This window comes from Leucopleurus acutus (assembly GCF_964270905.1).
Source record: "Leucopleurus acutus genome assembly, chromosome: 10".
NCBI classification, from domain to species: domain Eukaryota; kingdom Metazoa; phylum Chordata; class Mammalia; order Artiodactyla; family Delphinidae; genus Leucopleurus; species Leucopleurus acutus.
The window spans coordinates 8,605,493-8,666,440 of NC_139153.1; the positions used below are offsets into that span (position 1 = coordinate 8,605,493).

At 50.0% G+C, this 60,948-nt stretch overlaps 2 protein-coding genes across 2 annotated transcripts; one reads left to right on the forward strand and one right to left on the reverse strand.

The window, feature by feature from the left end:
- Positions 1-24,657: 24,657 nt before the first annotated feature.
- OXTR (oxytocin receptor) lies at positions 24,658-38,544 on the forward strand (the record flags this gene model as incomplete). Its single annotated transcript, XM_082847536.1, has 2 exons — positions 24,658-25,633; positions 38,297-38,544. Exons 1-2 carry the CDS (start codon positions 24,706-24,708, stop codon positions 38,542-38,544), a joined length of 1,176 nt encoding a protein of 391 aa, XP_082703662.1. The 5' UTR covers positions 24,658-24,705.
- Positions 38,545-45,711: 7,167 nt separating this feature from the next.
- On the reverse strand, positions 45,712-58,442 carry CAV3 (caveolin 3; the record flags this gene model as incomplete). Its single annotated transcript, XM_082847574.1, has 2 exons — positions 45,712-46,053; positions 58,329-58,442. The coding sequence occupies 2 exons, from the start codon at positions 58,440-58,442 to the stop codon at positions 45,712-45,714; spliced, it is 456 nt and encodes a 151-aa protein (XP_082703700.1).
- Positions 58,443-60,948: the final 2,506 nt, after the last annotated feature.

Here is a 60,948-nt window from a genome sequence, read left to right on the forward strand (position 1 = left end):
AGCTCTGGGTTTTCTCTCATTCCAATTGTTCACTGGTTTGTCTTCTCTGTGCCTTGCTGAGTGATTGACTTTCCAAAGCACCGTGGTTCCTGGGAGGCCGAGACGAGCTCTAGAAACGCCTGGTGTGCTGTCATTATCCCTGGCAGCGCCATTGGGTGGGCCAGCCTCTCTCATCTCAACCTGCCGGCAATAACCCAAGCCATCTTTCTTTGGGAAAATGTCAGCTTGATTAGAGGTGGCTTCCACAGTGGATTGGGGGCGGGGTGGTGGTGGGGAAACAAATAGCTTCAGTACTCTTTTTTAATGAGAATTTTTTTTTTTGCTTCAGACCCAAGTTAGGTTTTTAACTTGCAGAAATGCCCAAGAACTTTCAGCCAGTATTGTAGTTAGACCAAAGCTCGATTTTGATTGACACACAAAACACCCCCTCCTGTTGCTGAAGTGCTGCATACTTTCCAAAGTCATCATTCTATCCGTCTTTTTCACAGTATCCCTGCGTGGAAGGCGTTATTATTGGCATTTCACAGATGAGGAAATGGAGGCTCGGAGTGGGGCGTGTTGTTTGTCAAGATGGTGGAGCTTTTCTGAACCTCCATCTCCTGAGTCCTGACTAGCACTCTTGCCAGCGTGGTATTGACAGCTCAGGGAGGGTGGCTGAGGCCCCGAAGGCTGGGTGATGTGTCAGGTGTGACTGCCCTGGGAGAGGGGATGTGGGTAAGCCCAGGACACCATCTGTGAAACACGGACATGATTGCAAACCTGGAAATTCCATTTCCTTAGCTGTTCGCACATATCTACAGGCTTTATGTGATGTTAACTGAATATCCAGATGTTTGACTGACTTATTTTTTCCTCACGGTCATTGTTAGTATGTGGTCTTTTGTAACAGAGAGCCGGGTGCTTGATATCTGTATCTCCTTTGATTCTTGAAACAACACTGAGATGTGGATGTGCTGGTCCCTGCTTTACTGATAAGAAGTTAAATAACGTGCCTGAGGTCCCCAACTTCAGGGCAGAGCTGAGGTTTGAACCAAGGTCTGGATTCCTCTTATCTACTGCAGTTCCCTCTTCTCTATAAGCCTGAAAAAATGGAATTCTAGTCTGAGCTTTGTCTCTTCTGAGTTCTCTGTCCTTGGACGGGTTAACAAAATTCAGTGAACGTTTATTGAGTGAAACTTTGTCCAGGCCATGGGCTAAAGGGAAGTGGGCAGGGCAGGAAATGCAAAGACCTAAAAAAAAAAAAAAAAATCAGGGTCTCTGTCCTGAGTTTTAACATTGATGAATGAGTAACTTCCTTTCTCTAGTGGATGAGAATGCATCCATAAATGAGTGAGTTAGGCTGGGTTTTCTGGAAGGGTCCTTCCAGAGTTCATATACCATGGATTCTGTGGTACTGATGGTCTAGAGTCACAAGAGGGTGGTGCCCAAATCTCCTGGAGGTCCATCTGGGCTTTCACAGTGTCACAGGTGATCAATCCCACACTTCAGAAAGCTTCCCCGACTCTCACCATCCATGAAAGGTTCTTATCTTCTCTAAGCACTGTCTTTTGTACAGCTATCTGATTTAATCCGTGCACCAACAATTTGAGCTCAGCGTTATTCTTTTTTGTTTTGTTTTGTTTTTTGCGGTACGCGGGCCTTTCACTGTTGCGGCCTCTCCAGCTGCGGAGCACAGGCTCCGGATGCGCAGGCTCAGCGGCCGTGGCTCACGGGCCCAGCCGCTCCGCGGCATGTGGGATCTTCCTGGACTGGGGCACAAATCCGCGTCCCCTGCATTGGCAGGCGGACTCTCAACCACTGCGCCACCAGGGAAGCCCTCAGCGTTATTCTTATCACCACTTTAAAAATGAAAAAACAGACTCAGTGATTTTTGTCGCTTGCACAGTGTCATAGAACTAGCACGAGGCAAGGCTGGGACTTCACATGGAAGAGTCAATGCAACAGCTGCTGCCTCCTAACATAGACTATGGGAGTAGCTCAGGCTCTGGGCAAAGCTGGCTTGAACTGAGACCCGGGGCTCTGAAAACACCATCCAAAGATGCTCAAGGTGTGGTCGCAAGTCGTCTGCTTCCCCACAGACCATTTGGCATTTGTCACACTAGATTTTTTTCATTCTCCTTGGGACCTTGTCTGTGAGTCAGTCCTTGGTGTATGGTAAGACAAACTACAGGAAATGGAGCCAGCCAGGTGATCTTTTGGAACCTCTGAGACGCCTGTTCTGTGACACAAGGGTACTCAGTTTCCCTGCAGCCCGTCTGTCTTGGGATGGGAGATGAGTGGAGCCTTTGGCCCCATCTGCAGAAGACAGATGTCCTCACCACTCAGATGATGTCACTCGCATTTCCTGACCCTTTACAACCTCTTGCTCCTGACAGGTGGTCATCATACCTCATCATGGGCTACCTTCCTCCCCTGGCAAAGGAATGAGTTTGAGGCAGGGCTCTTCATTCGCCAGTAAAGAGCGTTAAAGTGGTATCTTTGCGTTGAATAAAACAAAACAAAACAGAACATCTGGGGGGACCAAATAAGAGTCAATTCGTTAAACAGTGAGTTATTGAAAAAGTAGAATTAGTAGAATATATCACACTACTGGTTGGTAACCAGTTCTAGCTGGTCATTTTTTTTTTCTAATTAAAAAAATTTTTTTATGCAGCTGCTTCCCACTAGCTATCTATTTTACATTTGGTAGTGTATATATGTCCATGCCACTCTCTAACTTTGTCCCAGCTTACCCTTCCCCCTCCCCATATCCTCAAGTCCATTCTCTAGTAGGTCTGTGTCTTTATTCCCGTCTTACCCCTAGGTTCTTCATGACCTTTTTTTTTTCTCTTAGATTCCATATATATGTGTTAGCATACGGTATGTGTTTTTCTCTTTCTGACTTACTTCACTCTGTATGACAGACTCTAGGTCCATCCACCTCACTACAAATAACTCAATTTCGTTCCTTTTTATGGCTGAGTAATATTCCATTGTATATATGTGCCACATCTTCTTTATCCATTCATCTGTCGATGGACACTTAGGTTGCTTCCATGTCCTGGCTATTGTAAATAGAGCTGCAATGAACATATTGGTACGTGACTCTTTTTGAATTATGGTTTTCTCAGGGTATATGCCCAGTCGCGGGATTGCTGGGTCGTATGGTAGTTTGTCTCTATGAATTTGCCTGTTCTGAACATTTCCTGTAAATGGAATGATACAATATATGGTCTTTTGTGACTGGCTTCTTTCACTTAGTGCATGTATTTTTAAGTTTCATACATGTTGTGGCATGTATCGTTCATTTTTAGGGCTGAATAATATTCTGTTGTATGGATGCAAGACAGTTTACTTACCCATTCATCAGCTGATGGACATTTGGGTTTCCACTTTTTGCCTGTTATGAATAATACTGCTGCGAACATGCATGTACAAGTTTTTGTGTGGACATGTTTTCACTTGTCTTCGATGGGGGTTGCTGACTCATATACTAAGTCTATTAAGTCTGTGGGTTTTTTTTTATTGAACTGTAGTTGATTTACAATACTGTGTTAGTTTCAGGTGTATAACAAAGTGATTCGGTTTCATATATATATATATATATATATATATGTACACACACATACATATATGTGTATATATATATATTCTTTTTCGGATTCTTTTCCATTGTAAGTTATTACAAAATAGTGAATAGAGTTCCCTGTACTATACAGTAGGTCTTTTGTTGTTTATCCCTTTTATATATAGTAGTGTGTATCTGTTAATCCCAAGCTCCTAGTTTATCCCTTCCCCCCTTCTTCCCCTTTGGTAACCATAAGTTTGTGTTCTGTGTCTATGAGTCTGTTTCTGTTTAGTAAATAAGTTAATTTGTATTATCTTTTAGATTTCGCATATTAAAATACATGGACCGCTTCACGAATTTACGTGTTATCCTCGCGCAGGGGCCATGCTAGTTTTCTCTGTGTCGTTGCAGTTGTAGTATATGTGCTGCCGGAATGAGCGCTATTAAGTCTGTGTTTTATCTTTTAAGGAACTACCAGACTATTTTCAAAAGTGGCTGTGTTGTTTTACAGTCTAATTATCAGTGTGTGAGGTTCAGATTTCTGCACATTCTGGTTATTATCTGTCTTTTTTACTATAGCCATGCTAGTGGGTATGAAATTGTATCTAATTGTGGTTTTGATTTGGTGGCTAATGATGTTAAGCATCTTTTCATGTGCTTGTTGGCCATTTGGATCTCTTCTTTGTGGAAATTTCCATTCATATATTTTGCTCATTTAAAAAATTGTTTTATTATTGAGTTTTAATACTTTTAAAATTTTTAATAAATTTTTTATTTTTGGCTCCTTTGGGTCTTAGTTGCTGTGTGTGGATTTCTCTAGTTGCAGCGATCGGGGGCTACTCTTTGTTGTGGTGTGTGGGCTTCTCATTGCCGTGGCTTCTCTTGTTGCGGAGCATGGGCCCTAGAGTGCAGGCTCAGTAATTGTGGCACACGGGCTTAGTTGCTCTGCGGCATGTGGGATCTTCCCGGACCAGGAATCGAACCCGTGTCCCCTGCATTAGCACGCAGATTCCTAACTACTGTGCCACCAGGGAAGTCCCTATAATTAAAAAAAATTCTGGACACAAGTCCCCTATCAGAGAGATGATTTGCAAACATACTCTGTGGGTTATCTTTTCACTTTCTTGATAGAACCTTCAATCTGTAGCTAGTCAGTAGTAAGCACAGGTGACAACTTTGACTTGCAGTTGATGTCTGAAGTGGGTGGGTGGGCCAGTCTTCATAGGACTGAACCATTAACATGTGGGATCTGAAACTAACCATTAACATGTGGGATCTGAAACTATCTCTGGATATAGTGTCAGAATTGAGTTGAATTGTAGAACACCAAGTTGGAGTCTGGAAATTGCTTGATGGTGTGTGGGAACCCCCACATGCACTGGAATTGGTGACCATAACCTTTAATGCCTTAATCAGTTTGGAAAGTTTATGGCCATTTTATTCTTCACATATTTCTTCTACTCTGTTCTATCCTATTCTATTCTAATCTCTCTTCTCCTTCTGGATTCCAGTTATGTGTTAGACATTCTTATATTCTCCCTCAGATCCCCTTTTCTCTATTCTGTCTTTTTATGTATTTCAATTTTTATACTTTCCTTTTTGTTTCAATTTGTATACTTTCTACTAACCTGTATTCAGGTTCACTGATTATTTCTTGGGCTGTATCCAATACCTTGTTAAGTCCATGTAATGAAGCCTTCATTTCTAATTTTGTATTATTCATCTCTAGCACATCCATTTGATTCTTTTTTGTTTCCATGTCTCTCCTTAAATTTCCCATTCATTCACATATACTATCCATCTTTTCCATTACATATTTTAGCATCTTTATCATAGGTATTTCAATATTCTTGTTTGATCTTTCCAACATCTGGGCCATCTTTAGGTCTGCTTCTATTGACCATTTCCTCTGTTGACCATAGATCACATTTCTTGCTTTTTCATATGACTTGTTATCTTCGGTTGCATGCTAAACATTTTATATTAAAGGACATAGAAAGAAAAACACTGTTCTGTCAGGCTGCTAGAGCAGGGGCTGACTTGGTTGGATCTGAAATTGAGCAGTGTTTGGACTTTGTTATAGCCTTCCTTTCATTCATTTCGCCATTGGCTTCACATTACTTGAAGGTAGAATCAGTACTTTCCCTTCAGCATGGATTAAATCATTGGCCATATAATTGAACTCAATTTCTACCTCCCTCACTTCGCTGAGGTCATGCTGGCCCAGAGTTCCAACTGTCTAATCATGTGGTTTGTCTTTTGGGCAACCAGCTCCCATCCTGAAGCTCTCTGGAGGTCCACCATAAGTCACCTCATTAGCAAAACAAAGAGTTCTGTCACTCAGGAAATTCAAAGAATTTTTGAAGCTCTGTGCCAGGAATCAGGGACAAAGACCAGATGTGTTCTCCATTATACTCTAGACTTTCCCTCAGCTCTCCTGCCCATCCCTCACCTTCTGAGGGAACCTTGCACTTGGAGAGAGGTCTCAGCCTGATGTACTGCAGCATGGATTTCTCTCTTCTCTCCTTCTCTGCCCCCATACATTGAAGGTTCACAGGGTAAGAGGTGGTGAGTGGGTACAGACCCAGTCTGTGGGTGTGACTCTTCAGGACTCTCATCAGTCATGGCAGCCCAAACACTGCTGTTAAAAGTCTGCTTGGGGTGGACCTTCAAGATGGCAGAGGGGGGCTTCCCTGGTGGTGCAGTGGTTGGGAGTCTGCCTGCCGATGCAGGGGACACGGGTTGTGCCCCGGTCCGGGAGGATCCCACGTGCCGCGGAGCGGCTGGGCCCGTGGGCCATGGCTGTTGGGCCTGCGCGTCCGGAGCCTGTGCTCCGCAACAGGAGGGGCCGCAACAGTGAGAGGCCCACAAATACATCAAAAATACTTCTACATCTGGAACATCTCCTATAGAACACCTACCAAATCCTGGCAGAAGAGCTCAGACTTCCCCAAAGGCGAGAAAATCCCCATGTACCTGGCCATGTGGCTGACAGTGTCTTGGTGCTCCGGCCTGGTGTCAGGCCTGAGCCTCGGAGGTAGGAGAGCAGAGTTCAGGACAATGGACCATCAGAGACCTCCCTGGCCCACGTAATATCAGTTGGCAAGAGCGTTCCCAGAGATCTCCGTCTCAACACTAACACCCAGATCAACCCAACAGCCAGCAAGCTCCAGTGCTGGATGCCCCATACCAAACAACTAGAATGACGGGAACACAACCCACCCATTAGCATAGAGGCTGCCTTAAAACCATAATTCGTTCACAGACACCCCAAAACACACCACTGGACGCAGCCCTGCCCACCAGAAAGACAAAATCCAGCCCGACCCACCAGAACACAGGCCCCGGTCCCCTGCATCAGGAAGCCTACACAAGCCACTGAAACAGCCTTACCCACGGGGAGCAGACACCAAAAACAGTGGGAACAACGAACCTGCAGGCTGCGAAAAGGACACCCCAAACACAGTAAGTTAAGCAAAATGAGAAGACAGAGAAATACGCAGCAGGTGAAGGAGCAAGGTAAAAACCCACCAGACCAAACAAATGAAGAGGAAATAGGCAGTCTACCTGAAAAAGAATTCAGAGTAATGTTAATAAAGATGATCCCAGATCTTGGAAATAGAATGGAGAAAATACAAGAAATGTTTAACAAGGACCTAGAAGAACTAAAGACCTAACAAACAATGATGAACAACACAATAAATGGAATTTTAAAATCTCTAGAAGGAATCAATAGCAGAATAACTGAGGCAGAAGAATGGATAAGTGACCTGGAAGATAAAATAGTGGAAATAACTACTGCAGAGCAGAATAAAGAAAAAAGAATGAAAAGAATTGAGGACAGTCTCAGAGACCTCTGGGACAACATTAAATGCACCAACATTCGAATTATAGGGGTCCCAGAAGAGGAAGAGCAAAAGAAAGGGTCTAAAAAGATATTTGAAGAGATTGTAGTTGAAAACTTCCCTAATATGGGAAAGGAAGTAGTCAATCAAGTCCAGGAAGTGCAGAGAGTCCCATACAGGATAAATCCAAGGAGAAACATGCCAAGACACATATTAATCAAACTGTCAAAAAATAAATACAAAGAAAAACTATTAAAAGCAGCAAGGGAAAAGCAACAAATAACATACAAGGGAATCCCCATAAGGTTAGCAGCTGACCTTTCAGCAGAAACTGCAAGCCAGAAGGGAGTGGCAGGACATATTTAAAGTGATGAAAAGGAAAAACCTACAACCAAGATTACTCTACCCAGCAAGGATCTCATTCAGATTCGATGGAGAAATTAAAATCTTTACAGACAGGCAAAAGTTAAGAGAATGCAGCACCACCAAACCAGCTTTACAACAAATGCTAAAGGAACTTCTCTAGGCAGGAAACACAAGAGAAGGAAAAGACCTACAATAACAAACCCAAAACAATTAAGAAAATGGTAATAGGAGCATACATATTGATAACTACCTTAAACATAAATGGATTAGATGCTCCAACCAAAAGACATAGACTGGCTGAGTGGATACATAAACAAGACCTGTATATATGCTGTCTACAAGAGACCCACTTCAGACCTAGGGACACATACAGACTGAAAGTGAGGGGATGGAAAAAGATATTCCATGCGAATGGAAATCAAAAGAAAGCTGGAGTAGCAATTCTCATATCAGACAAAATAGACTTTAAAGACTATTACAAGAGACAAAGAAGGACACTACATAATGATCAAGGGATCAATCCAAGAAGAAGATATAACAATTGGAAATATTTATGCACCCAACATAGGAGCACCTCAATACATAAGACAAATGCTAACAGCCATAAAGGGGGAAATCGACAGTAACACAATCATAGCAGGGGACTTTAAAACCCCACTTTCACCGATAGATCATCCAAAATGAAAATAAATAAGGAAACGCCATCTTTCAATGATACACTAAAAAAGATGGACTTAATTGATATTTATAGGACATTCCATCCAAAAACAACAGAATACACTTTCTTCTCAAGTGCTCATGGAACATCCTTCAGGATAGATCATATCTTGGGTCACAAATCAAGCCTTGCTAAATTTAAGAAAATTCTAATCGTATCAAGTATCTTTTCTGACCACAATGCTATGAGACTAGATATCAATTGTAGGAAAAAATCTGTAAAAAATACAAACACATGGAGGCTAAACAATACACTACTAAATAACCAAGAGATCACTGAATAAATCAAAGAGGAAATCAAAAGATACCTAGAAACAAATAACAATGAAAACACAACGACCCAAAACCTATGGGATGCAGCAAAAGGAGTTTTAAGAGGGAAGTTTATAGCAATGCAGTTCTTCCTCAAGAAACAAGAAACATCTCAAATCAACAACCTAACCTTACACCTAAGGCAATTAGAGAAAGAAGAACAAAAAACCCCCAAAGTTAGCAGAAGGAAAGAAATCATAAAGGTCAGATCAGAAGTAAATGAAAAAGAAATGAAGGAAACAGTAGCAAAGATCAATAAAACTAAAACCTGGTTCTTTGAGATGATAAACAAAATTCATACCATTAGCCAGACGCATCAAGAAGAAAAGGGAGAATACTCATATCAATAGAATTAGAAATGAAAAAGGAGAAGTAACAACTGATGCTGTGGAAATACAAAGGATCATGAGAGACTACTACAAGCAACTATATGCCAATAAAATGGACAGCCTGGAAGAAATGGACAAATTCTTAGAAAAGCACAACCTTGTGAGACTGAACCAGGAAGAAATAGAAAATATAAACAGACCAATCACAAGCACTGAAATTGAGACTGTGATTTAAAAATCTTCCAACAAAAAGCACAGCACCAGATGGCTTCACAGGTTAATTCTATCAAACATTTAGAGAAGAGCTAACACCTATACTTTCAAACTGTTCCAAAATATAGCAGAGGGAGGAACACTCCCAAACTCATTCTACGAGCCCACCATCACCCTGATACCAAAACCAGACAAGGATGTCACAAAGAAAGAAAACTACAGGCCAGTATCACTGATGAACATAGATGCAAAAATCCTCAACAAAATACTAGTAAACTGAATTGAACAGCACATTAAAAGGATCATACACCATGATCAAGTGGGGTTTACAGGAATGCAAGGATTCTTCAATATAGGCAAATGAATAAATGTGATACACCATATTAACAAATTGAAGGAGAAAAAACATATGATCATCTAAATAGATGCAGAAAAAGTTTTCAACAAAATTCAACACCCATTAATGATAAAAACCCTCCAGAAAGTAGGTATAGAGGGAACTTAACATAATAAAGGCCATATATGACAAACCCACAGCAAACATCGTTCTCAGTGGTGAAAAGCTGAAACCATTTCCTCTAACATCAGGAACAAGACAAGGTTGTCCACTCTCACCAGTATTATTCAACATAGTTTTGGAAGTTTTAGCCACAGCAGTCAGAAGAAAAAGAAATAAAAGGAATCCAAATCAGAAAAGAAGATGTAGAGCTGTCACTGTTTGCTGATGACATGATAGTATACATAGAGAATCCTAAAGATGCTACCAGAACACTACTAGAGCTAATCATTGAATCTGGTAATGTAGCAGAATACAAAATTAATGCACAGAAATCTCTTGCATTCCTATACACTAATGATGAAAAATCTTGAAGAGAAATTAAGGAAACACTCCCATTTACCACGGCAACAAAAGGAGTAAAATACCTAGGAATAAACCTACCTAAGGAGACAAAAGACCTGTATGCAGAAAACTATAAGACACTGATGAAAGAAATTAAAGATGATACAAATAGATGGAGAGATATACCATGTTCTTGGATTGGAAAAATCAGTATTGTGAAAATGACTCTACTACCCAAAGCAATCTACAGATTCAATGCAATCCTTATCAAACTACCACTGGCATTTTTCACAGAACTAGAACAAAAAATTTCACAATTTGTATGGAAACACGAAAGACCCCGAATAACCAAAGCGATCTTGAGAAAGGAAAACGGAGCTGGAGGAATCAGGCTCCCTGACTTCAGACTATACTACAAAGCTACAGTAATCAAGACAGTATGGTACAAAACAGAAATATAGATCAATGGAACAGGATAGAAAGCCCAGAGGTAAACCCATGCACATATGGTCACCTTATCTTTGATAAAGGAGGCAAGAATATACGATGGAGAAAAGAGAGCCTCTTCAATAAGTGGTGCTGGGAAAACTGGATAGCTACATGTAAAAGAATGAAATTAGAACACTCCCTAACACCATACACAAAAATAAGCTCAAAATGAATTAAAGACCTAAATGTAAGGCCAGACACTATCAAACTCTTAGCGGAAAACATAGGCAGAACACTCTATGACATAAATCACAGCAAGACCCTTTTTGACCCACCTCCTAGAGAAATGGAAATAAAAACAAAAATAAACAAATGGGACCTAATGAAACTTAAAAGCTTTTGCACAACAAAGGAAACCATAAACAAGATGAAGAGACAACCCTCAGAATGGGAGAAAATATTTGCAAATGAAGCAACTGACAAAGGATTAATCTCCAAGATTTACAAGCAGCTCATGCAGCTCAATATCAAAAAAACAAACAACCCAATCCAAAAATGGGCAAAAGACCTAAATAGACATTTCTCCAAAGAAGATATACTGCCAACAAACACATGAAAGAATGCTCAACATCATTAGTCATTAGAGAAATGCAAATCAAAGGTACAATGAGATATCATCTCACACCAGTCAGAATGGCCATCATCAAAAAATCTACAAACAATAAATGCTGGAGAGGGTGTGAAGAAAAGGGAACCCTCTTGCACTGTTGGTGGAAATGTAAATTGATACAGCCACTATGGAGAACAGTATGGAGGTTCCTTAAAAAACTAAAAATAGAGCTACCGTTTGACCCAGCAATCCCACTACTGGGCATATACCCTGAGAAAACCATAATTCAAGAAGCGTCATGTACCAAAATGTTCATTGCAGCTCTATTTACAATAGCCAGGACATGGAAGCAACCTAAGTGTCCATCAACAGATGAATGGATAAAGAAGATGTGACACATATATACAATGGAATATTATGCAGCCATAAAAGGAAACAAAATTGAGTTATTTGTAGTGAGGCGGATGGACCTAGAGTCTGTCACACAGTGAAGTAAGTCAGAAAGAGAAAAACACATACTGTATGCTAACACATATATATGGAATCTAAAAATAAAAAAAAAGGTCATGAAGAACCTAGGGGCAAGACCGGAATAAAGACACAGACCAACTAGAGAATGGACTTGAGGATACGGGGAGGGGAAGGGTAAGCTGGGACAAAGTGAGAGAGTGGCATGGACATATATACACTACCAAACGTAAAATAGATAGCTAGTGGGAAGCAGCCGCATAGCACAGGGAGATCAGCTCGGTGCTTTGTGACCACCTAGAGGGGTGGGATCGAGAGGGTTGGAGGGAGGGAGATGCAAGAGGGAAGAGATGTGGGGACATATGTATATGTGTAACTGATTCACTTTGTTGTAAAGCAGAAACCAACACACCCATTGTAAAGCAATTATACTCCAATAAAGTTGTTTTAAGAAAAATGAAGGGACATCCCACAGAATGGGAGAAACTAGTTACAAATTGTATATTTGATAAGGGACTTGTATCCAGAATATATAATGAATTCTTAAAATCCAATAATAAAAAGACAACCCAATTTAAAAAATTGGCAGAGAGTAAATAGACATTTCTTCAGAGAAGATACACAAATGGTCAGTGAGCACATGAAAGGATGAAAGGATGCTCAGTAGCATTAGACATCAGGAAAGTGCAAATGGAAACCACACTGAGATACTACTTCACATCCAGTAGGATGGCTAGAATCCAACAAGAGCGATGTTACCAGTGTTCTCAAGGATGTGGAGAAACTGGAACCCTCATGCTGTATTAGTGGGGATGTAAAACTCCTCAAAAGGTTCAAGAGAGTTATCATATGCCCCAGCAATTTCACTCCTAGGTATATGCCCGAGAAAACTGAAAATACATGTCTATACAAAACCTGTGCCAGGCGTACCTTAGAGGTATTGTGGGTTCAATTCCAGACCAGCACAATAAAGTGAATATTGCAATAAAGCGAGTCCCGAATTTTTTGGTTTCCTAGAGTGCATATAAAAGTTATGTTTTAACCTCTTGAACAGTGGAGGGGTTAGGGGTGCCGACCCCCTGTGCACTCGAAAATCTGTCATTCAGGGCTCAGCTCTACATACCTTAGTTAAAAATGATTGCTGAGAAATGCTAGCCGTCATCTCAGCCTTTAGTGAGCTACCATTTTTTTTGCTGGTGGAGGGTCTTGCCTTGATGTGATGGCTGCTTGACTGATCAGTGCGGTGGTTGCTCAAGGGTGGGGTGGCTCTGGGAATTTCTTAAGATAAGACGACAGTGAAGTTTGCCACATTCATGAACTCTTCCTTCCGTGAACGATTTCTCCGTAGCATGCAGTGCTGTTTGGTAGCATTTTACCCACAGCAGAACTTCTTTCAAAATTGGAGCCAGTGCTTTCAGACCCTGCCGCTGCTTTAGCCACTAAGTTGATGTACTCTAAACCCTTCGTTGTCATTTCAGCAGTCTTCACAGCATTTTCACCAGGAATAGACTCCATGTCAAGAAACCACTTTATTTGCTCATGTGTTCGAAGCAGCTCCTCGTCTGTTCAGGTTTTGTCATGCGATTGCAGCAGTTCAGCCACATCTTCAGGCCCCGCTTCTAATTGTACTCCTCTTGCGGTTTCCATCTGCAGCTCCTTCCTCCAGTGAAGGCTGAAACCCCTTCAAGTCATCCATGAGGGAATCAGCGTCTTCCAAACTCCTGTTAGTGTTGGTATTTCGACCTCTTCTCATGAATCAGGAATGTTCTTAATGGCGTCTAGAATGGTGAATCCTTTCCAGAAGGTTGTCCGTTTACTTTGCCCAGATCCTTCAGAGGAATTAGGTTAGGGAAGGTCTGGGGAGCCAGGCTTTGCTTCGAGGTTCAGTCCCCCTGCCTGGAGCCTCATTTGGATGCCGTGGTGGCCGTCCCCTCTCTAGATGCCCTGGGTAGCTGGTGGGGGGGCCTCCCAATGCCCAGCTGTCTCTAGGCCAGACAGGACCCCTGGGCGCTGCAAAGCCCACCTGGGAGGACAAACCAAAGGTCAGGCTGGAGGAGAAAATGAACGGAACCCTCACGCTACTCCCATCCCTGGTGGGTGGCTTGGCAGGGAGGGCAGCTCCCCTTCTGTTTGAATTGACCAGGCCACTTAATCATCTTTTCATTGAGTCTGAACTTCAAGAAGCTTTTCAGGTGCAAGAAAGCTGGTTGAAGCCTGGGGCAGCTCTCTACCTGTGGGCAGGGTGGGTGTCCACCTGCTTCTTCTCTCCATTCTGAAAGTTAGTTAATTTAGATTAGAATTAGGGTTTAGGCTAGGTCTAATTCAGGGTGAAGTTAATTAATTTAGGTGAAACATTCTCCCCCAAAGGCGACCCGGTGTAGAAGCATGTGACCTGGGTTTGGAACTCGCCCCCGATGGATTTCAGCCACTCCCTCCCACGCCTGCTCGCTGTGCCTTACCAGGGAGGGGTATTTTGCAACCGGAGCTGGCATCAGAAGCCCCTCTTTAAATGCATATCCCTCAGGTAGGGGAAATGCATGAAATCTCTAATCCATCGTAGAAATAAGTGAATCTGAGTGTTGCTTCGGAGAATCCCAGATATTTGGGGACAGGATGGGAAAGACAGGGCTCCCTTGATGTCCACTTGTCCCTGGACCTCACAGTGTCCCTCCACAAACATTTAATAGACACTGTTGAACATTGCTCTTGTGCCAGCTGCTTTGTATACACAGTCTCTTTTTTTTTTTTTAACTGAGGTACAGTTGGCACACAGCACTGTTTCAGGTGTACAGGATGATGATTTCACTTAACATTCAGCACAGTCTAATCCTTACAGCCTCCATTCGAGGAAGGTCACCTAGTCATATTGTTACAGCTGAGGAGGCTTCCCTGTTCCCCCTCGTGACCAGGCGGGCACATTGTCAGTCCCAGGATCTGCACGTTTGAGACAGCCATCGGTTCATCAGCCAACTCAGTGATCACGTGTCTTGTGCACGCACAGCATACTAGGCACAGGGACCCAGTGGTGACCACAACCAGACCTGGCATTACCCAGAAACCCACGCAAATGTACACGCAGTCACACCCATGGAAGGTGCTAAGGAGGAGGGGTCTGCAGGACGCGTGGTCCTGATGGAGTCAGGAAGCTGTGGCGGGTTTGCTGGGGTAAGAGGCATGAGCAGGAGGTCGCTTGGCCGCGGTGTGTGGGCAGTGGCTGAGGCTCGGGGGACCGGAAAGAGGGTGGTATGAAACGAGGTTGGTGTGGGCAGCAGGGCCTGGACCACTCGGGCGCCCTGGGCTGCCTTAAAGCCTTTGGTCTTTACCCCTGGGGGCAGGGGGAAGACATTGAACTATTTGCAACAGAGGATGACATCATCACAAGTGTCATTTTAAAAGGCAACTGGCTGCTGTATGGAGTGCAGGTGGGAGGGGACAAGGGGGTTGCAGTGTCCGGAGTGTGTGTGGCTGGCAGCTTGGAGTGGAGCAGTGTTATGGAGATGGGGGAGGGGGAGACAGCTTCACAAGATACCTAGGGAGTAAGTCAGATAGTCCTTGGGATGGAGGGAACCGTGCGAAGCGTGGTGGGCGGGCGGGTGGGCTTCATGGGCCCACGGCCCCTCCGTTAGCTCAGGCTTCTGTCACTTTCTTAATCAACTTTGAACAAGGGGCTCTGCATTGTCACTTGGCACCTGGCCTTGCAAATTAGGTGCCTAGACCTGCCCTGGGGCTGGAACTGGGGCTCTAAGCCCCCTCCCCCCACCTCCAGGTGGTCCAGAAGCAGCTCTTCTGGCACAGGTGGTGCGGGCCCTGGACCTGGAGGGCTCACTGCCCCGAGCCGTGAAGCTGCAAACAGGCCAGAGCTGCAGCCATAGGGGCCTGGCCCTGCAAGGAAGCAGCAGCAGCCGGGGCCAGTCCTGACCCCATTCTGGAGCTCACTTTTATTCTCTAAGAAGCAGGGAGATGGCGAGACATGATTTCTGGAGTCCTTTTTGGCTCAACATTTAATGTCTTTATGATCCTCCCGTGTCTTTGTTCCGAGTTCCTGCGGCCTCTCCATAGGCTGTGCCGGCCCTCAGGACTGCTGGGACGTGTATGTAGACGCTGGCTTGGAGGGGCTCCGCAGGGCCCTTGCTTGTCCTCTCTGTCACTTCTCTGTCACGCTGTGCCTGACTTCCCACCGTTAGAGAGAAATGTACCGAGATGTAAAAAACAAACAACACCAAGAACAGAAAACCACTTCTGGGAGCAGTGATACTTGTTTTCCGCTGAAATCTCTGTGCTGTGATCTTCACTGGAGGGGCGGGAGGAGAGAGAGGACAGACCCCCGGTGACAGTTTGGCCCAGAGCTGGGCGGCGCAGGTCCCCAGGGTGGGCCAGAAGCGCCTGGCTTGCCAGGGACCGTTTTGCTGGCCAGGAGGACATCTGAGCCTCTGTTTCTGCAAGCTGCATGCGTCTCCACTGGCCCTGCGGCCTGCAGAGGTTTCTGTTTTCATTTCTCAGTGGTTTGCTCAGTACTTCGCGTCTTGTTTAGGATGTGTGGTTTCTTTAGGACCAACACCCTTGGCTCCTAATCTGGGACCTTGGGCTATAATGTTGGGGTGTGATGGATGTGGGGGGCACGTGGGGAAAACGCTCACTAACGTGGTTTTCGTGCCCTAGGCCTCTGGTTCACTCAGACCAGGGTACGGTGAAGGGAACTTTGAGCTCTGTGTCTTGGGGTGCAGAGGACAAATTCCAGCTCAGTCCTCTGGGCGTGGCCACTGCTTCCTGACCTGTGGTCCCCAGACTCCTGGGCATCCTTGTAGGCAGCGGCCACATCCTAGCTCCTGTTTCTTGGATGCTCACCGGGCACCATTTCACCTCTTCTTTCATTGCAGCTTCCTGAACGCCTCACTGACGTGGTGGGATTGTGTTTTTTCCCCAAGTGGCACAGCAGTACTTTTAGTCACACATGCCTCCAGCACCTCACCGCTCCCTGCAAAGGACAGAGTCTGTACTCCTCCTCCTGAGCCTGGGTGGGGCTTCGTGACTGCTTTGTGGGGCAGAATGTGGCAGAGGGATGCGCTGCGACTTCTGAGACTAAGCTACAAATGGCGGTGTGCCTTCTTCTTGGGTCTCTGTCTGTCTCTGTCTCTGGCTCACTGTCTCTCTGTGTCTCTGGCTTACTGTCTGTCTCTACTCTTTCTTGTGGTGCTTGCCCTTGGAACCCAGCCACCATGTGGTGAGGCAGCCTGGGAACCCACGCACAGGCCTTCTGACCCACAGCTAGGATCCTGGCCAGCATCGGATGCTCTGCGGGCAGACAAGCCTTCACAAGCCACAGGGTGATGATTCCAGCCCCCAGCCTTTGTGTTGATGTTGAACAGAGCAGAGACGAGCTGTCGCTGCCAAGTCCCGTCCAAGTCACTGTTTCACAAGCAAAGGGCACATCCACTCTCTAGCACCCTGGTCCATAGCTCCAGAACACACAGTTTTCAGAAAATGGGTGACAGACCAGGAGGGAGTCAGAGATCTGGTCTGATACCAACTAGTGGGGCAGTCTTAGGCAAATCACTTAATGTCATGAGCCTCAGTTTCTCCATCTGTGAAGTGGGCAAGGTATGGGATTTGATAGTTGGAGCAGCGGGACACTCCTAGCAGGGGAAGGGGCTGAGCAAGGGCGTAGAGGTGGAATGCACAGGAGGAGGGGGTGTTGGGAGACCTGCACTGCCCTGGGAGCTGTGCCTGGTCCAGGGAGCAGGGCGGTGTCGGTGGAGGGGAGGCCGACAGGATGGACCAGGGGCTCGGAAGGGGCCGCGGGGTGGGATTTGAAGCAGCCTGTTAAGAACTAGGAGTTTGGTGTCTGTGCCGTATTGGAGAGGTGGCTTGGTCAGTGGGGCACGTACTCAGCACCCCGAGCCTGGCGTCCTGGTCTCAGCTTGGCTTCTGATTCGTTGGGTGACATTGAACAATGTCACCTTCCTTGTTCCACACCTCAGAGTCATCCTGTGTGGAATGAACGTACATGTGTGTCTGTGTTCCTCATGTCCTAAGGCCGTAGAATCCTTGGGGTCCTGCCCTCGCGTCGGGTATCCTGGGTCAGCTCTGGGAGGCTGCTCCTTCAGGAAGAGCTCCTGCACTCGGCTCGCCCCAAACACAGGCTGCGGGGACCTTGGTTGTCCCGCCCTGGTTTGCTGCATCCGTCTCGTGAGGACATGTTGCTGGAGAGTGGCCTTTCTAGGACGCTGTTGATGAAGTGTCACCAGCACCTTACAGGTGGGGGGAAGGTGCTGCGTGCTTGACATTGTGAGGGGCTCCTCTGCCTTTCCACTGGCTGCCCAGCCCCACTCAAGCCCGAGCTGACTGGGGACGCTGGGGAGCTCACCAGCATGTGAGCTGGGGGGCACTTTCCATGTGCAGGCAGGGCAGAGAGTGGAGGCCGGAGGTACTTCCATTGGTCTGTGATGAGGCTTTTGGAAATAGAGTCTCTCTTTTCACATTGCAAAGATAATCCCTACGTACTATGAGAATCAGAACATACAGGTAGTAAAACTAGTCAAACCACCTCTATGCATTTGTCATGTACTGCGGGGACAGTTCTCCTCTTCCCTTCCCTCTTCCTTCCCTTCGTCCTCCTTCTCCCCCTCGTCCTCCCCCTCCTCACGTGGGCACGTGCGCGTGCACACACACACACACACACACGCGACCACTCCATGTCAGTTAGCACAGATCCATTCTGTCGTTTTTCCCCTCCACGTGGTTTTTCACTGGATGCACATCCAACAGTCTTACTCCACTCATCCCTCGTGACCGTTACCAGCAACGCTTGGTTAGCGTCTGTGTACCTATCTCTTGGCATTTTTACAGGATTGTTTCCAGGTTACCTCACTAGAAGCGTTCGCTGCTGTGCCCAAAGGTAGCCATGTTTTTAAGGCTTTTGATACCTCTTGTCCAGGTTCCTTCCAAGGAGGCTCTTCCAGAACACAGTCGTGGCAGCGACGTTCGACAGCCTCAGATCCCATGAGGCACCCTTCTCGTTCACTTTCACCAGCCTGAGAGGTGAAAAGTGGCGTTTCAGTTGTTGAAGCCTCCCTCTCCTGGCCGAGTGCGTTAGCGTCTCCCTGTCTCCCTCACCGTCCGTACTCGGTCCTTCTGCTAGTGTTTACCGAGTACCTAGCGCGTGCCCGAGCCGTCGGTGGCACTGAGCACGCTCCATCACACGGTCTGTTTGTGCTCGCAGCTCCGCTGTGTGTGTTTTGCTCACTAGACCTAGAGGATGATAGACAGGGAGAGCTGTGAGGGATCTCAGAGATTGTCCAGTACCCTCATTTTTAGGGGAAGAACCCAAGGCCAGGGAGTGTGGGGACTTGCCCTTGGCCACACAGGGCTGTGCATTCCTGGTGGAATTGTAACTCGGGATCCCAGTCCTTCTGCTTGTCTTGATTTTTCCTCCAGCGCAGGGTCACTGGTTGGTGGAGTTCACCTCCCGACTCAGTGCTGCCATCCAGGGTCACCCTGCCGGGCACACAGTAGGTGCTTAGAAAACTATTTACTGAATGAATGTTTGTGCACAAGAGAGCACAGAGTGCGCTCTGTCACGGTGTGCTCAGCATCCCAGGAGGAAAGTCAGACTTCCATAAAGAAATGCCCCCCTTTTTGTTTTTTGAATGGAAAAGGAAAATGAGAGGGCTGTTGGAATTGGTGGAGACGGAGAGACAGGGCTGCCTGGGGCTTGGGACAGGTTTGCGGTCGGAGCTGTCAGGTCACTGGAATTTCCCTCAGGTTCTCTCCTTCCACCAGAGATGGACTGATCGAAGCGGGGCAGGGGGCGGTAATGCAGACAGGAGAAGAGCTTTGCTTCCTTCGTGTGCCCTGTGTGAATCTGGACTGACTCTCCAGTGATTCCAGGGGACTGTCTCAAGTCACCTCTCTTACCTCCGTGCGGTTCATACCCAACCCCCTTGCCAACCCCTTGCCTAATCATGGGTCACATGTCTCCCTCAGGTAAAACACTCAGGCCGCCAGGCACTCTGGTCACCACAGCGACCAGGCTGGGGGGCTAGTGCCTGCCCCTGGCTAGATCTGCCTCAGGCATTAACGCCAGCCACGCTGGCCTTCTTTAACCAGCTGTGAGGCCTTGGGCAAGCCCCTCCCCCTCTCTGAACCTCAGTTTCCTCCTCTGTAGAATAGACATCATGAGAATCCCAGGCATTCTGTGTGCTGTGAAGAGAACACCCGGGTTTAAGTGACTCTTGGCTCCTCTAGGCCCTACTTTTCCAAAAGAAGTCACACATTCCAAAGCCCCTTATTCTCAATAAACCTTTTCTTCTGCCCAAGAACAGCCTACTTAAAAAAAAAAGAACACCCTGCTTTCATTCCAAGCTCTGTTCCTTCCGAAGAAGGCCTTTTCTCTCTGGTCATGCCTTAACCTAGGCCACTGGTGTCTGCAAGTGGGGAATGCATGTCTTGACAGTAGTTCCCTAATAGGGGTTGTGTTGTCACATCCACGGTCAGTGGACATGTTTGTGGAATTGGAAGCATCACGCTTTATCTCTGCCATCACTCCCTCTTGGGAAGAATAGGGAACATGTCTGAATAGCACACTTTGTCACAAAGAGCCCTCTTTCAGCCAGATTTCCCCAGAGAGATTGTTCCGGGGAAACAAAGGACTGACTGACCCTAGTGGTTAATTTGCTGAGGGGTGTTCTTGGGTAATCCAGCATTGTTCTCTCAGCACATTGTTATTGACAGGTATGTGCAATAGGAAAGATAATGGTAAATATATAAAGGACTGTGGTGTGCGGGACTTATTCTAGGCACTTAACACAGCACCGGGGAGACTGGACATGTTCACATTACAGGTGAAGTCTGTAGTCAGGCACCAGCGTTTCTGAAAATGGGGATTTCTCAGTGGGCTGAGGTGGTCAGGGAGGGCTTCTCTGAGGAGGTAAAGATCTCAAATTCTCATCACACCAGTTGGGGTTCAAAGGAGTTACTTTCCTTGCCTGGCACAGTTTCTCTCTCTCTGTCACACACACACACACACACACACACAGTTGGTCTTACTGAATTGAAAAGACACAAGAGTTTGATCTGGAAGATGAATAAGATGGAGGTTTATTGGATGAGAAAATATATTTTCATAGGATGGTCCTGGGGTGAGAATTGCCAATGTGAGAAAACAGCTTCAGATGTACAGGTTTAACGGTTTGCAAAGCACTCCTCACGTCAATGAAGTCTTATTTCCTCACAGCCCCATGAGGTCAGCACCCAGGGAAAGTGAGTCTCAGAGGCTCCGTGACTTGGCCACAGAGGTAAGTAGGTGGTAAAACCCAGACTCTAGCATTTACTGCTCAAGTTCACAGCGCTTTCCAAGATTAAAACATGCTTTCCTCTCTCCACGGAACAGAGGAATGAAACATATGTTGAGAAGCGGCCTAAAACGATGCGGGCCGGAGGAAGTACGTGAGAGTTGTAAGCTGCCACCCTGGCCCGGCCTCATGAACCTCCCAGGCCATCCCACATGCCCTGATGTTCCTGCATCTGGACAGCATCGGTAAATGTAAGGACACCAGGGAGCAAGCTTGCTGGCAGCAAGGTTATTGCTAGGATGTGTCCTCTGTCTTCATGTCTGAGTGTGTCTCTGATGCTGTCCTGTGCTAGAAGCCCCAGTGGAGACTGAGAGATCATTGGGGCGGCGGCGGGGGAGGGCGGTAAGGAGTGGACTAAATGCGTTTATGGCTCATTTCTACCCGGACTAAAGAGCAGGGCCACCTGGGCTTGGTTGGACCCATCTCTAAATAAATGTACCAGAGCTGGAAAATTCCAAAGATGCTAGAACTCAACATCCAGTTCCTGGAGGTAGGTGTGGGTATTGGACAGGTCATCCTCTGGGTGGGAAGATTCCTTAGGTGGCCTGGTCCACTCAAGAGTGACACTGCCCATGGGGATTTTTATTTCTTCTCTCCTTCCCTCTGTCTCTCCTTCCCTCTGTCCTTTCCTCCTGCCTTCCCTCCCCTCCATCCTTCTAGAGTTCAGTGGTCCAGGAAATCTGATCCCTGAAGGCAGCTCTCTTCCAGGAGAAAGAGGGGCAGGCTGGCCTCTGGATGCCATGTTTTCTACCCTGAATTTACCCGTCAGGAGTGCTTAGGAAAAACCCCTCCTCATCCCACATGGAGCGGGGCAGATGTGTTTTACTCGGTAGAATTAAACTGTTAGATGGCACAGATCATCAAATTCCAGAAAACCAGAGGGATGAGATCTCAGAGATAAGCTATTTTGACCAGCCCCCTCATTTTACAGTTGGGGAAACTGAGGCAGAGTGAGATGGTCAGGATCACTTAATCCTCACCTGAGTGGTCTGTAACTTTAACCTGTAATTTACGTGACACTACTATTATTAATACTATTAAAAGCAAGACATCCGGACCAAAATGGAGTCACTTACGCTAAGCCTCAAGTCACCAAACTGGGATTTAACTTAAATATAGTTTTGGCTGTCCCAGAGATGGAATTTTAAACCAGTCAAGCAAGAATCACCTGATCAGCTCGAGTTAGGTAATCCGCTTGCTTGACCCCTGCCATCCTCTGTAGGCAAAGTAACCTTGCAATAACCAGTCTGCTCTTGGCCTAGCATAACTTCCTTGTTTCCACTCCCTTCTGCCTATAAAAGTCTGTCATTTTGTACAGCTCCTCAGAGCTCCTTTATATGCGCTAGATTGGATGCTGCCTAACTCACGAATCATTGAATAAAGCCAGTAAAATCTTTAACATTTATTCAGTTGAGTTTTGTTTTTAAACAATATTATGACACAACTCTCTAGGGCAAGAAAAAGACAACTTTTGTCTCTCACCGCTTCACGATGGTGCTGAAATTCCCAGGCCTATCCTGGAATGCTCTCTCACCTAGAACCCTGGGCCCAGGATGGCAGCCGTGGTCTCTTCCCAGGATGTCTTGACAGAGAGCTGTAATTGTGGAAACCCTGTCCTTGGCTAACTCTATTCTAGCCACAAGATTAAAAGAGCGGTAAGAGGAATGTCAGGAGGAGATGTACATTTAATAATTTTTAAAGAGCCTTGTCCACTTCTGAATCCTCACTTTGTTTTCCTGCCTTAATTCTTGGTCATTGTAAATTACTTCAAAAAATGATTTTAGAATAGAAAAAGAGCTAGGAGTCAGAGAAGACGTCTTTAACATTTCATATTCCTTTGACACTTTTTAGGATTTTAATTTTGAAGCATGGCAAAGAGGCAGAAATGGCTTTGGGCCATAGACGAGCAGAATCACTTTAAAATGAAGATAGTTTTTTTTTGGCTTGAGATCTTCCCCTAAAACTAACTGAAGAATGAACACCTCTCCCAGTGCTAATTGGAACAGAAAGTATTTCTAATTCCCTATGAATGAAAATAAGAACAAAAGTATTCCAAAGCAAGGACATAACTTGAATTCAGAGCTGAATCCATTACATCAAGCTCCGGGGAAGGGGTCGGTGGGGAGGCCCTGAAGTTGACCTGATGATTGGGAAATACCAGTTAAATGCTTTTGTAACTTCATCACTGTCAACAGGAAGACACTGCTATCCAAGCCTCCCATTTGCCTGAGAGTCAGGAGCTTCTAAACCAAGAAAGGAAGAAACCAAGCGGATTATTTACGAGCTCCTTCCCTCTTGCTGCTTGAAGCCGCTGTGCAATTAGCCTGTTTGTTACCGCGCCGGGGCAAGGCTGGGCGAGTTTACACCGCTCGGCGGGGGTCGGCAAGGCCGGCCTCCCGCGCCTCCTAGCGGACCTGTGGGGTGGTGCAGCCCGTGCCACCCACTGCAGGAAAGCGGGCCACCGGCCGGCAGCGCCGCACCCTGACGCCGTCTGCGCGCACAGCCTCGGCAGCGCTCTTTGCTCGCCTCCAGTCCCTATCCAGCGACCAGTCAGGCTGCGGGCGAGGGAATTCCAGCCCAGGCTCCAGAGTCCGAGCCCTCAGCATCCTATCAGACTGGGTACCGGCAGCAGCCACCTCAACCTGGGCCGGGAGCGCAAGCGGCTTTGGAGCTGTCAGCGGCGGTGCAGCTTCCCCAGGGAGCCAACTTTAGGTTCGCCTAACGACTCGGTGCAGGTAGCTGGGTCCTGCGCACGGGTGGACGGGATGGCTGGGGCTGGTGGGGCCCCTGGGACGCGGGTGGAGGTGGTGGGGTGCTTTGCGATTCTGGTTCCTGGAGGCGCCGCCTCCCTCGGCTGTCGGGGGCCAAGACACGTGTCGAGTTCCCGAACTTTCCAGGATGCTGGGCTGGGGAGGAAACCCGCGAGAGGTGTCTAGCCAGAGCGGTACTGGGAACAGCGTTTGGGCGTCCTGGGTAGTATTGAGCCAGGAGTGCCTCCAGGATGGACCAATGGACTGGGTTCCAAAGAAGCAGCTGTTGTGGAAGTTCAGGGGTGGATGGCTAGGCATTTTAGAAACGGGGGGTTGGAGGGGGCTGGTCCTGAGCTGGGTTTCCCAGGCAGGTGGCTATTTGGGGGGTCTCCGGCGGGAGCAACTGGAGTAGGGTTTACTAGGAGAGGTGGCTGTGCTGTGGGTTCTGGGGTGTGGGTAGCTAGTTGGGGGATCCCTAGGGGAGGTGGCTGGCTTATAAGTCCCAGTCCCGGAGGAAACTGATTTTAACCCTCCGTCTCCGTCTCCTTCATTGGAAGCGACTTTCTCAAGGAACTGCGGGTCCGGCATTCCCGCTCATTTCGTGTCTCAGAGGGAGGTACCTGAAACGGGGATTTCTGGGGCGGCGGCTGAGCAACCCCAGGGCCGGCGGTTGTGACCCTAGTCCTAGATGATTTGGGGTTCCTGGGAAGGGGACAGCTGAGCCGCACAGGCGTCGGCAGAGAAGCGTGCGTTTTCTCACGGCCCTCGGGGTTTGTTTCAGAGGCCGATCCGTCAGATCGCTCCGCGGAGTCTCAGGGAGTGGAACCCAGGAGCCCCCAGGCACGCCCGGGTTGCGCGTCGGGCCCCGCCCCGCGCGCCACGCCTTAAAGGGCTCGAAGGCCTGGGGCGCACGGCGGCGGCCACCGTCATGGAGGGTGCGCTTGCCGCCAACTGGAGCGCCGAGGCGGTCAACGGGAGCGCGGCGCCCCCGGGGGCCGAGGGCAACCTCACCGCTGGGCCGCCACAGCGCAACGAGGCCCTGGCGCGGGTGGAGGTGGCCGTGCTGTGCCTCATCCTCTTCCTGGCGCTGAGCGGCAACGCGTGCGTGCTGCTGGCGCTGCGCACCACGCGCCGCAAGCACTCGCGCCTCTTCTTCTTCATGAAGCACCTGAGTATAGCCGACCTGGTGGTGGCGGTGTTCCAGGTGCTGCCGCAGCTGCTGTGGGACATCACCTTTCGCTTCTACGGACCCGATCTGCTATGCCGCCTCGTCAAGTACCTGCAGGTGGTGGGCATGTTCGCCTCCACCTACCTCCTGCTGCTTATGTCGCTCGACCGCTGCCTGGCCATCTGCCAGCCGCTGCGCGTGCTGCGCCGCCGCACCGACCGTCTGGCCGTGCTCGCCACATGGCTGGGCTGCCTGGTGGCCAGCGCGCCGCAGGTGCACATCTTCTCGCTGCGCGAGGTGGCCGATGGCGTCTTCGACTGCTGGGCCGTCTTCATCCAGCCCTGGGGGCCCAAGGCCTACATCACGTGGATCACGCTCGCCGTCTACATCGTGCCCGTCCTCGTGCTTGCCGCCTGCTACGGCCTCATCACCTTCAAGATCTGGCAGAACTTGCGGCTCAAGACGGCGGCGGCGGCGGCCGAGGCGGCCGCGGGACCCGAGGGCGTGGCGGCGGACTGCGCGGGGCGCGGGGCTTTGGCCCGCGTCAGCAGCGTCAAGCTCATCTCCAAGGCCAAGATCCGCACGGTCAAAATGACCTTCATCATCGTGCTGGCCTTCATCGTGTGCTGGACGCCATTCTTTTTAGTGCAGATGTGGAGCGTCTGGGACGCCGAGGCGCCCAAGGAAGGTAGCGCTGGCGGGAAAGCGGGAGGAGGGCGCGCGGCGGGGCGGGGCCGTGGTCCTGCTGCATCTGAACGTCCAAGGGCCGTTCTGTTCTGGGGGCCTCATGGGGGGATTTGAGTCATGGCCCCGTCATCCGCTGGCCTAGTGATTTGGGGCGTAACTTCCCTGAGCCTTGACTTCCCTTTCCGTAAAATAGCAAAAATGAAAAAAGTACTAGCTCTCCCCAGCAGCAGGGGAATGAAATGAGGAAATGCACGGAAAATCCCTAGCACAGTCTTTGGGCTACATATTTGGTTCACTATTATGGACCAGGAAACTGAGGTTCCAGTGACTGGCCTTTTCCACCTGCTTAGCGAAGTGGGGGAGCCGAGTTTCCAACCCAGGCCCAAGCTCAAGCTCCTGCCACGTAAAGTTCACTTTACGTTGAGCTTCCACTTTAAGTTCAAGTCAACCTGAGCCCGAGGTCTGGTTTGGATCAGAGCAGCGGGAGGTGGGCGATTGGATTCCTCCCCAGCAAGTGCCGAGAAGCTGCGGGGCGGGGCGCCGTCAGGGTGCGGAGACTAGTCCTGAGCCCGTCGCCCAGTAGAGACGGCGAGCTGTGCCGCGCGGAGGTGAGTACCGCGGGGACGGCGGGCAGGTGCGGGGCTGGCGGTGCTCAGGAGCAGAGATGGCGCTTCTCCTGGGTGGGGGGCGGGGACGGGCAGGGAAGGGAAAGGGGACGCAGACTTTCCCATTTGACTGGGGAGGCTGGGGGATTTCGGGAGGCGGTGAACGCCCTCTCCAGATTGAAGGACTGGGAGGTCAGGGCTGAGGGTGGCCGGGAGACCGGGAGGAGAGGGTAGAATGGAAGGCTCTGTGGGGAGGGATCTTGGGGGAGCAGAGCGCCTCGGGTCCGACTTGTAGCCGTCGCTTTGCGGCTGGGACCCCCAGGCAGCTCCCGCCTTCAGCCTTCACCACGGACAATTCAGGTAGCTCATTAGCAAAGAATAGGAGGGATCAGTGGTGGTGAATGACTTACACCTTTTGGTTTGAGGGTAAGCACGTAACACTGCGCTGGGATGCCCGCGGCTCAAATGCTTGTAAGGAAAGACCCGAGGGGTTTGCTTTCACCTCTTCTGTGCTTGAGATAGCGCAAATGTCCCGTTTCTGGATAGAATCACTACTGCTAACAGTAGTCTCCAACACAGCCACTCCGTGGAAGCTGAAATCTTCCTTCATGCGGTTGGATAACTTTGCTTTGCTCTCTTCCCCAGACCTCAGACTCCTTGCTTGCCCCAGCCATCCCAATTAGCCCAGTGTTTGCCTTAGTGGCCAGAGCAGTTATCATTCAGCATTTATTGAGCACCTGGGGTATGCCCGGCTGGGTGGTTTGCAGGTGAGGATTGCTGTGAAGACTCAGCAAAGCCAGCCTGGCTTCATGGTGCAGCCCCTGGGAACACCTTGCAGAAGGGGTTCGGCGGTCCAAAGAGGGGAAGGCACTGGCTCCAGATCACACAGCAGATGGGAGGCAGACTAGAACTGGGGTTTCCTGCCTCCACCTCGTCCCCCCAGCACCAGGCTTCTTTTGAAGGGCACGTGACTAGGGAGTTGGGTTGGGCAAAAGCCAGGAGTGGGCGTTTCTAACAAGGCATCAGGCCACACCTGTTTCCTGGGTGGGATCTGAAGAGCTACTTGACCCAGGTCTTGAGGAGCTCAGACACCAGCCCTTACGGAAATGAGACCCTTAGAGCAGCTATTGGGGAGACTTGGCATCTAGGCCTCCCTGCAGCCGTTACTCACTGAAGGGTCGTCTTCTGTCTCCTCGAGTTCGTCCCTTCTGCAGCTAGTCTGCTCCTCTCTTTGCCGTCCCCTCGCCTCTCCTGTTCATTTTCTCCCTGGTAACTTTTCTCCTCCCTCCCCTCTCCCTTCCCCCATGACCTCCATGACTGCACCTGTGCTTCTCCTCACTTTCCTCCCTAGAGAATGAGTATGTGGTCAACGCAGATCATGGTTACTTAGTAAAGTTTAGATCTTTTCTACACTTGAAAAGCTTATCTAACAATTCATTTTCCTGTCTTAAAAACAAGATACAGGAACAGAGAGCGAGAGGGAGTTCCCAGCTAAAGTGGGGCCAGAGGCATTTTGGGTACATGTGGCCACCTGAGGATTTCTGGGGGGGGGGGGTGGTTGGGGGGTGGGAGGGGAGACGTGCAGCAGAGACGGGCTTCTACTCGGGCTCCAGGAGCCTCAGGTCCTGTTTCTCTTTGCTCCTTTCCTGGTTCAGGGGAAAGGGTGGTGGCACGTGAAACACCCAGGTCTTCCGGGTCCCCCTTGGCATTCTGCCTTGGCTGCTCTGAGAAGAGCACAAACGCAGACGACAGGAGAGTCCTGATGCCGCTGCTGCCAGCACTCCCTCCCCGAGTGCTGTCAGGGGCGGGCTCCCGGCTCACCGACCACAGAGGACTTGGGCACCTGCCGCTGGCCTGGTCAGGTCGCGCCTCGGCCTCAGGGCTGCAGGGTCCGGGGATGTGGGCTGAGCCAGAAGCACGCCTTGGGCTCACTTGGCCTTAACCTGGATAATTACGAGTAGCAGGCTGGGATCAGAACAATTGCGTTTACAGTCACTTCGGAGACGTGACTCAGTCTCGAGGCTCTGGGCACGTAGTAAGGAAGGAACAAGACAGGGACATTCGAGCTACTTGAGCTTTTGATCAGCAAAGTGGAATTCATGCACAGCCCTCACTTTCCTGTCCAGGAGGAAGGGAATTTACCAGAACACAAACTCTCTAGATCAGGGCCCCTGGCTCTGCTCATCTCCTGGCGAGTGGAAATCCAGGGAGCCCTTGTGAACAGCGAGACATTCTTCCCAGCAGCCCGGGGGCAGGCAGCCTCAGGGACGCAGGAGTGGGGCCTTGTTCCTGCCGTCAGCTTCACCACGAAAGCCTCTGGGCCAGCGAGCAGCTCCTTAACCCCTGACCATGGGTCGGGGCCAACAGGGCGGCTGGAGAAGTCACACGTGTCTTGGCAGCTGGCCTCGTGGCCACCACAGGACTCCAGGTTCCTCCTTCCTTAGGGTTCCCTCCCCCCAAATTCCCTCGAAATCCAGCGCGCTTTTCCCATCTCTCCCCTTGTACACCTTCAGTCACACCAAGTGCTGCCTTTGTGGGTTTAGAGCTCACCTTGTTCCAAAAATAATTTGAGGGGGGGGCCAAAGATTCGGGTGCCACAGCAAGATAAAATGGACGTGAGGAAGCTGGGAAGAACGGGGGAAAAGGTTAGAGAAATGGTAATACAGTAATAGCAATTATGAAGTCTCCGTCCGGGGCAGGGGGTGAGCTGCACGTGGGCTTCCTTTCGTAAGAGCCAAAGCAAAGAGGAGAACTCTCAGTTTCAGTATTTGCATTGTTCAGAGAGAAAAGCAGGGAGAGGAGAACCAAGCAAGGGGGGGGTTGTGGCAATGTAATGAGCCCCCCTCCCCCCACCCGGGTTCAGAGCAGCCACATGCTGGCAGGGCCCTGCTTTAGTGTGACTGGTCACGCTGCAGAAGGAGGGCTGGGACCAGACACCCCTGGCAGGTTTGGACAAGCCCCGGATGGAACTTTCAGGATCGAATTGCACAGCCAAAGACTTGGCACCAGCCTTTTTCCTTGAACTCCGTGGAACTTGCTTTGCTGCTGGTCCCAACGAGTGGTTCTCAGGGAGGAGATGAAGATGGATGATGGATCCACTTGGTGGAGACCGTGGGCGGGCGCTGTAGGTTCCCAGGTCCCCGTGCAGGGAAGGAGCAGGTGTTGGAGCCACGTGACTGGCCTGTGTTTGGAGCCCGCCCTCCCACTTTCTCCTGTGTGTCCTCGAGCAGGTGGTCTCCCTTCTCTGAGCTTCAGCTTCTTCCTCCTCTGTTACAATGAGGATAGCAAGTCTATTCGTGGGGCTGATACGAGGATGACATGGTGTGACCCGTGGCACCTGGGGGAGCCACGTGGTCAATGTCACTCTTCTCTCCTCCCCCCATTCTAGTTGTTAAATGTTTTGTTTGCCTTCGTGGGATTGACTTTGAGAATCCCGGCAGGGATTTGAGCTGGAGGAGCTAGACGTTTCTCTCTTGAGAGCCTGGGTGGAGGGGCCTGGGGTGGCAGCAGAGTCTGCTGGACGGTAGGCGGTGTGTCCGGGGAGGTTTGGTATGTGGAGAAGCTCGTGAAAGCCAGAGAGCTGGACTGTGAGCCTTGTCACAGCGGGGGCACCACCTGTCCTGTTCACTGGTGTGTGCCCAGTGCCCAGCACAAGGTGGGCCACCTGTCCAAGCTCAAGCGGTGCTTGTTGAACAAATGTGTAGGGTATGGGAAGAGGAAGGTGCCCGTTACGGGGCTGGGCTGGGTGTACAGAGCTGGACTCAAGAGAAATGAAAGCTCTCTAGGCAGCGCTCTGGCCGTAGGGTTGGCTACTTGGTGAAGAAGTGAGCGCCCCAGCACTGGGAGCAATCAAGCTTCTGCCTGGGAGGGTACCAGGAGGAAGGTTGAAATGCACAGGAGGCCTAGTTTTAAGTGTTTCCCCCGTCTGTGAAACGAGCTTGCCAGCACCTCCCGGTTTTTGTGGAACTGTGGCCCCTCCAGTGTGGCTGCCCGCCCAGCCTGCCTTTCCAAGGACACTGTGCCCGAGGTGTGGGTGGACCACATACCTTGGAGGGGCCTGCTGGTCAGGCAACCCGATGATAGGGCGGAGAGCAGAGCCCAAGTCCACTGTGTGGGCTGCTTTGTGCATAACTCCAGGGGGTTCCATTTAAGGAACCTGAGAATGAGAATGGTCTGTGAGAATGGTATTCCTAGGAGCTGTGCAGTGCACAACCTGAACAATTGGACAACGCAGCTTCATCCAGTTCTGACTCTCATGAAGCTTTCCCTGTTGCCCCCACCTGAGGGTCTCCTTCCTCCTCCAGTGCGTTCATTCTATAAGCAGTGATTCAGCGCCTCCCAAGGGTCCTGTCCACACAACCTCTGCCTCAATTTGTCCTCCTATGAGGAGAGTTGGCAAGGACCCCTCCCCAGTCCCTCCCCTGCCCTCCTGTGGCCAGCAGCTGGCACATGCATAGACGTGGGACAGTGAGGCCAAGGTTGGTCTCTGGGAGGGACGCCCCCAGCTTCTGCCGGGATGGTTCTGTCCCCGGGTGTGGCCAGATGGAGCAGCAGCCGTCCCCCTGGGTGGCTGACTGGAACTGTCTGGGGCTGTTTGCTGGGGTTAAGAATAGGGTTTAGGTTGTGGGCCGGGTGGAGGGTGCTGGTGGCACAGGGCCTGGCATGTAGTAAGTGCTCAATCAGTGCTTTAAAAATAGAGAAATTTCAAGGTGTTTCAGCGTCCTGGGGTCAGTGTGTGCAGCTGAGGGAATGCAGGTTGTCGTGAGCTCAGGAGCACATTTTCACTGAGGGGCTGCAGTCTTTGTTGAGTGATGGCAAGCCCGGGGATGCTGGGAACAACGGCATTGTTAAGAGGTCAAGAGAAGTTAAGGCCTTGCCTGGAGGAGACAGTAGGAGGCAAGGTGGGGAGGGTCTAGCTCTGGGTTTGGAAACCCAAGGGGACCCTTGCATGAGGGACAGGCGGGAAGGAGGTGTGACCAGGCGGTCTTTCGTGTCCCAGCCCCTGATTCCTGGTTCCGGTGATCCTGATTCCTGGCCACTGAGGGGCACCCTCTGCCAGCACCTTCCTCCTTACTCTACTGGGAGCTGGCGCCTCCCACCCTTTGCCAGATGCTGCAGTACCACGGGCCTCTGCCCTCCATGGCCCATGCCTCACACTGTAATGGTCACTCCTACTCATTTCTCTTTCTTTCTCTTTCTCTCTGCCTGACCTTGATATCTGACTGTGAACTTAATTTCCCAGAGGGAATTGCATTTGAGTCCAGAGTCATCTTGTTAGGGGCCCGTCTCCCATTGTCAGGCAGGGATATTGTCTTTTTGCTTTTCCAACATGCTAGTGTCGGAGGCTGATTTATCAGGACTTCCTGTCTGCTGATTTCATGCCCACTTCAACTTAGTCCCTTATTGAACATTTCCCATTTTCCAGTTTCTGCTAGCAGCCAAGGACAGAGCCACAAATGAGACACAGTCCCCAACCACAGATTATTAACATGAATAATGACAGTATGAAGGGATGATGCTGTGAGAGAGGTATTCGTTTATCAAGTACTGTGAGTGCCCCCAGGAGGTATTTATTGGTTCAGTCTCCCTGGGAAAAAATCAGGAGGATTTCAGAGAGGAAGCAACATTTGCAAAAGGTTTTGAAGGGTGAGTAGGAGCTGGCTGTGCAGAGAAGCAGATGCACGTTCCCTGATGAGATCATTGAACAGTTACTTTATTTTCTTTCCCTGTATTGGAGGAATACTTGTCATGCTTCAGTGTGCGCACAGATCACGTGGGGGAACTTGTTCAAGTGCAGATTCTGATTCAGTAGGTCTGGGTGAGGCCCATGAGTCTGTATTTTTAACAATTTCCCAGGTGATGCCTGTACAGGGCCCCTGCAGCTGGCCTGTTGACTGCACATTGAGTAATGAGGCTTTAATGTGTCATCTCTGTGACCAAAACATGTGGCTTGCCTTTACACGTGTGGCCCAAGTTGGCGGCAGGGCCCTGTCATTCTCTGAAGGGTAGAGAAGGGCTGGTTGTTCACAGGAAGCCCCAGCTCTTCTGCTTCTAGGATGTGGTTATTCCTCAGGTCTTGCCCGGTGGGCCCCACATATCCCCAGATTTGAGCAGTGACATCACAGACCATTTAAAGCTCTGTAGCCCACAAATTTAGCTCTTCTTCCTGACCTTACACATGGTGAGATCACACATATGTGACTTCTACAATTCCAGTGTGGTAAAATGGTGGTCTTGTCAAAGAAGGTGCCTGGAGTACGTGTTAGTGTTCAATCCTTAGGTAAGTGCACATTCAAAGAACATTTGTAAAAAAGCCTTCTGTACACCACAACTCCCAAATCCTCATGTAGCTCCTAAAGGAATAGGGATTTAGATTCCCTGTGAGGGAGACCTGATTCAGGATCTGGGCGGCGGGGAGGAGACCTTGAACCAGTTGACTGGTTTCTGGAGTGAGAGCCTCTTAGGAGAGTGGATGAGCTTGATTCAGAGGAGAGGTGTCAGCTGAGCCACCGGTCTTTGAATTGTATGTGACACGTGTTCGTTGCCTCAGGAACGGCGCAGCCGGAGAGGCCATGGCCAGGTGCCCCGTCAGCTGTTCTGGGCTAATTTGAGCCCAGGGTGACGCGATGGTGACGGGCGGGGGCAGTGCCAGGAAATCCGAACAGGGGACTTCTTGGGGCTTGAGTAAAGCCGGGCTGGTGGGTGGGTGACTGCTGGGGGCACCCTGTCCTCGCATGGCCCTCGGCTGTCCACCTCCTCCATGAGTGAGGGCGCCAGGTGGAATTTCAGTGCCCAGCAGGGGACGTTTGCCATTGGTGCGTGGCCATTCCCGCTCAGGCCTCTGCTTGGCACGTAGGAGCCCCCGCTTGAAGATCACCCCTAGTCCCCAGCCCTGGGCCCCCCCTCCCTGAGTGCTGCAGCTCCCTGTTGACTGGAGGGCCTGTCTGTGCTTCTCTCTTTCCCACCTGAGTTTGTAAATCCCCTGAGGGCATGTCCCCAGGGCCAGCTCGGTGGCTGGCACTGAGTGGAACATCAATCTCCTCATTTCCACCCCCCCCACCCCCTGCCCCATGCCCTAAGCCCTGGCCAGGCAGGTGTGAGGGCCGATCCCTGGCCCGGCGCCTCCCACTCGACCTTCCTTCTCTGCCAGGACCAGAGAGAGCTTTTTGCAGGCCCTCAGGGCTCAGTCCTGGGGGACAAGTGTTCCTTTTACTGAGTGGAGTGGAAGAGACGGATGAGAACCAGCTCTCCCGGTGGAGACCCTGAAATCCCGCTCTTGCACATGGTTGCAGCCCCCGTCCCTTTTGGGTTTTTCCAAAACGGACTATCTAGAGTTCCTTTGGGGTCATGTAATCCAATCCCAGGGCTCCAGGTTTTCATTTTGTTTTGTTTCATTTTTTTTAATTTTGAAGTCGGGGAGAAGAGGGTAAAGGACAGTTTCTTGAATCAACGTTAGATTAGGAGTCCCCAACCTTGGGCGATAAAAAGTTATACACAGTTGATCATATTTCGTATCTGTAAGTAATAATACGATAACCTGAACAAACACTTTGCCATTTACAAAGCCCTTTCACACTTTTTTTTTTTTTTTTCAATTTTCTCCAAGTCCTTCAGGGCGTCACCTCCATTTCACAGATGAGGATATTAAAGCTCAGACAGTAGATGTGGCTCAGAGAAATGAGTGGGTGGGAGGGGGGTTCGCACCCCACGGGTTTGTGTCCGGATCCTCTGTGAGGGGCTCCCCGATGGCCAGACACCCCCAGGAGGTGCTGGCTGCTGACCACGCCTCTCTTGGATGAGTCTGTCGATTCTGGTTTCCAGGGCCGCCTTTTATCCACACTGACGTCACCGTCGCTCTGCTTTATGGAAAATGTGGCTGGGGCCATTGTCGCCAGGAGCTCGGTAGCTGTTTAGAGCAGCTGGCACGCAGGCACGGGGCAGACCTTGGTGCCCTGGTGTGCAGCAGGCACTGGACGTGGGCTGCCCGGGACAGGGTGTTACCCTCTGGCCCCAGGTGCAAGGTGGCCGAGCCAGGGTTTGTGGGAGGTCTGGGTACTTAAAAGTAAAGGCATCACCCAGTTCTGCTTCTGGTGGCGTGGGGAGAAGGGAGCTCAGCTTACCCTGTGGGTCTGCCCCTCCCCTTTTTGAGCCCTTTTCTTCTGCTTCTTAACATCTTCTCCTACAGGCATTTAGATCAAGGATTGGCTCACTTTTTCTGTAGAAGGCCAAACAGTAAATATTTGAGGCTCGCAGGTTATAAGGTCTCTGTAACAGCTACTCAGCTTTGCCCTTGTAGTACGAAAGCTGGCATTGATGATATTGAATGAATGGATGTGGCTGTGTTTCAGTAAAGCTTCATTTACAAAAAAGAGCAGCAGGTGGGGTTTGGCCCATGGGCTGTTTGCTGGCCCCTCGTCCAGACCAGGAGACATTTCTGCCAGGAAGGATGGTGATCTGATAGGAGGCAATGGGTTTCCCCTCCCGGATTTTAAAAGACCATTACGGGACTTCCCTGGTGGCACAGCGGTTAAGAATCCGCCTGCCAATGCAGGGGACACAGGCTCGATCCCTGGTCTGGGAAGATCCCACATGCCACGAAACAACTAAGCCCGTGCGCCACAAGTACTGAGCCTGTGCTCTAGAGCCCGCAACCCACAACTACTGAAGCCCGCGCGCCTAGAGCCCGTACTCTGCAACGAGAAGCCACCGCAATGAGAAGCCCCACGCACTGCAACGAAGAGTAGCCCCCGCTCGCCATGACTAGAGAAAGCCCGCGTGCAGCAACAAAGACCCAACGCAGCCCAAAATAAATGAATAAAATAAATTTATTAAAAAAAATAATATAAAAGACCATTACTGGGGAGTGGGCAGTGCTTAGCCTCCGAGGGGGCCTACATCTGTTTTAGGAAAAGAAAGTTGCTCTCTGACTCTATCCTTCAAATCATATGAGGGCAATTGCCCAGTCAGCCCATGTCTCTGCTTTGGGAGTGAGGGGATTTGCTCACTGGAGCCAAGCTGACTAGTATGAATGCTGACCTAGCTTTAAAAGGCATCCAGCTTCATTACTTTCAGGTGGGAACACAGGGTGACTTGTGTGTCCCTGGGGAAGGCACTTTCCTTCTCCGAGCTTCACTTTCCTCATGTATAAAATGGAGATGAGACCGCTTTGAAAACTCTTCTGTGCAAGCTTGAGCCGTGATTCCCATGGTTGACATTGCTGCATTGTCATATGCCCCCTTGGAAGCAGCATCATGAAATGCCAAGGACGACGCTTTCCATGCTTTGTTCTGTTCCTCTCCTTCTTCAATTCCAGGAAGCCTTTCTAGCCACTGCAAAGGGCGATGTTATGGCCTAAAGAAGATGAAGTAAGTGCAGAAAGTAGATGAGGTGCAGTTAGTCCTTGTGCTCAGAAACCGTCAATGGCTCCCCAGTGCCTGTAGATTTAAGTTCGTGCTCCTCCTGGATTCAAGGTCCTCCTCCTCAGCCTTGCTCTTTCCAGTTTCCTCTCCTGTGAACCCACCCCCGCCCCCAGCTCTGGCAGCCCCTGAATGCTGTTGGACAGTCTCACCTTTGTACCTTTATTTCTGCAGCATCCTTCCTTTGAAATGTCCTCCATAGCCTGTGTTTTATTCCCAAATAGCTTGAAATTCCACTGTTGGGAACCCATGTCTTTGGTTGGTTAGGATATTGCCACATTTTTAAAAAGTCCAAATGTGCCCTTAGCATTTGGCAACTTGATACGAGCAGGTTCAGCTTAGAGGGTCATCCTTCCCTGAGAGCCAGGCCAGGCCGGTCATTCGTGTCTGTGGCCACCAGGTGGGGATAGAGGTGCTGGCCGTGGTCCCAACTGCTCCCACCCAGGCTGGCCACTTGGAGGTGGGAAAACTCGGATGGGGCTGCTCAGGAATTCATTAACTGTTTACTTTTCTGTGGTTACTGTTTCTGTAGGTTGTTTATAAAAAATAGGATAAATAAGTTAAAAGATCCAAATGTCAAGAGTGAGGCGAGTAACTTACATGAATAGCTAAGATAATGCCTTGTAACTGTTCAGCGAGGTAGAACATGCTGCCTTTCTGTTCAAGTGAGAACTGCATCCCCGACACGTCCTTCTACCCATTTCACAGCTCTGTACGCCTGTGTTCTTCCCTTGTGTCTGGCACTTTACTTCTCAATGCCTTTAAAAAATTTTTTTTTTAAATCTTTTTGCCGTGCCGTGCGGCATGTGGGATCTTATCCCCCGACCAGGGATCGAATCCGTGCCCCCTGAGCTGGAAGCACGGAGTTTTAACCACTGGACCACAAGGGAAGTCCCTCGATGCCTTTTTAAATTTTGACTTTTATGTGTTTATTTTGTCTCTTTCATTTTATATGTTTAATTATAATTTTGAGATATTTTTAGACTTTGTGATATTTCACCAGGTTTCTAAACTTAAATTCATCCTTTTTTACACATGGAAATCAAATACGTTTTTCCATTCTCTTTCATAGAATTCAACAGTACTGGCTTCCCCCCACCCCACCCTTCACTTATCTTTACTATTTTAGTCTAAGGATTAGGTTTACTTTCTAATCCTTTGCTTTCGAAACATTTTCGTTTGCAGGACTTGTGGACTTTGCGTGTTATAGCTTGCTTTTGTTCCAGCAGGTGCACCAGGTAATTAGAGCAGTGGTTCTCAAACTTGGGTGTGCGTCAGAATCCCCTGGAGGACTGTTTATAGCAGATCGTTGAGCCTCACCCCCAGGAGTCTGATCCACTAGATCTAGGGTGGGGCCTGAGAATTTACACTTCTGTCAAGTTCCCAGGTGAGCTGGGGACCCCACTTTGAGAACCACTGAATTCCTCTTAAACAATCACCCTCCCCCTTTGGTGCTTGGAGACGTGGCTGACAGACATCTCTGTGCTCTGTCTGCGTCCACAGTGGCGTCTAGATCTTGCAACTCCAGTTGGCCTGTGAGAAATTCTTTCCTGGATTGAGCTCTTGAATTCTGGAGTTCTTCCTTGAAAACTTGTTGCAGAAAATATCGGACTAGTGGATTTTCCAAGCCTTCTTGCAGTTACCGTTACTCGTAAGGGTGTGGCCGTGAACAGCATTCTTGGGAACACCGTTTTCCGTGTGGGTTTCTGGGGGGGGTGCCTGTGTCCTCCTCTGCCGCTGGGAGTGTGTACATTTGTCAGATTAAGACCATTGAAGGAAACCCAGGCTCCCCACCCCACCCCCTATTTGGAGGTACTTAGGATTAAGAATTTTTCTTCCTCCCTGAAGCTTAAATTTGTGACAAGCAATGTCTTGTAGTTGATTTCTGATCATTAATTTTACCTGAAATTCAGTAAATGCTCAGTGTAATAGCTTCTGCACAGTGCCTCACATAATTTTAGTGTCCCCTTCTCCTGCACAAGTCTTATTTGTCGGCTGAAGCAGTGCTCTTAGGCGTATCTTCACAGAAACACTTTCAGTGTTCTCAGCTGTGAAGGCAGCACATGCCTTGTCACTGCGCCTTTGCCTGTGCCGTTCCTTCTGCCCGAAGCGCCCTTCCTCCCTTCTCTGCCTGGGAACCTCCTAAGCATCCTTCAGGTAGCAGGTGCTCTTTCACCCTCGCAGTGTTCCCGGGAGATCTGGGGACTCTTGTTATCCCCACTTAAAGGTTAGGCAACAGCAGTTTCTTGGGGAGTTAAAGTATTTGTTGCTGGCGAGGCTAGAATACAAACTAGGTCTGGCAGCTTCTGCCTCTGAGCTCTTGGATACTCTGAGTGGGAGGCAGTCGATACTCGCCGGGTGAGTGATGAATGGACAGACAGGCGGCCGTGCCGATGGAAGCCCGTGTGGGTAACCTTTGCTTGGGAGAAAGGACAGGGAATGTTCCAGGGCTGGGCTAAGCTGGGGGAGACGTGGGGGGGAGGCTGAGTGCACGCCCAGAGCATGGATATGGAAGGCAGGCAGACTTGGTCTCTTTGGTCCTCCGTCTTGTGACTGGCCTGTGGCCTCTGTTCTCAGGAGGCGATGCTCCATGCCCCAGCAGTGATGCCCTGTCCTCCTTTCTCCCCCCCTCCCCCCCTGCAGCCTCGGCTTTCATCATCGCCATGCTGCTGGCCAGCCTCAACAGCTGCTGCAACCCCTGGATCTACATGCTCTTCACGGGCCACCTCTTCCACGAACTCATGCAGCGCTTCCTCTGCTGCTCGTCCAGCTGCCTGAAGGGCCGCCGGCCCAGGGAGACAAGTGTCAGCAAAAAGAGCAACTCGTCGACCTTTGTCCTGAGCCCGGACAGCTCCAGCCAGAGGGGCTGCTCGCAGCCATCCACGGTGTGACCGGCGGGGCCAGGACCACCCCTCTTGGCTTGGATTGTACAACAGGGACAGTCTGGCCATTGGTGGTCGTGTACGTGTGTGTATAAGGTACCTTTCAGTTTGTGCCCCTCCGCACCTTGCGGGGGCTCGAGCGGGGTGGGGAAGGGGTCTCCATGGGGGAAGGTGACAGGGTGACTCAGCCATCAGCCGAGCCCCGGATCCATCCTGGGCTCCCACGGGTACTCCTGCTGCCCTGACCCCACTGTTGCATCTGGCTGCTGGATGGGTTGTGGGTTTGTTTTGTTTTGTTTCCCCTGGACCTGTAATTTCACTCCAGTATCATTTTGCTCCTTTATCCTGGGGTCTTGTGAAAGGTAGTAAGTATAGGATTGGTGACCAGATGGGTGCGGAAGCCTAGTGTTCTGAGCTTGGGATGAGAAATGGGACCTTGGTGGTGATGGTGCTGATATCCTCCTGGCCTCAGAGTGCTTCTGCCTTTGAGTGGACTGGTGCTAGCGTCCTTGAGCACCAGCTTGTCAGATGGTGGCCCTAGAGCAGGAGATTCTCTTAGGAGACTGTCTGGCACAGGCAGCCAATTAAAACTTGGGTTAAAAATGTTTAAGAGGAAAAAAATGTTTAAGAAGCTAATACTTTAGAAGCAGTTGGGAAAGAAAAGGAAATAAAAGACATCCAGATTGGAAAAGAAGTAAAACTCCTTACAGATGATGTGATTTTGTATATAGAAAATTCTAAGGAATTCATGCACACACATGCACACACAAACGCATTGGAACTAATACATGAATTCAAGGTTGTGGAATACAAGGTCAATACAAAAATTAAGTGTATTTCTTTACACTGGCAATGAACAGTATGAAAATGAAATTAAGAAATAATTTCATTTATAATAGTATCAGAAAGAAAAGGAATAAATTTAATGAAAGAAGTGCAGGACTTACATCCTGAAAACTACAAAATATTGTTGAAAGGAATAGAAGACTTAAACAAATGGAAAGACATCCTGTGTTCATGGCTCAGAGACTTAAATATTGTTAAGATAACAGTACTCTCCAAGTTGATCTTATAGATTCAGTGTAATCCCTATCAAAATCCTAGCTGGCTTCTTTGCACAAATTGCTAAGATGATCCTAAAATTCACATGGAAATTGCACAAATAATAGAATAGCCAAATAAACCTTGAAAAACAGGGACAGAGTTGATGGATTCACCCTTCCTGGTTCAAAACTTATTACAAAGCTACAGTAATCAAAAGAATGTGATATAGACAAAAAGACAGATATACAGACCAATGTAATGGAATAGAGAGTTCAGATATAAATCCTTATGTTTATGCCCAAAAGATCTTTGACAAGTGTGACAAGAGAATTAAATTGGGGAGATTGTCTTTTCGATAAATGGCGCCTGGACAGCTGGATATCCACATGTAAAAGAATGCGGTTGGACCTCTACCTCATACTATATACAAAAATTAACTCAAAATGCATCAACCTAAATGTAAGAGGTAAAACTATAAAAGTCTTAGAAGACAACATAGGGCTAAATATTTGTGACCTTGGGTTAGGCCATGGTTTCTTAGATAATGACACCCAAAACAGAAATCAAAGGAAGAATAGATAAATTGGACCTCATCAAAATGGGGCACAAAACTTTCGTGTTTCATAGGGCACTATCGAGAAAGTGACGACAGCTCATGGAATGGAAGAAAATATTTGGAAGCCATATACTTGTATCTAGAATACATCAAGAACTCTTACGATTTAAGAATGAAAGCCAAATAACCCAGTTTAAAAAATGGGCAACATATTTGAACAAACAAGTGAATAGACGTATTTTCGTATCTCTCCAAAGAAGAGACATAAGTGGCCCATAAGCACGTGAGAAGGTGCTCAGTATTATTACTCACGAGGGAAATGCAAATCAAAACCACAGTGAAGTAGCACTGCACACCCTCTAAGATGGCTCTAATCACGGGCAATGATGGGTGCTGGCGAGGATGGAGAGAAACTGGAGCTCTCCGTCGCTCGTGGGAAGGCACAATGGTGCGGCCAATTTGGAAAACAGTTTGGCAGCTCCTGAAAAAGTTAAACATAGAATTACCATGTGAGCCAGAAATGCTACTCCTAGGTATTTACTCAAGAGAAACGGAAGCATAAATACACACAGAAACTTGTCCACAAATGTTTATAGCAGTATAATTCATAATAGCCAAAAATGGAAATAACCCAAATACCTACCAACTGATGAATGGATAAATAAACGTAGTATATCTATACAATGGCACATTATTGAACTATGGAAAGAAAGGAAGTACTGACACAGGCTCCAGCATGGAGGAACCTTGAAAACATCATGCTAAGTGAAAGAAGCCTTGCGAAAAGCCACATACTCCATGAGTCCATTTATATGAAATGCCTGGAATAGGCAAAATTACCAAGACAAATTATACAACAGTGGTTGCCAGGGGCTGGAGGCTGGGGTGGGTGGGGCGTGACCGCTGAGCGCCATATGGGCTTTCTTTGTGGTGATGAAAATTTTCTTTGGTTAGTGATGTGCACGATTTTGAGAATATGCTAAAAGCCACTGAATTAAATACTTAAAATAATGTTGACGAGCTGAATTCAGAGGCAACCAACTTGAAGGATGCATTTCTTGGAATCTCTTACCTCCCAGAACTTTTGTTTCTCACTGACTCACCATTTCAGAAGAATCCATGGTTTTCTTACTCAGTTTTCCTGCGAGAGATGGTGTTTCCGGTTTCAGCAAAAGTACCAGCAGTGATAATACCCGGTAAACGTGTCATCAGATGTCCTCTCAGCCTTGAGGTACAACATGACCGTGTCCAGGAAACACCTTTAGTCGTTAAATACAGGCCGTTATAGATCAGAGGTTTTCCGACTGGGACTGGCCAGCTCAGTGGCACTCTGGGGCACTTTTTTAATTTGCACATATATATTTTTGGACTCACTGTGACACAGCAAGAGCACTTCCCAAAGCTCCAGATCTCCACACACACTTTCCTCTTCTCCCTCCACACTGCATTGTATACACACGTGCACATACGCACACAGTAGAACGAGCCAGCAGGGTCTGGATGTTCAGGGAGAAGAGAGGCGTGCACTGAAATGCCAGTGTTCGAAACCCCAGCATTTAGGATAAGATCTTCAGTATAACTGGAGACTGAGGACGATGTCATCTTTGAACCCGGAGGCAGTGCAGTGTTGCTGTGACGGGCGCTTAGTGTCAACACCAGCCAGTCCTGGCTCTTTGGGAAGCTAACAGGGTGCTGGTTTGGGGTTCCGTGCCCACATCCAGGACACTGGGCACCCTGGGTGCGAGTGCAGCAGTGGTGGGGTCTGTTGGTATTTGAGCCTCTCTGCTCACCAGCCAGAGACGCCCCATTCTCTGCTGTTCCCCGGAAAGTTGCCATTCTAGCAGCCGCCAGAGGCCACCGGGGATCAAGGAGACAGCCACTCAATAGATTTTTCTGACCACGGGCACAACCTTGCTGAGAACCCAGGAGTTGCAAGGTTCTTGGGCACCAGAACCAACTGGGACACCTTCCTCATTCTTCTCCCGTGAAAGCTCTGGTTGGGACCTTGGCTCTCATTATGGCACAGGAGTCTTTCGTAGCCAGTCAGTGACATTTGATTCCAGCAGCGCCGCTGGCTACACGCCCGTCCACTCCCAGTCTCGTCCTGGAGAGTATTTTCACAATCGCTTGCTCCTTCCCCAACCGAAGTCTGGAAGAAGGAGAGTAGGGGTCCAGGACGCTGCCTGGGGCTTGGTCGTTCCTGTCCTCCTCTGGACCTCACTCCTAAGGTCCTCCAGCCACCTTTGCCCACCGTTTCAGGCCTGTTTACAAACCTAACACATGCCTGGAGGTGCCAATAAATTGGAGCGTGCAGATTTTCTTCCGGAATGTTTCATCGTTCTGATGTTGAAAAGTGAAATGCGAGCAGTTGAGGACGCAGAGCCTTATTTCTTTAGGCCCTGAAAAAAAGTCTGTCACACCATTTGGTCTCCCTTGGGGGGTGGGTCTATGGGTTATGACTGCAGGAAGCTGCCTTTTAAGAAGATCCTGGTTTCAAAGTGCTCAACCTTTTGTGTTTAATTGCGATGAAATGCCCCTAAATGCAGAATGTGAATTCCTCGATTTTGTTCTAGTTGGTGACTTTCTGTGGCACCTGCTCTCTGTGCTCATTGGTGAATGATGTGCCCGGTAATGAGATGCCTGCTTCATTGGCTGCTTTATAGAAGGTGCACTTAATAAACGTATTTTTTTCCATAGATTGCTTTGCCTTCTTTCTTTAACCTGAGAACAGTGACCACATCTGGTGGCTTACAGACTTGAATTTCTTTGCCGGCTTCCCTTGAATCGCCATAAATGTCTGATTATGACACAGGTGCATCTGAGCTGTGGCAGGTAGGGGGTGGGGGCAGGAGGGGACCTGGTCCCAATCTCTTGAGTCACAGGTACTCTGACTTATCAGAGTTCTGTTGGAAGATGCGCTAAGAGCCAGGAACAAACCTCTTGTACGGTGTAGCCACACCCACCGTGTGCCACTGTCTAACTCCAGACGTAATGGGCTAGATTGTCACCTTGAAGGGACCCTAAGGCATATTTCTTCCAGTGGGGTATGGGGGCCACCTGCAGAATCACAAGTGGTTTTGTGTTTGTTCCTGGGCTCCACTACTGAATCACAACCTGCGTCTTAAACGAGAGTCCCTGATGAGCCGGACGTCGCGTATGAGAGAGAGCAGAATGCCACCCCCTCCTCTGGCCCGTTTTCATCACGCCCCCAGCGTGCTGTCCTGCCAGCTACTTCTTGGGGCCGGGGATCCCCAGAAGGAACAACACCTCAGACATACATGCATCTGGATGTGTGTCCGTTCTCCAGCCCCGTGAGCTTCACGGGGGATGGAGCACCTGCCGTAGCCTGGCCCTTAGAGAAGGAGAGCCAGCTTGAAAAATAGGCGTCAGGGTCAAGTCAGGTCACAGCAAATGCGGCGATGGTCAAAAGTCTGCGTAGGGCTTCCCTGGTGGCGCAGTGGTTGAGAGTCTGCCTGCCGATGCAGGGGACACGGGTTCGTGCCCCGGTCCGGGAACATCCCACGTGCTGCGGAGCGGCTGCGCCCGTGAGCCATGCCCGCTGAGCCTGCGCGTCCGGAGCCTGTGCTCCGCAACGGGAGAGGCCACAGCAGTGAGAGGCCCGCGTACCGCAAACAAAACAAAACAAAACAAAACAAAACAAAAGTCTAAGTAACCTAAGATTCCAATTCTGAAACGGATGGCCTAACAATGTGAGAGACGTTTGATGGGGAGGCCCTTTGCAAGGGAGTAAGCAGCGTTGGCTTATACCTGTTAGCGGGAGGAGCCTGGGCTCTGCGTCCACTTGAGAACATGAAGAGCCCCAGGTAGAGCAGAGAGCAGTGGGCTGGAACCACAGCACGAATGTGGCTACCTGTGTACCTTTTGGCAAGTCTGCTGACCTCTCTGGGCGGTGACTTCCTTGTTTGCAAAAAGTAAGGGATGATGATGAAGTGTTCAGGAGGAAAATATACCAATATCTGCAGCTTATTTAAAAATGCCTAAAGAAAGGTGAGATTGGTGGATGATAGATGGATGGCGATGCAACAAAGGAGGAGCAAGGAACTGAATCGTAGAGCCTAGATGGCGGGTAGATAGGTGTTCACGGCAAACCTTTTCAACATTCCTCGGTGTTTGAAAATGTCATATGAAGATACTCGAAAAAACGAAAATGGGTAAAAAGAGCTAAAATGGACATTAGAGATCATTTCATGCAGGATTAAACTGAGGCCAGAGAAGGCAACTAGGTGGAGAGGCAGAACCAAGGCTGCCTGTGCCCTGTCTCTGGTTCATGTGCCGTTCCCTCTGCCTCATTGCCCCAGGACCCTTGGGCGCATGGCCGGCTGCCAGTGAGGTGATGCCTCTGAAAATAGGCCAAGTGTTTTGGAACCTGAATTTTATGAGACTTAAATGGGTGTTGCATGAAAAAAAAAAGGGTCATATAGGGTTGGGGGCTATTGGCCTAAACAGCTTTCTTTTCTGCGGGACTTGTCAGAGCCTTTAAGGTACTAATGTCTATTGAAAAATCTCTAAGAGGAATATGGAGCATTTTCCAAACAAATTTAAGCGCAAAAGCCACCCCCCTCCTTTTTCTGAGGACTTAGTTCTGGAAACACCCTTGGGAAAAGCATCCCTAAAGAATGTAAGATTTCTGGGGGTTTTGTTGTTGTTTTGTTGCTGCTGAGTGTAGGTGGGCAGGAGGTGGGACATATCCTTTCCATTGCCGTTTATTTCCATTTTACTTCCATGGTGAGTCCACATATGCTTGAATAGGGCCTTATGCCATCACCACATCTGCGGGGCTGAGGGTGTACATGCCAAGAGGCAGTACCAGGGGCTCAGTGTCTGAGCCAAAGGGGCGCTTTGAGCCCAGGCCCTGCCTTCAGTGGTGCCCAGGGAGTATCACCTTCCCCTCTAACCCAGCGGCCATTTTCTTCTGTGGGTGACCACTGGCTGGCCCAGGGGCAACAGAAATCAACGGGAAATAATCTCCCAAGGAACATTTACCCAGCAAACAAGAATTCCCAGAGAAACCAAAATCTGGTTCTTGCATTTGGCCGAGAGAAGGGCCGACCAGCTTGCCCCTCCTGCTTCTCAGGGCAGAGAAATATATTTCTGGAGCTGGTCAGGACGCGCACCCACCTTATGGACACATGCAAAACACAGCATTTCCCAGATGCAGCCGGAAACCCTTTATTGGAGCCACCCTGCTAACGCCAGCAGTCACTGGTGGTTTCCTGGGGGGGAGGGTGTGTGTCCAGGTGGGAGCTGAGGGCTGGATTGTGCCGTTACAGTACAAGTGAATGCAAAGATTTGCGGTAGCTGCCTCTTAGCCAATGATCTTCCTGGCACCCGGTCATGGGGGGTGTTGTGGTGGGGCAGGGGGCGGAGGGAAGGCCACTGCGCTTCCGTGGCGGGCTGTCTTTTCTCTCCGGCTTCCCTGCTCTGTGTGCTCCCGTCTTGGGGGGGAAGCAGCGGTCCCCAGGGAGAAAGAGCGTGCCGGCAGCCCCGCAGAGCCTGATGGTGGGGCCAGCCCAGCGGGGCTCCCCTGCCCCGCCACCCTTGCTGCCCACCCAGCCTCATACTTCTTTCCGCAGCATCACCTTGATGTTGCTGCAGACCTGGCCCAGGGCAGCGAAGAGCGGGTTGCAGAAGGTGCGGATGCAGAGCGAGTAGATGTGGCTGATGCACTGGATCTCGATCAGGTAGCTCTTGATGCAGGGCACCACCGCCCAGATGTGGCAGAAGGAGATGCAGGCGAACAGGAAGCCCCAGAGCAGGGCCAGCGGGACCCCCAGCAGTGTGGACAGCAGGCGGTAGCACCAGTACTTGGAGACGGTGAAGGTGGTGTAGCTCACCTTCCACACGCCATCAAAACTGTAGGTGCCCACGGGCTCCGCGATCACGTCTTCGAAATCCACCTGCAGGGGTGGGAGGGGGAACCCTCAAGTCACAGCAGCCACCCACTTCTCAAGCGCCAGAACCCCCTGGGGGGCTTGTTAAACCAGGTGGCTGGGCCCCACCCCCTGGGATTCTGACCCCGGTGAGTCCAGGGTGGGGCCTGAGATCCTGCATTTCTGACAAGTCCCAGGTGACGCCGGTGCTGTCCCAGAGCAGAGAGGAACAAGAGCCGGTCCACTTCTCTCTCTCATGGATGGATCAGAGGCCCCCAGGAGTTGAGTAACTTACTAAAAGAAACTAAGTTAGAGGCAGGCCACGAGCCGTGGCTCTGAAATTCTATTATTTTGTGATCCTAGGGAATTGGACAGTCATCCTGAAAAAATGTACCGGGTGCCTGCCGATAGGATGATGAACAGGCGAAGGTTCCTGCCCTCCTGGAGCTTACGGCAGGCAGTTACACCACAGTGGCCAGTGCTCCGGTAAGGGAAGGACAGGCCGTGTGCACCCACAGGGTGACATTTAACTTAGCCTGGGTGTCAGGCTTCCTGGAGGAGGTGACATCTAGCTAAGCGGATACCTAGAGGTAGCCAGGGGGAGGGAGGAGTTGTGGGCTGGAAAAGAGCGTTTGGGGCATCAGCTGCTGCGACCCAGTGGGATAGACAGTGTGTGCTCCTGGGGAGATGTAGGTGCTTCTGGAAGGCCAAGCGCAGGCCCAGGCCGGAGGGAGGCTGGAGAGGCCAGGCGGGGCAAGCATGGGGGCTTGAGTGCAATGAGAGCCACTCAGGGCTTTTGCACAGGGTGTGGCTTGGCTGGATCTGAGCTTTTTTCCAGTTGAGGTATAATTGACGTCTAACATTATATTCATTTCAGGTGTTCAACATAATTTGATTTTGTATATGTTGGGAAATGATCACTGCACTGAGTGTAGTTAACGTGTGTCGCCACACATAGTTACGTGTTTGTGTGTGTGATGAGACCTTTTATGACTACTCTCTTGGCACCTTTTAAATAGACGCTGCATACAGTATTGTTAACTGTAGTCACCATGCTCCACTTTACATCCCCAGGACTTACTTATCTTATAACTGGAAGTTTGCACCCGTTGAGCCCCTTCACCCATTTCACCACCCCTCTCCCCGCCTCTGGAAACCACCAGCCTGTCCTCTGCATCTCTGATCTGAGTTTTGAGTGGCTCATTCTGGCTGCCGCAGCTGTGAGGATGCACGTGGGGGGCGAGTTGGGAGCCGTCGCCGAATCCCGCCCGGTTTGGGGTCATGGAGGTGTTTAGAGGGAGGTGCAGCGGCCTGAGAGCTGTGTTAGGATCCAGCACGTGGTGAGGTGAGGGCCGTGGCGTCCTGGCTGGTGGAGGCATCTGGTGTCTGAGCGCAGCACCCGTGGAGGACACAGGCTTTGCTCTCCCCACGCTGGTCCTGCAGCGACCTCAGACCTTCCTCTGCCGCTGCCCACCCCATCCCTCCTTTGCAGCTGCGAGGAATGAGGGCAGAGAATCCTGCTCACGCATCCCACTGAAATGGTGACTGAGGCCCCATTTGGGAAGACGGAAGAAATACAAAAGATTGCTTTCAGCCAAGTCACTTAACTTTTCGCTAATCCCTGCTGTGCATTAAGCACCGTCACAGCTACTTTCTCATGTGTGATTTCATTTAGTGGCACTGAGCCTTAGCTGTCTTGTCTGTAACATGGGGGCAGCGTGTTCCTGGGCTGTTTTCATAGTAGTTGGTTGAGTGAATGCATGAATGGATCAGACTAATTGGCGGGGGGAGTGGGGACCAGTGATGCCAGAGCTCAAACTTCAACTCCCAAGTGAACCGTTTTCCTACTCTTTGAGGGGAAGGGGATCCCCTCTATGCCTAAAGTTATTATTAAAATTACTTTTTCTTATAACATAGCCACATTGCAGAAAATTAAGGGAATAGCAAAAACAAAACACAAGCATCTCCCATTTGTATTTCTCTAGTACTAAAATTATTATTGCTTTGGTGTTTTTCTTTCCAGTGTGACTCTTTTGGTGGGGGGGGAGTGGACATGACCATGTTGTATGTCCAGGGTTGAGGCCTGTTTTTCTCGTGTGGCTGGATTCTGAGCTCCTGTGCCAGGCCTCAGATCCCTGGGTCCCCCCGGAGACAGCTGAGGATGCAGCCCCACCCTGGGGATGGTACGTTGTTGTGGAGCAAAGTTCACGGGGTGAGATTTCAGGCTGCAGGCGATGTTCAAAAGCTGACTTGGGTGGGCAGAGGTCCTTCCGGGACCCGCTCGTACATCTCAACCTCCAGCTTTCTCTCTGCAGGGGTTTAGCAGAGGTCACATAACCTCTCAGATGGCCCCTGGATGGAAGGGAAGGGCTGGAAGGAGGAATGTGAATATGGTCCTCATCTCCTTGGAAAGGGCGGCACTGCTTCCTGGAGGGCTTCTTGGAGGTGGAGGTGGTGTCTGGCTGGGAATTTGGGGGGCTGGGGGTTTGGAGGCAAGAGATGCAGGAGTAGCGTGCTGGATGTTTGTAAAAGAAGGCCCAAGTTGCTTGGGGAACGTCCCATGGCTTTGGAGAGTGGATGGAAAGGGCTGGCATCTTTCTACATCTGGTCTATATGGGCAGAAATCCAGAGTTGCTGTTGCTTGCAGATCCAAGAAGCTGGGGACTATAGGCCCTGGGGGACCATTCCAACGTTGACCTGGTACATGCACCATGATTGTGGAGATTCAGTCAAACCCCCAGGGCCTGGATCCTGCCGACTGAGGTGTTCTGACCTCTGAAGCCCGCCCCTCGCCTATCATGGCCGTGCCCAGCCTGTGCCTGATGCCTCCTAGCCCCCGGGCTGGGCTCTGGATCCTGGTGTGGCCCCAGGAACTTGGGTAGCTGAGGGAGGCCTTTGGGTGGAGGCGTGCTCCCCGCCTTTATCCAGCAGGCTCTCCCTCCTTCCTCCTCTCTCCCATTCAGCGCCTGGGGCCGCTACTGCCCCTCCTGTGACTGTTCCTTGGGACCGTGTCTCCCCAATCACAGATGACCCAGCCCTGCCTCCTCACGTCCAGCTGGGCAGACAGGTGCATCTGGGCGTCCTGATTCTAATCTAAGCTCTTCACGCGGCCCCAGCCAGGGTCAGACCCCGAGGCAGATGCTGGCTCTCAGGGAGGGTGACTGTCCCCTCTGAGGTCTGGTCCTTGTTGGCCAGAGACACCTGCCCCAGGGCAGGGCCCCCAGCCCCTTCTTCGCAGCTGTCCACTCTGCTCCAAGCAGGCAGCAATTCCCCTGCCCCTCGGCAGCCCTGCCTGCTTTGTTCACTTATTCCTCCATTCAACACGTTTGATGATTTGTGTCTGGCCTCTAAGAGGCGGCAAAGTGGAAAAGAGCCCTTGACTGAAGTCGCAGTGCTGAGGTTTGAGTCCAGCTCTGCCTCTTATTGGCTCTGTGACCTTCAGCAAGTGTCTTAGCTTTCATATGCCTCGCTTTCCTAGATTGATTTCATTAGGTTTATCGGAGGATTGAATAAGATATGACATGTAAATACTCAGAACATGGCCTGGCACAGAATCCCTGATCACTAATTGTTAGCTGCTGGTGGCCGTTACAGAGCGCTTTCTTCAACAGGAAGCTAGGGTCCCAAAGGTGGGTTTGCACACCAGCGCAGCTGCTGATCTGATGAGTGACCTTGGCAGATAACCTCTTTGAGCTTCATTTCCTCAACTGTAAAATGTGTTTGCTACTTCTTACAACTCTGTTATGAAGAACAGAAGTAATTTCTTTTCCATCCATCCATTTCCCACCATGTGTTCATTTACCCATCCATCTATCTATCCATTCTCGCATCCATCCACCCACCTATCCATCCATCCATGGACCCATCAGTCTATCCATATGCATCCATCCATTCATATCCGTCTACCTATTTATCAGCCTGTCTATCCATCCATCCATCCATCCACCAATTCGTATCCATCCATCCATCCATCCATCCATCCATCCATCCATCCATCCGTATCATCCACCAATTCATATCCATCATCCATTCATCCAAACAACTATTTATTAAGCACCCACCTTGTGCTAGGCACACCTCCTCTTGGGCAATGCTTAGTACAATACACGGTAGCTGCCCAGTGACAGTAATCGTTTGTTCAGTTGCTCTGAAGTTCCTATGAAAATATATCTCAGAAAAGCTGCTGACACCCAGATCGTAAATACGACAGTTCTCCAACCTACCTGGTCGTAAATGTGTGTGCATGCGTACTCAGCCTGCGCAGGTAAGATGGATGGGGTCCTCTTTTCTCCCCTTTTCTGCTATGGTAATAATCCTGCCCCCAAGGATCTCTCTGCCTGTTAATGATTTTTTTTTTTTTTTTTTTTTTTTTTTGCACAAGGTAGAAGCTGTTGTTGCTGGCATTTGAATTATTTCAAGTAATTGCCTTAGGCACTGTGCACAGGGCAACAGCTCCGTTGTCTGTGAATGCGAAAATATGCTCTCAGAGGGACAGGTAGTCCTGGGAGGAGGAGGCCGTTCCTAATCAGGACTGAGCACTGAGACCGCTCTCTGGTCACCGCACTAGTTTGGGGAGATATTTATAAGGCCGGCTCAGGCAGCCCTGGGCAGACGCGCCAGTGTATCAGAGGCGCACGGTGACTTCATTTCTTAATTCGTTTCTGGAAGTGGAGGGGAGATGGCTGCTGGCAGGGGGCTCGGGCCGTGGGCGGAGCCTCAGGAGGCGGGGCTGGCTGTGGGAAGGGGAGAAAGGGGCTGCTCGTAACGTTGGTGTCCCCTTCTCTGGCATATTTATTTTTGGAACAGCAAGAGAGCCAGTTGATTCTTCGGAACCGGCCAGCGCGCTGCTCCCGCCGTCCCCAAGAGGGCGGGGAAGGTGCAGGACAGCAGAGCTGGGGCGGCGGTTGAGGGGGAGGCCAGACGCCACACCCACTTCAAAAATGCCTCCCCCGCATTCCTGCGTGACTCAGTCCTTGGGCATCCAGGGCCCTGCGCAGTTCAGACAGGCGCTCTGTGGGTGGGGGGAACGGCTCTCGGCAGGGGGACAGATATCTGGGACCAGTTTCCACTTGTTCAGCGAATCACTGTGTGATTTGAGACCTGGTACTTGCCCTCTCTGGGCCTGTGTTTTTTGTTTGTTTTCAGTTTTTTGTTTGTTTTAACTCTGCCGAGAGGATTGGACCAACATCCCTAGTGACACGGAGTTAGTTTCGGAGTCAAGACCCAAAGGAGTGGCTTAGCTTTGTTGGGTCTTGGTTTTCTCACCTATTACCTTGCTATTTAAAGAGTGGTCCACAGTCACTGCCCCCTTCCCAACAAGGCAAGTACAGAAGTTGAGAGTAGGCATTTGGAAATAGTCACAGTGATGGGAGCCAATAATTTTATGTCTGTTGATTCTACTAATAATAAAAATTGGAGCTTACATTGTCAATGCCTATTTTTCTGTTCATCTCTCTAGTAGTTAATTTTTATTGACTTTTACAAACGATTCGTGTACAACAGATTGGAATAATAATAATAAAACTGACCTTTCACCCAGATAGCCTGAGAAGCACTGGCCTGTAAAGTTAAAGCTAAAATGAGCTGATCGCTGCAGAATAGCTGAGAAACGGCAAAGCTCTGCTTCATGTGTTATAATTGGCAATAACGTGAAAAGATGCTCAACATCACTAATTATCAGAGAAATGCAAATCAAAAGCACAATGACGTGTCACCTCACACCAGTCAGAATGGCCACCATCAAAAAGTCTACGAACAGTAAATGCTGGAGAGGGTGTGGAGAAGAGGGAACCCTCCTGCCTGCTGGTGGGAATGTGAATTGGTAACAGCCGCTAAGGAGAACAGTATGGTAGTCCCTTAAAAACTAAAAATAGTGCTACCTTATGATCTAGCAGTCCCACTCCTGGGCATATATCTGGAGAAAACCATAATTTGAAAAGATACACGTACCCCAGTGTTCACTGAAGCACTGTTTACAATAGCCAGGACATGGAAGCAACATAAATGCCGATCAACAGAGGAATGGATAAAGAAGATATGGTACCTGTATATTGATACAATGGTATATCACTCAGCCATAGAAAAGAACAAAACGATGCCATCTGCAGCAACATGGATGGACCTAGAGATTGTCATACTGAGGGAAGTAAGTCAGACCCAGAAAGACAAATACCATATGATATCGCTTATATGTGGAATGTAAAAAAATGGCACAAATGAACCTATTTACAAAACAGAACTAGAGTCACAGATGTAGAAAACAATCTTATGGTTACCAAGGGGGAAAGGGGGCAAGGGATAAATTGGGAGGTTGGGATTGACACATACACACTACTATATATAAAATAGATGACTGATGAGGACCTCCTGTATAGCACAGGGAACTCTACTCAATACTCTGTAATGACCTATATGGGAAAAGAATCTAAAAAAGAGTGGATACATGTATATGTATAACTGATTCACTTTGCTGTACACCGGAAACGAACACAACATTGTAAATCAACTGTACTCCAAAAAAATTAATTAAAAAATAGAATTCTATACAATCTGGGATAACCATAGTAACGCCCACAATTTGGCCCTTGTAGGTGTCTGTTTCTGGCCATGTGTCTTACATCCAGCATTTCGCCCAGCCTGTAAGGGACGAGCAGGGGTGGAGCCCACGCTGGCCTGACATCAAAGCCTGAGCCTGAATTTCTCCTGCTGTCTCCCTGATCAGGGTCATCGCAGGACCGGGTACCTCAGCAGGAGGTGAGGCAAGAATGCAACACAGACTGGTTCTGAGGGCAGGAAGAGGGGGTCCAGGGATTAGTGGGATCTTGGGGTCCAGGGCATCCTACAGGGGGTGCCTGGGGCACCTGGCCTGGAGGTAAGGACACTTGGGTTCATATAAAGGAACTGTGAAGAGACCAAGATAACAGAGGGTGACCGGGGTGGGGGGTGTGTGAAGAGAAGGGATCCACCAGAGGAGCCCTCATCAGATCTCAGAGCCCTGTCCTTGCCCGTATCTTCCCTCCCCTCCCTGCCCCCTTAGTCTCTGCCTTCGGGAAGGCTGGTGCGGTGGACTGGAGAGTAGTAGGAATGGCCCTGGGTTGAGCTGTAGGTTAGCTGTGCACCAGCTTCTGGGGGGAAGTTAGCTAGTCTCCAAAGATGACCCCAGATTGGTCATGCCTCTCAGCACACAGTCTCAGACCATAGGGAGTCTGGGCTTGCCCTGTGACTCGCTTTAACCGCCAGAATGCTGTAGAGGAGATGCTGCTGCAGCTACATGAGAGGCCGCCAGTGAGACCAGCAGAGCTGCCCAACTGAGGCTGCCCAGCCCACAGAACTGAGAGAGCCTCAAAGCCTTGGTGCTTTAAGCATGGAGTTTTAGGGTGATTTGTCACACGGCAGTGGATAACTGGTACGCTGTGTCTTTAGGGGAAACTGGTGACAACTCTGGACTGCAGGTTTATCTTCTATAGGACAAGGGGAACTTGTTTGTACTTTAAAGTACAAAGCATTCACTGGCCCTGCCTCATAAAATTTCTGGTGGCAGGGCCCAGAAATCTGCATTTTCACAAGCTCCCCAAGAAAGTGGATGTTTTTAAAAACTCTAGTTGATACACAGGAGTCCCTACAACACTGTGTTGTAAATACCTCAGTGTGAGTTAATCCAGGGTATAGCCCTTCTTAGAGGTACTTGCCAGGGGTACTTTCCAAAATGAAGGAATTGCCAGTGTGGTATGCCTGGCAGGTCATGACCTTTCCTAATTCAGCCTCAACCTGCCCTTTCTGCCTCCTCTCCCACAAATTCCCTTTCAGATGCTCCTAGTCCCATTTTTCGCCTGCAGACAGTGTAGCAAAGAGGTTTCGCCTGTGGGCCAACTCAGCCTAGCTGATGGTCCATGGCTTCCTGGAAACGTGCTGTGATCCATTAGTAATGTCTGCCACGGACATAGGCAGGGGAGTGGCAATACCCGTTCCTCACGTTTTCTGACTCTGCCCATCATTCTCCTCTACCTTGTGGCCTTTGCTTATTTTGTTCCCTCTTCTTGGAAAGCCTGATGCCCCCTTTTCACATTTTACATTTTTCTTATTATTTATGCACCTTGGATACCACCTCTCCATGAAGCTGGTGCCTGATTTTCCCAGATGAAAGTGATGTCTTCCTCCTTCCCGTGGCCCTTCATCTGGCACTGATTTAAGGCATTTATCACCTCCTCCTGTGCATTCTCATTGGTTTTAGTCTCATCTTCTCTGTCTGTTGGAATTCTTGGATTCTTGGAATCTGTTGGATTCTTCTCAAGAGGAAGCACCAGGTCAGTTTCATCTTTGTGAAACAGGGTGTCCAGATGGGCCCACAGTGGGTAGCAGAGTTTGGAGACCTTGGGGGAAGGAGGGTTACTGGGTCCTCTGGGTGTTTGTTAGCCTAAGCTGAGAGGCAGAAGGTGCTGTCTGTGTGCTTTTCTGAAGGGGGAGGGTCTTGTGGCAGATGTGGGTTGGAGGTAGGTGGGAACTAGTGTGATGGGCTTAGGTCGGGTCTCTCCCTCGGCCCTGGTTGAAGGGCCGGCCCTGAGTGCCTGAGAGGAGTGGTTGAAACCAGAAGCTGAAGGACCTGCCTGCCGAGGGGTTCATATGTCCCTGCTCTAGGGCCCGGCTGCCTAAGTGTGAGTTGGGGAGGGGGAGGGGTGTCGATGAGAAAGCCCTGAGACCTCTCACAAGTAACTGGTGGGCTTTGGGGTGGGACTGGGGGCCTGCAGGAATGCACGAGGAAGGGGCTGGAGGCTTTGCAATCTGGGTCTGAAGGGAGTGGTGTCCTCACTGACCAGCTGGACTGCCAGGGACCGCTGGCCTCCTTTCCCGCCCCCCGAGAGCCTAGCATGCGCCCTACACGCAGTGGGTCTCATTGCTCATTGCCACGTCCTCTGCGACAGCACAGTGCCTGGAACGGAGCAGGCGCTCGGGAATGACGCGTGGAATCGATGTTCCATGAATGGTGGTGATGGTGGGGGTGAGGGGAATGAGGCGAGCCTCTCCTCTGCCCAGGCCCAGCCCGGAGTCAAGACTGCTGGGCTGTGCGGAGCTCTCCCTCAGCTGTTGGCACTCACTTTCCAGCCTGGGTTCAAGGGTAGCACCAGGCCTTGCTCAGGGAAGTTTGGAAAAGTTTTGACTCTAGAAATCCAGAGGGAGCACCTCCTTCTGCTGAGGGTCAAATCCAAGGGCCCGGTGGGTGCGTCTCCTGCTCTTCACCCTTGTCCTTTCTGTGTGAAACCTCAGCAGCTGGCGGTGGAGGGGACGGGTCTCCCTTTTCTCCACCCGGCCTCTGTCTACACTAGGGACTCAGGCCCAGAGAGGGAAAGGGATTTGCCCAGGGTCACACAGCAAGCTAGAGTCAGGGCTGGGACTAGACTTGGGTCTCTGTAGCCTGTCTTATTCTACCGTCTTACGGCGTCATCCTCACACACGTGGAGCCTGTTACCACATGTGACACCACCCCGACGGGAGCCTTTCCAGCCTTCATCTTGGCCTGACCTTGTTTCTCTTTCTCTCCATCTCCGTCCCCCTCACCCTCTTGGTCCCTTATCCTCCCTCCCCACCCCCCAGTCCTTTCCCTGGTCAATGAAAGACATCCAGGTGACCCAAAGGCCAGCCTGTTCAGATGGACGTCTCTCTTTCAGCCACGCTGTCTCCCATTTCTTTCTTTTCTTCATTCTTTCACATCCCATTACACCAACCTGAAGTCTTCTTGAACCTGTCTGTGGTATTTATCTGGTTCAGTTTTAGAATCCCTGTTCTAAATTTCAAAACGTTTTCATCTCTCTCTCATTAAAAATGAAAGAAAAAGTCAAATAAGTTCCCAAACCAGGGAATGTCCAGTAAATACACCAAATAATCATCTCCTCTCGACAAGAACATTTGTGGGCCTCCTGCTTCACCTTTGAGGCATGGTTTTCTGGGGCTCAGGGCCTCCGGGAGAGGGTAGCTCCCAGCGCCCTGGGAGGCTGCGTAAGCAACTGCATCCGTGTGGCCGCCCCCATCCCTGCCTTGGATTATAATCTGGGCCTCGAGCCTGGAGCCAGCTCCCTCCTGGCTCACTGGGACCCGAGAGCCTCCCTCCACTTGTCACCTGCTGCGGGATCCTTAAGAAAGCACATGCTCCCTAAGGGTCCTCTTTTGCATTCCCGCAGCCGCCAGGGCCCACCAGAGGGGAGCCTGAGTGTCAACGCCGGCCCTGGCTTAGCTCTCTTGTCCTGCAGGCTCCTCCAGGCTCCTAATCAGCTCACATTTGCACACCCTTGCTGTGTGCCAGGGACTCTCGTAGGCACTTTCAGACCTCTTATCTCATGCAATCCTCTCGGTCTATTTCTATTGCACAGCGCTGCTCTGAGATCCATTTACCCTGGGGGAGTAAATTATGCTCATTTTACAGGGGGGCCAGTGTCATTGCTTTTAAGTAGAGGAGTCTGGATTTGAAACCACATCTGTTAGTGTCAAGTCGGGGACCGTTCCGTCTAGATCCCACTGCACAAACCACGACAAATACTGTTTGACGTGTGTATGGTGCTTTTCAGTTCTGGACGTTCATTCCCTAATTTTGCCGCACTTCCCAAACTGTGCTGTGATGGCCCTCTCTGCACCACAGATGGTATTTATAAATACAATAATAGCATAATATGAGCTGTTACAGGGAAATGCCCTGAGTGAGGTGAGGGCACAGAGGAAGGAGCTCCTGGTTGCTTGGAGGAGTTGGGGAAGGCTTCCTGGGCAGGTGACATTTGAATCAGGTCTCGAAGGCTGAGTGGGCGTCCCCCATGTGGAGGAGAGGAGGCTGGCTGCTGGCAAAGACACAGGAGGCATGGGAGCTGGAGGTGGAAGGGGAAGGTGGGGGCCAGATGTGCTGGGGTTCGAATGCCATGGGGGGAAGTTAGACTCATGCAGCAGGGGAGGTGTCCCACTGAAGGTGACCACGCGGGGCTGTCCTTTAGAACGAGCCCTTAACCCCGCTGTCTAATCCAGTGGCCTTGAGCTATGTACGAGCACTTGACCTGTGGCTAGTGCAACCGAAGGATTCTAAATCGTGTTTAATTTTAATTAAAATGTAAAAACTGATAGTTAATTCTGTGATTGGGAAACTTGTAAGAATGTTTGGCACAGTTTGGGTTTGTGAATCAGTTTTCAACTGTTCATTACATGAAATCTAAAGACAGGAGGGTTTCTCATAAAAACTTTGGAGTCTGAACTGAGATGCATCCCACGTCTCAGATACACACTAGATTTTGAAGATGAAGAAAGATTATACAGTTGTTCACCAATAATTGTTTTGTAGTGATTACACGTTGAAATGATACTATTTTGGACATATTGGCTTAAATGAGAAATATCTTGAAAATTAATTTTAGCTGTTTGTTTTTCCTTTTTAAAGTCATGGCTGCTGGAAAACTTAAAATGACATAGGGTGATTGTATAATGGGTCGCATTATATTTCTACTGGACACCACTGGTCTGTGGTTCTGATGTATGCAGAGCACCCGGGAGGCCCCCGCACCTGCCCTTTTCAAGGCCCTTCCAGTGACTTTGATGCTGGTTGGTGGGTACCCTTCTCCCAGGAATTCTGCTGTAGTAAGATCCCTGTGGCTACCGGGTGGAGGCTGGACTGAGGGGTGGCCCTGGAGGCAGCCGGGCTGCTGATGGCATCGGGTGAGGAAAGAGGCCTGACTCAGGCCTGGCCGTGAAGGAGACTCCCTGAAGGCAGGGTAACCCTCATACAAGCTTCCCTTTCAGGGGTCCCGGTGCCCTCTGAGCGGCCTCTGGCCTGGCCTGGATGCTGCACGTGCCAGGAGCAGGCATGAGTGCTGGGTACAGCCCCCCAGCCTGGGGCAGCGGGGGCCCCTGCAAGGGGCCAGCAGCCCTGCTGGAAACCGCCCTCTGGGGATTAACCCCGCACCCACTGTGGAGACCGCAAAATGCCCCTGGCATGGAAAGGGCCCAACCTGGCCGCCTCGTCTGTCCCCAGCCGAGGGCCAAGAGCACACGGGAAGAGCTACAGAGTTGTAAAGAGTTTCCTTTGCGACTCGCCTGCCCCGCCCCGGTCGATGGTCCTGTATGTGCAGCTGATTCTTTGCTCTTGTTGACACTAAAGGCTCTTTGGGGGTACAAGCTGGTTTTGCGGGATGGGGGGGGTGGGTGGGATTTGGAGAAGACAGAGGAACAGGTCTCTTTTCAGGGAAGCCGATCGCGCGGGAGCAGAGCCTGCCCCTTCCAGCACCCAACCTGACACCCTCCAGGCGGGGGGCGCCGGGGCAGGCCCTCGAGCCTACCTTCACTATGTCCTCGTTAATGTTCTTGGGGTCCCGGTTCACCAGGTCGATCTCCTTGAAGTGAATGTCCTTGACGATCTGGGCCTCCAGGTCTGTGTGCTCCTCGGCCATCATCGTGGAGCTGGGTGACCTGCGAGAGGAGATTGGAGCCGTGTGGCCAGCGGGGCTGAAAAGACCTGGGGCAGGGACAACAGTGTCCCCAGACTTGTGCCGCTGGTGGCTAAATAGGCCCCACCCAGCGTGCCGGCTGACAGCTGTCCCGCATAACTTCAGCCTGCTGCTGGCTGAAGGCTCCGGTGGCAGGCCTCCAAGCTAAAATTAAGACTGGAGCCCTGCAGGAAGGCCCAGCGCTCCTTAAAGGGGGCTGCACGGGCGCTGGGCCTCATGCGCGAGCCAAGGGCCTGGTGTCTCCTGGTGCCCCCGCGGTTGGCTGCTGCTGTGGGACCCTGGTATTTGCGTTTGGGCTCCTGTGGGAAGGAGGTGGGCTCAGCCCCCAGCTCAACCTCTTGCTGGGTGTGTGAGCTTGGGCACACCTCGCCTCTCCGGGCCATCATGTCCCCACCTGTAAAATGGGGCCATAATAATAACGATCGGGGCTCTGCCTACCCTCGTGGAAAGGAGGAGGTGAGCTCGTGGGAGAAAATGCTTCAGAACGGAAATGCTCTCTGGTGGGGATTCTCGTTGGAGCAGTTGGTACCTGCCTTGCTGTTTGATGGCCTGAAGCAGGGCTGAGGTTTTCCCACTTCTAGGGTTTTCCCCGGAGGGGTTGATGGACTGTGGTGTGGGGTAGGTCTGGGGCTGAGACCGGACGCAGACCACCCTCCTCTGCCTTTTGATACCACGTGGAGGGGACCTGGAGTCCACGTTTCTGCCACCCTTCACCCTGTCCCCAGGGACAGCTTAGTGACAGCTTCCCAGATATCCATGGGCCCCAGACACAGCACGGGCATCGGTGGGGTTGCCCTCTCTTAGGTATCTGCTTAGTTTCCCTGCGTCCTCTGCCAGGTCAGCCATCACCCAAGGCCCCCACCGCATGAAGGGTGACGACTCTGAGCCTCCAGGGTCTGTGCATCCATTCATCACTGACAGACTCATCTCTTTAGGATTTGCCAACAGCTAGGGATAAACAGACGCATCAGGTTAGGTCCCTCCCTGCCTTGGGGAGCCCACAGCCTGGGGGGACAGAATGATCAGAAAATAAGGAATTGTAATACTGTGTGGCAAGTGCTGCATCAGAGTTATGTTACAAAGAACTTGCCTGAGAAGTCCGTAGGAGGCAATGACTTACTCTGAGGACATCAGGGAAGGCTTCCTGGAGGAGGTAGCTTTAGAGTAAGGTGTTGAAAGACAAGCAGGAGTTCACCACATGGAACATTTCAGGTGTCAGAGGACTGGTAGGAGCCAGAATGCTAAGAATTGTGTAGTGGCTCAAGCACATGTTGTCTGGGGGTGAGGCAGGGGATAAGTCTTGACTCTGGCCTGGGTGTGAAGGATCTCAAATGTCATACTAAAGAGTATAGATTTTATCTAGAAGTGCTGGGAAGCCACTGAAGACTTCAAAACAGCAGAGGATCTTCAGTAGATTTGCATGTGAGGAAGCTGATTGGAGCTGATTTGATTGGAGCTGTGTGAGGTTTGAGGCAGGAAGACTAATTGAAAAGCTGGAGGTGATAAAGGCTCTTTCAGTAACTGCACTTGGCTACTCATAATAAAGATGTGAAATAGTAGTGGCTTGTCCAAGGTAGGGTTTTTTTTTTTCTCTCTCACATAACACAAATAGGTAGTTCAGAACTATGGTGGTGGCTGCATGACGTCATCAGGCACCAGCCCTCCATCTTTCTGTTCTGCTATTCTCCTACCAGAGATCTTGGGGATTTTTTGGAATCATTTCCAAAAAGGGCAGTGTGATTTCAGGATGCATTAATAGAGATATATCATCTAGAATAATGGAGGTGACCAAGCTACCAAACTCTGCACTGGTCAGACTACACTTGGAGCCTTGTTTGGGGCCTTGGGAAACTAGATGGTATCTAGAGAGGGTGAGTAAGATGGTACAAGAGCTTGAAACATGTCTTAATGAGAAACAGAACAATTTTGGATTGGAGAAGAGAAGGCTCAGCAGGGAGAAACAGATGAACTTTACTTAAGTCCCTGAAGACTTAAGGAATGAGACTTGTTCTGGGTGGTCCCAAGGACGGGTACATAAGTGGCACACTGTCGCACTCTGGCTTCATTCAACCCAGTGCCTGGCTCATTGTAGGCTCTCTTGATAGTGATAGCTGGGAGGGTTACTCTTAAGGAAGAACTGACTCTCAGCTGATAGGCTGCTCCAGAAAGGGCTGAGCTTCGCGAGGTCAGACTTGTTAAGTCAGAGAGTGAAAGGGAGTCAAGGATTGGAAAAGTAGAGAGCTGGGCAGACTTCGGGGCCGGATAGTAAACACGTAGGCAGGACTGGCTACAGAATTTACAGGATCCGGTGAAAAACAAAAATGCAGCGCCCCTTGTTACAAAGAGATTCCAAATTTCAAGGTGGTGGCAGCGGAACATTAAACCGAGCTCGTGGCATCTTCGAAGCGTGTCCAGGAAGTTGACCCGGGTTTCAGGCTCTGTGGGTCATACA